A 72,089-nucleotide genomic window follows, 5' to 3' on the forward strand; every position below is an offset into this window, starting at 1 on the left:
TATAACAGACTGTTTCACCGGTATTAAGCAGAAATTTGTTTAAGTTGTTTTTAGTTTAAATTCATTTGACAACTGATTCACCCCCCCCCCCTCAGTTGTCTTTGGGACCTAACAATTGGTATCAGAGCCTAGTCCTCTTTTGCAGAAGTTTAACAACTTGAGGAGATCCAATGTCTACTAACTATTTTAGGAAGGATAGTCCTAAACTTGATGGAACCAACTATGGCATATGGAAGATCAGAATGGAGACACATCTAAATTGCATTGGAACGGATATCTGGGATGTTACGAAGAATGGTTATACTACTCCTACTCCCGGTCAGCCTAATCCACCTACCTTGGGAAAAGATGAAGAAAATGATTGCAAAGCAAGAGAAGCACTTTCGAGTGCATTATCAGATCAACAAATCATGGGATTATCAGATAGGTCCACTGCTAAAGCTATTTGGGATCATTTGCAAACACTGAATGAAGGAGATTCCACAGTCAAAAATTGCAAAACTTGAAAGCTTCCGGGTCAGGTATGAACATCTGAAAATGGAAGAAGATGAAAGGATTTCTGCTTTTATGGAAAGAGTAAATGAGATTGTTTTAGGTATTAAATGTTGTGGAGGAACCTTAAGTGAGGATGAAATTGTTTCAAAAGTCTTAAGAGGATTGCCACCGGCATATAAAATGAAAGTCACTGCTATAAATGAGTTAAGAACAATGCCTAATACATCAGTAACTAGGGATACTTTGATTGGAAAACTTTCAGCTTTTGAAATTGAAGAATTTGGTCCTATTGCTACTATAAAGACGGATTTAACCTTTAAAGCATCAACATCATCTGCACCATCATTTGATAAATCAGATTAGAAAGCTTTTTATGCAAGAGAACTTGAAGAAAGTAGGAAAGAAAATGAAGAACTTGAAGCACTATTTGCAAGGAAAATGCCGAAAGGTCCAATTGGAAGTAAGTATGAAGGTAAAGCACCCTTTAAATGTTTTAATTGCAATAAGATTGGTCATATGGCTTCAAGATGCCTTGATAGACATGCTAGACTAAGAGAAGAAGCTAGAAGAACATACAAGCCTAACTCTAAATATCAAAGATACGGATTTACGAAGAATAAAGACAAATCTTGTTACATTGTTGATGAAGGTGTGACTGATGATACTGATGAGGATCCAGCAGACAATGGATGGGTTTTTGTTGCTATAACAGAAGATCAACAGCCACCTACTGCTCAACCGGTAGAATAGGCCTTGGCAGCTAAAGTTGAAGTAAAGGATGAGTGGATCATTGATTCAGGATGCTCACATCATATGACAGGAGATAAAGGTAAATTCTTGAACTTTCAAGAATACAATGGAGGCTTAGTAAGATTTGGAGATGATAAAGCTTGTTTGATCAAAGGTAAGGGTACAATATCTCTTGATGGTAAGCATGATACTGACAATGTTTACTATGTTGAAGGTTTAAAGCATAATCTTTTGAGTGTTGGTCAATTAGTTGAGAAAGGATTTCAGTTACAATTCAAAAATGGAAAATGCATAATCATGAATAGAACTGGTTTAGAAATTGCAACCAATAATCAGACTAGAGGCAATATCTTTCATTTGAATAACAGTGAAAAGACATGCTTAATTGCACATATTGATGAAAGTTGGCTATGGCATAAGAGACTCTGTCATGTAAACTTTGATTGCATGGTGAAAATCAGTACTATTAAGGCAGTTAGAGATTTACCTAAAATTGTCAAACCTCACAATACAGTATGTAAGGAATGTCAGTTTGGAAAACAAGTTAAAGCTAGTTTCAAAAGTATTCCAGAAAAATCCAATAATGTTCTTGATTTTATTCATACTAATTTATGTGGTCCAACTAAAACTAAAATCTTACAAGGTGATAGATATTTCATGCTAATCATTGATGACTATTCTAGAATGTGTTGGGTTACTTTTCTCAGAGAAAAATCAGAAGCACTTGGAAAGTTCAAACTGTTCAAAGCTATGGTAGAAAATAAAACCGGTAAGAAAATCAAATGTCTAAGATCAGATCAAGGAGGAGAATTTACATCTAAGGAATTTAATTCATTCTGTGAAGTAAATGGAATCAGCACCTTGGACACCATAGCAGAATGGAGTTGTTGAAAGGAAAAACAGAACTATCTTGGATGCAGCAAGAAGTATGTTATCAAAAGCAAACCTACCACATGCATATTGGAGAGAGGCAGTCAGTACAGTGGTCTATACATTCAACAAAGTTCACATCAAAGGTGAAACCGGTAAGACCCCTCATGAACTATGGTTTGGTATTACTCCTCTTAAATATTTCAGAATATTTGAAAGCAAATGTTATATCAGAATAGATGAGTATATTGGCAAATTTGATCCTAGAAGTGTTGAAGGAATATTTCTTGGCTATTCATCTAAGAGCAAGGCATATAGATGTTTTAACAAAAGATTGCAGAAAATTGTTGAAAGTACAAATGTAAAGATTGATGAACAATTCAGAGGAACTTCAAGGTATATAGACTCTGAACTGGCAACAGAAATTTTGACAAATCTATCAGTACAGAATGAAGATCCAGTTACACCGATATCATCTAAAAATTCCACACTAACTGAAGAACAGCAACAAACAAAGACACCTCAGTATGTAAGACTGAATCATTCTGAAGATAAGATAATTGGAAACAAGTATAAAGGAGTTATGACAAGAGGAAGATTGGCAAATGAAGAGGTATGTCTTATTTCTCAAACTGAACCATCATCTATTAATGAGGCATGTGAAGATAAATATTGGACTAAAGCTATGGAAGAAGAATTAGAACAAATTGAGAAAAATAACACTTGGACATTAGTTCCTCGGCCTAAAGATAAAAATGTAATTGGAACCAAATCAGTATTCAGAAACAAACTTAATGAAGATGGTAAGGTTATCAGAAATAAAGAAAGACTAGTGTGTAAGGGATATTCTCAGAAAGAAGGAATTGATTACAATGAAACCTTTGCACCGATAGCTAGAATTGAGGCAGTTAGATTGTTTTTGGCTTTTGCATCACATAAGAACTACAAAGTATATCAAATAGATATTAAATGTGCATCTTTGAATGGAGATCTTGAAGAAGAAGTTTACATTGAACAACTTGATGGATTTTCTTTGACAAATAACAAAGATATGGTTCGCAGGTTAAGAAAAGCTTTGTATGGATTGAAGCAAGCTCCAAGAGCTTGGTATGCAAGATTGGATAAGTATCTTTTAAAGATTGGTTTTTCTAAAGGTAATGCAGACAGCAATCTATATTATAAAGTGACTAATGATGACATCTTGGTTATAGAAGTTTTTGTTTATGATATAATCTTTGGAGGAGAAGATGGATTATGTAAAGAATTTTCTATTAAAATGCAGCAAGAATTTGAAATGTCTATGATTGGAGAAATAAAATTCTTTTTAGGATTGCAGATTTCACAGACTGATAAAGGTATATTCTTGAGTCAATCCAAGTACTTAAAAGAGTTACTAAAGAAATTTGGGATGGAGAACTCTAAACCGGTAAGCACACCTATGACTACAAATGACAAACTATCACTAAGGGATGAATCTACACCTATAAATCCAACTAGATACAAATCTATGATAGGAGGTTTACTGTATTTGACACAAACCAGTGATATTATGAATGTAGTATGTATTGTTTCAATATTTTAGAGTAATCCTAGAGAAAATATTGAATCGGCAGTAAAAAAGATTTTCCGGTACTTACAAGGCACTATAAATCTTGGATTATCATATCCTAGAGATGAAAATTTTGAATTATGTGCATACACATATGGGAATTGGGCAGGAGATGTGGATGATAGAAAAAGCACCACCGGAGGAGAATTCTTTCTTGGAAACAGACTAGTTTCTTGGTTGAGTAAGAAACAAAGTTGTACATATTTATCAACAGCAGAATCAGAATATGTTGCAGCAGCAACTAACTATACAAGGTACTATGGCTTAAGCAAATGTTGAAAGACATAAAGGTAAAATGCAAGGAACCTATTACTATCTATAGTGATAACACTGCAGCAATTGATATATCTAAGAATCCAGTATTACATTCTAAAACCAAACAAGTTTCTATCAAACTCAATTTTCTAAGGGAAAATGTTGAAGCAAAGGGAATAAAACTGGTTTATGTGAATACTAAAGAGCAGATTGCAGATATCTTCACTAAACCTCTACCTAAGGAGACTTTTGAATATCTCAGAGACTAGCTTGGGGTCATGCCCCACTGGTAGAGACTTAGGAAGTTGATGTTTGTCATCAACCGACAAAATTAATAGAGAAATCTTTTACTCTGTCTTTGATGAGGAAGCTACTTGTCAGGGGGAGTAGTTGGTATACTAATTTGGTTGGTATTTTGTATATGAGCTTGGTTTTGTACTAACTTTGGCATTTGATGTCAAAGGGGGAGAGATTGGTATGGAAAAACACAAGGAAAACACATGTTTCTCCCAGGGGGAGAGATTGTTATTTGGGAGAGATTATTACTCTCTGTATCTGTATTTGATTTCTAGTTATGATCTCTTTTTGGAAAATTGTTGGCTTTTGGTATTTGGCATTTCTATTTTGGCACTTTGATGGTTTTTCCATCTTGTGTTGCCATCAATGCCAAAGGGGGAGATTGTTCATATTTTTGTATGGTTTTGTTATTGATGTCAACACCTACTAAACACTTATCAACTCTGGCACTTTGGAGAATCAGCAACATTCACCGGCAAGCAAGTGACTTATGCACAGTCACCGATATCTGGTACACCGGCAGGATATAATGATCACCAGCACATGGAAAACGCTTGGTTATGTTGAAGACATCGTGTGGACACCTTGTCTTGGAGTTTTATTAATTGGCATATTCGTATTTACATATTTGTTGTTATCGGCAAATAGGTCCAAGTTACACCGATAGGTTTATCTTCTCCAGATCAGCATGGCACGCTATGGAGATGACTTATTATTGTTGTAAATGCATTGAGCCGACATGTTAAATCGGTTATTGCATCGGATATTGTTTTTGTTATAAAATGATTTTATTGTAATATATCTTATAGAGCCGACCTACTAAAATTGGTCCTAGGTTATGGTATAAATGTAAGATCTTATTTGTAAGATCATGTGTGGAGTGCGAAAAAGGATTGTGTGAAGGTATATGCAAGAATAAGCAGAGCTATACGCGCAGACATCATTTGAAGATTGAAGGAGGGTTTTTGTGAAGACAATTAGAACTACACCGGTACTGAATCCAGCATATGAAGATGTTATTTTGAGCAGTACATTCTTATTGGATTTAACCATCCAATTGTAGTCAGTGTGACTCCTATTTTGTGATTGAGCAGTGAGCTCTAGGAGCTTGGCCTTTCTGCATGTGCAGACCCCATTTGTATTCATTTACTATCTACAGTAGTATCATCTGATTGTGGGTAAGGTTTCCCACCGTGGTTTTTCCCCTTATAGGGTTTCCACGTACAAATATTGGTGTTATGTGTTGTGGATGACTTTGTCTTTTTGTTTCATGCATTAATCTTTACTGGTATTGCAATTGTCTAATAAAACTATCCACCAGTATAACAGATTGTTTCACCGGTATTAAGCAAAAAGTTGTTTAAGTTGTTTTTGGTTTAAATTCATTTGACAACTGATTCACCCCCCCCCTCTCAGTTGTCTCTGGGACCTAACAATTCCAACGGTTTGTTGGATGCTTATTATTTTTTTCTATTCTACCTGATTTCCCAAGAACATGTCAAGAATCAGAAGTTGGTCAGAAGGGGAAGCTACTTTGATAAGCCAGTTAATGGCTTTGTTTGATTTCCTTACACAATTCGGAGATCATGTAAATAATAGTTATATGTTTTTCCTTTCCAAGAAGTGTGGTTGCACATGCTGTATTCTCCTTAAGAGAATGCATGTTTTAGTTTCCAGATTTCCTCCAAGTGCAATAGTGCACATTTTTTGTGGATCCCTTTTGTGACTCTATTCCCAATGGATAGCTAAGGCTTTCGGTTTTCTAATGTTGACATTTGTGTGCCCTTATGATTCATCATTGAGAGACAATCTAAGATATCTTGAACGAATCAGCAAGGTGGAAGCTCCCTTTTAGCATGAATAAGGCATTCTGGTTTGCAAAACCAGAGATTTTGGGTTCAACTTCTACAAGCGAAGGTAACCCCATGAGTCGCCAAAAAATATAGATAATACCTACGCTTTTGGGGGTTTATGATCAAGGAATTGATGGAAACATATCAAAATCATCCCGAAGGAGATCCGGACCGATCACAGGTGAGAAAATCCAAAAATCCAATTTTCGGTATTTTGTCTATGTTTTAGTATTTTACATTTTTTGAGGCCTTCGGAGAAAGATTTGGGGTCAAAACTATTCCTGGTCCTTTAACTCAAGTGTTAAGGGACTGGAACTAGATCTTTTGAAGACCTTTCTGATGGTGTAAGCAGCTTGAGATTTCAAGTGCCGAGCAGAAAGTTATGATCCCGCCAATTCAAGAACAATTTGTTGTTGCTCACAGGGAGTAGGTATGAGCGTGCCACATGTCAACATGGCATAGTTTCTCATAGGCCTGTGGATTCTTTCTCTCTTGAAGGCCTGCAGGGGTGCCACGTGTCAGAACCGTGGGGTCCTCAAAAATGAAGGGAGAAGAAGGATCTAAAAGCCCCGCCAGCGCGCCACGTGTCGGCAAAGCATGGGTCGAGAGATGTTTTGATCCTTGAGAGATTTCAAAAGCACACCTTTTCTTCTTTCAAGGGAAAAAGGCCACAGGAGGCATCGCGTGGCAAAACCAGAAGGTGCGAATGAAGAAAAAACAAAAGCCCACGTGATCTAGCGGTAGCAATAGAAAAAGTTAATTTCAGGTGGCAACCATGCTGTGCAGATGGAAGAAAATTGTGATGCAGAGATCAAGCTCAGATCATTTGCAACAAACTTCATGATGACGGTGGACACGCGGCAAGCACGCAGAAGCCTGTTTGGTTGCAATCATCATTCTAGATCAAATATTTTTTCATTATATAAGCCTAAAGGCGCATTGTATAAGGGGTTCAAAAATTTTATCTTAAAAGATATAGTCAAGTATTCTAGATAGGAATGGAGCCTTTAAGCTATGATTGTATTTCTGAAGAGGGGATAATCAAATTGTGCCTGCAGTCTCTATGATTACTATTTTCCAGTATGCTTTAATAGTTTTATGTGCATCCTTGCAATTATGACATAACTTTAGAAATATATGCCTAATACTCTATCGATTAAACTATTTCTTGCACTTGTTATATGTTGGATGCGTTGTGTGTATTACTTTATGTTAAAAGGAATTTTGGTTATATCTTGGTTATGGTTCTGTCTGGGCATGTAGATTGTTGAATGGGCCTTGGACTAACATGTATGCAAAGGTCTTTGTGCCCCTTATTGCATCAAAATCAGTTTGGCGCATCGCTTAGAGTAGATTTTATTTTATGTTTCCTTCTCACCTTTTCTCCCCCCTAATGAATGAAGAGTCGGCTTCAAAAATCCCGGAGGTCACTTAGTGAAAACACGCAGGTCCCCCATCACTAAGTTTCTCATAAGGCTGTAATCCTGAAATACATTTTAGTGATCAATAGTTCTTTTTCTGGAATGCCTGATGGGACCGAATTTCGTGAGTTTTACATCGCTTGCTTGAGATTTGGTGCACTCTTCAACATTTTTAGCCTTAAAGAGGTATTCTGCAACCACTTGGCAACTGTACAGGTTCAAATCATTTGGGTGATTCTATTGGTATGTACCAGGTTCTCTATTTTGAGTAGACCTTTTGCTCTTATTTAAAACATCATCTACATGTATTTTGCTTTCCTTATGCTCTAGTATGGAAGGATATCATGAACAATGCATGTTTCCACCTTCTTTGCATGAAAATACAAGAATTTTGCCTCTCTATCAACGATATCAAGTTGGATATGTTTCCAGTTTTGCTTCATATTCCCCTACTACAACAAGTTATGGGAAAATTCCTAACGCTTGCCTCCCACCCACCCCTGTACAACCTACATATGTTTCCTAGCAATCAGAGCCTTATTATGTCTCCCATCAACATGTCAACCCCTCCTTGAGCATCAAAATGTGCTAAGTTGGGAAAATGTTAGCGGTTGAGAAATAATGATGAATTTCCAAGAACAGTTGAAGGCTATTGATTTGGAGCAAGAATATTGCCTACAGCAAGATCAGCTTGCTTACTAGGCCCAGCTTCAGCAGCAACAGATAGAGGCACGAAGAAAACAACAAGAGCAGTTCCTTGCCATGCAAGTTTCTTCTAAGGAAGAGGAGATCAGATGGCTAGCGAATATGGAAGAGCAACTCATGCAAGAAGGGAAATCAGCCACCTGTGGAGCTCCCGCATTTGAAACCCCAAGCACAATCGAGGGGATAACCTCTAATGAGCACCCTCGATCTATTTTGCAAAAAATCTTTCCCCCTCAGCTCCCCGTTCCTGATACCATTTCACTCTTTAAGGTTGGACCCATTGTTTGGAGGGTTGATTGGTCTCGTGAACAAATGAAAGAAGAGGAGCAGTTTTCTAGTTGTGAGATTCCACATGCTTGTGAGGGTGAAGAACTGCCCTTATCACAAGAGAAAAATGAAGATGAGCAATTGCAGCAGCAAGGCATCAACCGAGTAAAAAACAAAAATGAAGAAGAGGATTTCTTCCTCTCATTTGATGAGCTTCCCTACTTTATTAACCCTGAGGAAGGGGAATATTCCATTTCTGCAGTGGTAGAAGTCTTAAAGAAACAAGCAGATGTTGAAGACCATAGTGGATTATGTGAACATGAGAAGGCTCGTGAGGTTGAACGAGAGGAGAAGCTTGATGCTTCTATAGATAACCATAAGGACAGTCGCGAAGCAAGGGTAATCTCTGTCGTGGAAGGAAGCGAAGAGGAGATTGATGAAGACCTATTTTGGGACGAGTTAGAAGCTTCCTGCTCATCTATTGACATCAAGCCACCATCTCCCGAGCTAGAAGAGTATGAGAAGCAACAGCAAAAAGGGAAGGTTCCCATTCCAGTGGATGAGCCACCAAAACCAGCCCTTGCTGGTCAACAAGAAATCAAGGAAGCAAAGCATGACTGCAAGTCCAATGTTGATTGCCTAGACTTGATACTTTCACGCAGATACCCCATCCGCCATCTAGCTCAGCTGGAGAGTTGCAAGTCACCCCTAGTCATGCTTGCCTCTAAGCATGAAGATGAGTACCAAGGAGAGCAGGTTCAACTCACTCATTCACTATAGGAAGATAGCATTCGAGAATGGGTGAGATTCTTTGTTCCTGATTTGTGGGAGGCATTCCAATAGTTTGTTGGATGCTTATTATTTTTTCCATTCTGCCTGATTTCTCAAGAACATGTCAAGCATCAGAAGTTGGTCAAAAGGGAAGCTACTTTGATAAGCCAGTTAATGGCTTTGTTTGATTTCCTTACAGAGTTTGGAGATCATGTAAATAATATTTAGATGTTTTTCCTTTCCAAGAAGTGTGGTTGCACATGCTACATTCTCCTTAAGAGAATGCATATTTTAGTTTCCAGTTTTCCTCCAAGTGCAATAGAGCACATGTTTTTTGGATCTTTTTTGTGACTCTGTTCCCAATGGATAGCTAAGGCTTCCGGTTTTCTAATGTTGACATTTGTGTTCCCTTATTATTTTTCATTGAGAGTTGAATCTAAGATATTTGGAATGAATCAACAAGGTGGAAGCTCCCTTTTGGCATGAATAAGGTATTCTGATCTGCGAAACCAGAGATTTTGGGTTCAACCTCTGCAAGTAGAGGTCCCCCTATGAGTCGCCAAGAACTGTAGATAATATCTATGCTTTTGGGGGTTTATGATCAATGGATTGATGGAAACATATCAAAATCAGCCCCAAGGAGATCCTGACCGATCAGAGGTGAGAAAAACCAAAAATCCAATTTTCGGTATTTTGTCTATGTTTCAATATTTTGTATTTTTTAGAGGCCTTCGGAGCAACATTTGGGTTCAAAACTATTCCTGGTCACTTAACTCGAGTGTTAAGGGACTAGAACTAGAACTTTTGAAGACCTTTCTGATGTTGTAAGCAACTTGAGATTTTGAGCGCCGAGCAGAAAGTTATAATCCCACCAAGTCAAGACCAATTTGTTGTTGCTCGCGGGGAGTAGGTACAAGTGCGCCACATGTCAGCATGGCGTAGTTTCTCATAGGCCCGCGGCTTCTTCCTCTCCCGAAGGCCCACGGGGTCCTCAAAAGAGAAGGGAGAAGAAGGCTCTAAAAGTCCCGCTAGCGCACCACATGTCGGAAAAGCACAAGTTGAGAAATCTTTTTAGCCTAGGGAAATTTCAAAAGCACAACTTTATTTCTTTTGAGGGCAAAAGGCCGCAAGAGGCGTCACGTGGCAAAACTAGAAGGTGCGAATGAAGAAAATACAAAAGCCCACATGATCTAGAGGCTGCAACAGAAAAAATGAATTTCAGGTGGCAACCATGCCGCACACATGGCAGAAAATAGTGATGCAGAGATCAAGCTCAGGACAATTGCAAAAAACTTCATGATGACGGTGGACACGCGGCAAGCATGCAGAAGCTTGTTTGGCTGCAATCATCATTCCAGATCAAAGATTTTTTCATTATATAAACCTGTGGGCACATTGTAAAAGGGGTTCAGAATTTTCATCTTAAAAGATATAGTCAGGTATTCTAGATAGGAATGGAGCCTTTAAGCTATGATTGTATTTCTGAAGAGGGGATGATAAAATTGTGCCTGCAGGCTCTATGATTATTGTTTTTTAGTATGCTTTAATAGTTTTATGTGTATCCTTGCAATTCTGACATAACTTTATAAATATATGCCTAACACTATGTCAATTAAACCATGTTTTGCACTTGTTATTTGGTGGATACATGGTGTGTATTGCTTTATGTTAAAAGGAATTTTGGTTATATCTTGATTATGGTTCTGTCTGGGCATTTGATTGTTGAATGGGCCTCAGAATAACATGTATGTGAAGTTCTCTGTGCCCCTTATTGCATCAAAATCAGTTTGGTGCATTGCTTAGAGTAGATTTTCTTTTATGTTTCCTTCTCATCTTTTCTTCCCCCAAATGAATGAAGAGTCGGCTTCTAAAATCCCAGAGGTCACTAAGTGAAAATGCGCAGGACCCCCATCACTGAGTTTCCCATAAGGTTGTAATCCCTGAAAATAATTTTAGTAATCAACAATTCTTTTTCTGGCACGCTCGGTAGGATCGACTTTTGTGAGTTTTACATCGCTTGTTGGAGATTTGGTGCATTCTTTAGCGTTTTTTATCCTTAAAGAGGTATTCTGCAAGCACCCGACGACTCTACAGGTTCAAATCATTTGGGTGATCCTATTGGTATGTACCAGGTTCTCTATTTTGAGCAGACCTTTTGCTCTTGTTTACAACATCATCTCCATATGTTTTGAATTCCTTATGCTCTAGTATGGAAGGATATCACGAACAGTGCATGTTTCCACCTCCTTTCCACAAAAATGCAAGCATTTAGCCTCCCTATCAACGATACCAAGCTGGATATGTTTCTAGTTTTGCTTCATATTCCCCTGCTACAACAAGTTATGGCCAATTTCCTAACGCTTGCTTTCCACCCACCCCTGCACAACCTACATATGTTTCCCAACATCCGGATGCTTATTATGTCTCCCATCAACATGTCAACCCCTTCCTCGAGCATCAAAATGTGCTAAGCTGGGAAAATGTTAACATTAGAGAAATAATGATGAATTTCCAAGAACAATTGAAGGTTATTGATTTGGAGCAAGAATATTGCCAAGATCAGCTTGCTTACTAGGCCCAACTTTAGCAACAGCAAACAAAGGCACGAAGAAAACAACAAGAGGAGTTCCTTGCCATGCAAGTTTCTGCTAAGGAAGAAGAGATCAAACGGCTAGTGATTATGGAAGAGCAGCTCATGCGAGAAGGGAAATCAGCCACCAGTGGAGCTCCCGAATTTGAAACCTCAAGCACCATGCAGGGGATGCCCTCTAATGAGCCCCCTCAATCTATTTTTCAAAAAATCTTTCCCCCTTAGCTCCTCGTTCCTGATACCATTTCACTCTTTAAGGGTGGACCTATTGTTTGGAGGGTTGATTGGTCTCGTGAACAGATGAAAAAAGAGGAGCAGTTTTCTGGTTGTGAGCTGCCACATGCTTGCGAGGGTGAAGTACTGCCCTTATCACAAGAGAAAAATGAAGATGAACAGTTTTCTGGTTGTGAGTTGCCACATGCTTGCGAGGGTGAAGAACTACCCTTATCACAAAAGAAAAATGAAGATGAGCAATTGCAGCAGCAAGGCATCAATCGAGTAAGAAAGAAAAATGAAGAAAAGGATTTATTCCTCTCATTTGATGAGCTTCCCTACCTTATTAAGCCTGAGGAAGGGGAATTTTCCATTTCTGTAGTGGTAGAAGTCTTAAAGAAGCAAGCAGATGCTAAAGAGAATAGTGGATTATGTGAATATGAGAAGGCTCATGAGGTTGAATGAGAGGAGAAGCTCGATGCTTCTATAGATCACCATGAGGACTGTCGTGAAGCAAGGGTGATCTCTGTCGTGGAAGGAAGCGAAGAGGAGATTGATGAACACCTATTTTGGGACGATTTAGAAGCCTTTTGCTCATCTATTAACATCAAGCCTCTATCTCCCAAGCTAGAAGAGTATGAGAAGCATCAACAACAGAGGAAGGTTCCCATTCTAGTGGATGAGCCACCAGAACAAGCCCTTGCTAGTCAACAAGAAATCAAGGAAATAGAGCATGACTTAAAGTCCAATGATGATTGTCTGGACTTGAAACTTTCACGCAAATGCCCCATCCACCTTCTAGCTCAGTTAGAGAGTTGCAAGTCGCCCCTAGTCATGCTTGCCTCTAAGCATGAAGATGAGTACCAAGGAGAGCAGGTTCAACTCACTCATTCACTGCAGGAAGATAACATTCAAGAATGGGTGAGATTCTTTGTTCTTGACCTATGGGAGGCATTCCAACAATTTGTTGGATGCTTATTATTTTTTCCATTATGCCCGATTTCTCGAGAACATGTCAAGCATCAGAAGTTGGTTAGAAGGGGAAGCTACTTTGATAAGCTAGTTAATGGTTTTGTTTGATTTCCTTACAGAGTTCAAAGATCATGTAAATAATGGTTAGATGTTTTTCCTTTCCAAGAAGTGTGGTTACACATGCTATATTCTCCTTAAGAGAATGCATGTTTTAGTTTCCAGTTTTCCTCCAAGTGCAATAGTGCACATATTTTTTGGATACCTTTTGTGACTATGTTCCCAATGGATAGCTAAGGCTTCTGGTTTTCTAATGTTGATAATTGCGTTCCCTTATGATTTGTCATTGAGAGCCGATCTAAGATATCTAGAACGAATCAGCAAGGTGGAAGCTCCCTTTTGGCATGAATAAGGCATTCTGGTCTGCGAAACCAGAGATTTTGGGTTCAACCTCTGCAGGCAGAGGTCCCCCCGTGAGTCACCAAAAACTGTAGATAATATCTACGGTTTCGGGGTTTTATGATCAAGGCATTGATGGAAACATATCAAAATCATCCCAAAGGAGATCCGGACCAATCAGAGGTGAGAAAAACCGAAAATCCAATTTTTGATATTTTGTCTATGTTTCAGTATTTTGCATTTTTGGAGGCCTTTGGAGCAAGATTTGGGGTCGAAAATATTTCTGGTCCTTTAACTCGAGTGTTAAGGGAGTGGAACTAAATCTTTTGAAGACCTTTCTGATGGTGTAAGAGGCTTGAGATTTCGAGCGCCGAGTGGAAAGTTATGATCCCGCCAAGTCAAGAACAATTTGTTGTTGCTCACGGGGAGTAGGTACTTGCGTGCCACATGTCAGCATGGCGTAGTTTCTCGCAAGCCCATAGCTTCTTGCTCTCTCGAAGGCCTGCGGGGGTGCCACATGTCAGCACCGCGGGGTCCTCAAAAGCAAAGGGAGAAGAAGCCTCTAAAAGCCCCGCCAACGCGCCACATGTCGGCAAAGCACGGGTCTAGAGATGTTTTGAGTCTGGGGAGATTTCAAAAGTGCGCCTTTGTTTCTTTTCAGGGAAAAAGGCCGCAGGAGGTGTCGCATGGCAAAACCAGAAGGCACGAATGAAGAAAAAATAAAAGCTCGTGTGATCTAGCGGTTGCAATAGAAAAAGTGAATTTCAAGTGGCAACCATGCCACGCACATGGAAGAAAATAGTGATGCAGAGATCAAGCTTAGGACAGTTGCAACAAACTTCATGATGACAGTGGACACGCGGCAAGCATGCAGAAGCATGTTTGACTACAATCATCATTCTAGATCAAAGATTTTTTCATTATATAAGCCTACAGGCACATTGTAAATGGGGTTTAGAATTTTTATCTCAAAAGATATAGTCAAGTATTCTAGATAGGAATTGAGCCTTTAAGTTGTGATTGTATTCCTGAAGAGAGGATAATCAAATTGTGTTTGTGGCCTCTATGATTATTGTTTTCCAGTATGCTCTAATAGTTTTATGTGCATCCTTGCAATTCTGACATAACTTTAGAAATATATGCCTAATACTCTGTCGATTAAACTACTATTTGCACTTGTTATATGGTGGATGTGTGGTGTGTATTGCTTTATGTTAAAAGGAATTTTGGTTATATCTTGATTATGGTTCTGTCTGGGCATGTAGATTGTTGAATGGGCCTCGGAATAACATGTATGTGAAGTTCTTTGTGCCCCTTATTGCATCAAAATTAGTTTGGCGCATCACTTAGAATAGATTTGCTTTTATATTTCCTTCTCACCTTTTCTCCCCCCTAATGAATGAAGAGGCGGCTTCTAAAATCCCAGAGGTCATTTAGTGAAAATGCGCAGGTCCCCCATCACTGAGTTTCCCATAAGGTGGTAATCCTGAAAGTAATTTTAGTGATCAACAAAATTGATTGAAATTTGCACAAAATCCAATGAAATTTGAAAATTAGGATTTTATGACCTAACCGCTTAATTTTTGAAAATTGAATTTTGGACAAAGGAGGGAAATTGAAAATTTGAATTGTAGGACATAAAATAAGTCTAAAAACAGTCACAAATCTGAAAATTAAATGTAAATTCAATTTTTTTACACAATTTGAAGATGATTTTTAAAAATTAGGGTCTTGACAATTAACCTCTTAATTTTGTGAATTTGATTTGCAAATTGAACAAGCCAATGAAGAAATTGAATTTGACAAACAAAGCAATTTTCAGATCTAAGAAATAACAAGAATTTTTTGCAAAACACAAGTTCTATTTCAATTTTAAAAACTAGGGTTTTGAATGAATTAACCACTAAGTTTGCAGAAAAATTTAACTTGCAAATGAAAAATATGCAATGATTTTCAAAATAAAGTATGTAAGACATCAGGTTCACCAAAATGTAATGTTGGGAAAAAGGTTAATTATGGAGAGATCAATAGGAAAGCTTTTCTTCCCTCTGAGGAGAGATGAAAGTTTCACTTTGGATTTCCCTTCAAACACTTTTTCCACATTACATTGGAAGAGGGAGGAAAACACGCTAGATTCAACCTCTAGAGAAAGAGATTGAATTCTGAGTGATGGTAAGTTAATCCCCTCTTCTGAGATTGAGATTTGAATTGATTGAATTGTGTACTTATGACTAAGTGAAAAAGCTACAAAGATCTGATTATAACTTGAGATAGAACCGTAGGATGAAGTTGTGCACCTGGATCTAGAAATATTATGTCGAGACGAAGCCACCCTGCGAATTTGGGAAAAAGTTGTCCAGACCGTGGTGGGAGAGTACACGGTCCTCCAAAAAATCCGCGAAACAAAAAGGGTTTTTCCACCTCTGCAAATGGAGTCCAAATCTTAAAGTACAACCACGCACCTACAACCTACACATAGAAAAGAAAGGGAAATGTGTTGGGATTGGGGGTTTGCCTTCAGGTCAAACCCCAGTTTTGGAATTAACCAAATGATGAAAGAAAGTACTTGCAAGTGAATGTAAATGAAAGACTGAAATGTAAATCACCTCAAGGGAGGTTGTAGATAGAATGTAGATAGATTTTCTTGTGTGGAATTTAATGTTGGAATGAATCTCCTCTTCAATGGTTGAATCCTTGACTTGAATGCAACACCTAGCCTTGAAAGGCGACTTGAGAATGCTCAATGCTAGAAAAGAATGCTTGAATGCTTGAATGTGTGATCCCATGTATCTGTGTTATGCCCAAAATGGAAGGGGAAATGTGACTTATATACTTGTCAATTACTTTTAATTGACTAATTTTCCATCGTAGGCTGACACTGGGGGAGTTTTCTCACTCAATGCACAACCTCCAAAGTAGAATTGAAAAGGGTCCTGCCCCAAAATTGGGCAAGGGACAGGGGCACCACTCCCCTATCCTGCCCTTTTTTCCAGGACAGAATGCAATTTAGGCAATGCAGAGGGCAAGCAAGATGCAGTTCTCAAGTGCCAAGCAAGTCTTCGATCTTCGACCAGGCTTAGGGATTCGAATAGCATGCGTGAGGACCCTAATGTGGTCGACAATTGCAAGGGTCGCAATTTCATGACACTACAGAAGCAAAATAAAATTTTATCTCATCAACAACTCCTTGTTGCACACATAAGATGTGTGTGGTTTTGCTCCAGTGATTTTTTTCTTGAGAGGTGATGTAATTGTTCGAAGTAATAGCACGACTTTGCACTTCTTGTACTTCTTGAAAATGACTCACAATATGTTTGATTTGTAAATTGAGAGGATGATTGATCAAGGGTTTAGATTGATCTAAGAGATCAATAAGTGAAATTGATTGAGAGGATTATGAGAAAGAGAAGCCTCCAAGTAGCACCTTGTGATTAATGCACTTGAAGAGGGTGAAGATCAGAGGGAGTTGGGTGGTCAAGATTCTTTTTGAAAGAGATGAAGGGTAAGAATTAAAAAGAACCAAAAAGAATGAATTAAATATGACCTTTTTGAAAATCCAAAAAATATTTTTTTCGAGACATGTAAAATATCAAGATTTTCTTAAGAAAAATACCTTGATGGATGAGACTTCATAAGAGGATTTTGTGAGGAAGTGGGAAGTATGGACCATGTACATGTATGAAGTGTGCAAGTTTGACTATGACCTAAACATGCTTAAGAATGTACAAGTGAATTTATTAGTTAATTATTTGTTTTTAATGAATGCATGACTTGATGTGAAAAAAAAAAATTATTTAATTTTTATAGAATTGTGATATGAAGAATAAAGATAATTAAAGAATATTTCATTTATTTACTTAAAATTAGACTATAAGGGAAGGGAGGATAGAGAATAAATTAATTAAATTAACTTCTTTCTTTTTTTTCAAATTGTCTAAAGTATGTGGATAAATATACTTCTCAAAACACCTATTTCACTTATATATTTTACTTTAGAACTATTTAAATTTTATTTTATTTAAGGAGTTGTTTTTATTTTCATAAGAATTTTTACATTACTTTATTTAATTTTAGAATTATTTTTTTTGTATTTTATTCTAATTATTTAAGAACAATTTTATAGTTTTAAATTTTTTAAATATATGTCCACTCTTTAAATAGTTTTTGTTAACACACTTACACCATTATATTTCATCTCTTGTTGTCACTATAGTTATGCTTCTTAATGTAATAAACAATATTATATTTAATTAATACTAGAAAGATGGTTGGAAAGGTTAATTGGTCTTATTTAATTAATGTTGTAAGAATAAAATTGAGTGTGGTTAGGATGTGAACATAGGCATCTACAAGATAATTGTTAATTAAAGTGCAACTCCATGCAATAATTCACTAGCTACAACAATGAATTTAATACACAATGGGGACCATTGCTCCTTAAAAAGGGTTATATAATCTACAATCTTGTAGATTGTAGTCTTGCATCCCTTTTGTATTCCCTTTGATGCTCGTGCAATGCCAAGATGACTTATGCATAGGTGCACACCCAACAATTCTACTTTGCACATAGTGGTGCAAGCTTCAACAACTTTGCACTCAAACACACAACCTCAAATTTCTTCACACATAGCCACACAAGATTTATCAACTTCTATAGGCTTGTTCAAAGTTGCACTCTTTCAACATCATACTTTGTACACTTCTATATTGTATACCATAGCACATGCTCTGCTTTCTTCAATGTGGCATTAGACCATACAAGTACAACACTTGGCATCAACTCCTCCATAAGGAACGTCGTCATACATGGATAGAACCTAGTACACCCTAATCCATAGGAGACAATTCCATACAAGTTTGACATTTGACACCATACGCACCCTACACATGATATGATTGCCATTTGGGTTTGAAAATTGGCAGTGTTTTATTCGCACATGTGCATTTATATGCATTGACACATTTTTTATTAATTAAAGCAAGGACTTTGAAAGGGCCCTAACCCTTGTACAAAAGGATAGATCAATTAGCACTATACAAAAACAAGGGATAACCAAGAAAAACAACAAATGAACAGAAAAAGTCACTGAAACTTACAAACACTCAACCCAAAGTCAAGGTGGTTTGAAGCCAAATTGCTCCAAAGATTTTTGTTTCATAGTGCACGAGTTAACCAACTCTAAGCTTATTTTCTTGACCCAAGGAGGAGAACAAGCATTTCAACTTGAAACCAAACAAGAGGTGTCCATCTTGTCATAATCAATAGGGGGTTTCCCTCTATTTTCAACCTTTTGAGCAGCCTTGTCGTTGCAACAATCTTCAACAACATGATCCTTTCTTCTCCAAACAGGCTTCGATTTCTCGTTCCGACGGCAACTAGCATTAGAGTGACCCACTTTACAACAACAATGGCAAACAATAGAAGAGTCTTCAAAAACAATTGGCTGCACCCAAACTCCATACTTGGAGGAAAGAGTAACTCAAGAAGGGAGCTCCTTGTCTTTCTCCATAAGTATACAAAAACGAGCAAAGATCAAATGCTTCTTAAACTTTGTGACAGAATCAGCATAAGATATTGTCTAGAAGTGTTTGCATTGGCACATGTTAGCATAGACATGGCACTTAGATATTATCATTCATCTTTAAATACCCACACTATACAACTTCTACAAGTACAAAAATCATAGATGCATATCAACATCCTTTGCATATCTAGTATCAACATGGTCTAGGAAAATCAAGAAAGATGTGCTACCCCTCTTCTAATCACAAGATTTCACATTCTCAATCTTATTGTATCTACTACACTTGTGCATTCATCATATTCTACCATTGAATAGAGGAACTTTCTATGCTAATCATGCAACATTTGATTGTGTAATAGTTTTCTACATCTTGTGGCTTAGGATCAATTATGCATTTCATAATTTATAACTTTGTTTCAACAATTCTTATCAATTATGTATCTCCTAGGCTCAAGACAAAAAACTTTGTCATAGTGAGAAGAAGGCTTTTGAGGTCCAAAATCTTCATGGGAAAATGGGTGGCCACATTATGTCTGTTCAATTGGGAAAATCAATTTTGATAATGTAATTCTTAGTTCAAGCAATCTTTCATGGTTTTGGCTATGGGGCCGATACAATGCACCGACCTCATAGTGTATTTATAAGTCTAAACTTATAAATACACTATGGGCCTCGTGGATTCTTTTGGCCCCATAGACAATGTCATCTTTCATTGTATCATCCAAACTCTTGGTGAATTAATTGCACTAAGTTTAGGTTTGACTTCATATTGAGGTGAAAAGGTGAAGTGTCTTACATGTCACTTGTGAATGGGGTTCTTCCACCCTCATCCATAAAGTCTCTAGCTTTTGGGGACTATAAGATCACTAATTAGGGAGATGGGATCCAAAAATGGAACCACTTTTTGTACTCTTTGACATATTTATGGATAATAATTGGTTTCTTTGATGTTGGAATATGTGCAAGGTGGAATGGGCATCAATATGTAGGCTTTGGTTGATCAAAAATTAGTGAAAATAGCATTTTCTAGGCTTTGTGATAAGTTTACCAATACATACATGCACCGAATGTCAGTTTGCCCTAGGAAACATGAATTCACTTCTTTAAAAAAGGGCAATTTCATTTCAAGTAGTCGTCTATACCTTTTAGCATTCTAATATTCAATTTTTTGGGCTTCTCCTTAGTTCTTGATGGTTGTTTCAACATCCAAATGTTTTGTGGTTTTATATGCTATCATGTTAGAGTGATGTTAAGCACTAGAATCACTTGAGTCTTGTAACTCAAGTTTTGGGAGCATATATGAATAATTTGTGATGATCTATATGACTATTTGTAGCGAAGGGCTAGAAATTTGTAGTAGAGTGTTGTAGTTAATCTTAGAAGAGTGTATGCAAGCTCTTAAGCAAGTATGTGGATTGGAGATTGATTGTAAAAAGCATTTGGAATACATAAGTGTGACTCATATATTGGTGGATTTCTTACCCACAAGGTGCTTCCCCATGTTAGTTCCTTTGTGTCTCCTTTTTAATGATATTATCAATTATGATTGTTCCATACCAAAATCTTATTGAATTTAGTCATTTATTTGTTATTCTAACTGCCTTACTTTGGTTGAGTTGATAAGTACATGAGATAAATATTCTCCCTCGTTTACCAATCAATTTTATAAGTGTCCTTTGTTTATTCACGGATGATTGGCATGCCTTCATCAGCTTGGGAGGATATGTTGCAATCAGTGTCCAAGTATGAAATAAGATCTCTGATAAAGAAGATCCTCTTAGTGTCCCACAACGAGGATATTCAAGCCTTCCATGGTGACTTGTGGTTGGTGGTTAAAAATCTATTGGTGACCCATGCTAAAGGCACATTGGAGGCCTTTAGTGCATACACCTTCCCTCACTAGATGGCTGTTCGGTCTGGTCTACTTGCAGGACTCAGGTCATTTATGAGGTCAATTTCCTACAATTGGTCATACCTGTTGAAGATTCTATGGCTCATTCTAAAGGGATTTGGGTGGCTTCTTTCCTTGGTAGTGGTGGATCTTCCTCGAGTGGTGTGGGTAATTGGATTGTGACTTCTTTAGTTGAATGATGGTGGGTGATGCCCCCGTTTTTATGCTTTTTCTATTGGCAATTCATTTTTTATTTTTGTTTGTAGTTTGTTTCATTTTGCGCTCCTCAAGTTTATGTAATTATGTCTGATAGGTTAGGTTCATCCTTTGTGCCCTTTTGGGACTAATGTATCTCACTTGATTTCTGGGAGAGAGCCCCAATGGAAACCCTTATCAATATTATTAAAAAAATATCCTACACCCTACTGTGAATGCAAAAGACCAAGTCAATGGCTATGCTTTCACTCAGCTAGGAAGTAAATGAAATGTTACAAAATCTCCACTCTCCTAGCTAATGATCAAAACTTCCTTGCCCAGGACAACCAACTTTCCTTCTCTTCAAACCACCAACAAGCTGCTTTAGCGCATTTTCATACCAGAGTTAATGGTCTGGAAACATTTATAGATCATGTAGAAAGCAGCCAAGACAAGAACCCTTACGTAGCCACTCAACAAGGACAAGTGCTTTGCCCCACAGCTACATACAGATCAGTCAGGGTAGGCAATACATCCGATGAAGATAAGGCAGAGCGAAGCCCCACAAATGTTCATTCACTACACAAAGTAAAAGAGGACCAGCTGAAAAGGACCTTTCCTACTGATATATTAAAATAGGATTCTTACTGAAGAGGGGCTTTGGCAATTTTACCTTTTAAATTTGTATGGCTTATAACTTGTTTTTTTTGGCTGCTGGATCTATATTTTCTGTTAATATTTGAGAAATTCTACTCTGTGGTTTCAGCCTTTGAGTGCCCCATGCCAAACTCTTTACTCCTCTTTTGATATACCTTTCTTGAAATTTTGGCATATAAAAAAAAGTTATTTTATAAAGGACAAATCAGACTATTTAGGTTTTCTAATTTCAGAAGATGGAATAGAGGTGGACGCCAACACAGTCAAAGCCATTTTGGAATGACCCCATCCTAGAAATACAACAAAATAAGAAGTTTCTACGGGATAACCAGTTTTTACAGAAAGTTTGTCAGGAATTTTCATGAATCAATCGGCCAACTTACAAATTGCATTATTGCTAATTTGCTAAAACTCTTAAGTAAAACTAGAAGGCCGAATGAAATATCGTGTTATCAAGAATAAGTTAACAGAGGCACTGGTATTGGCTCAACCAGATTTTGACATAATTTTCCAAGTAGATTGTGATGCGACTAGAGTTGTTATTAGTGCGCTTTTTAGCAAAGAAAGAAGACCAATTGCTAATTTCAGTAGTAACTTGAATGACACAAGCAAGAAATATTTTATAAATGACACAAGAAGAATTGTAGTCAATTATGCAAGCTCTGATACACCGGACACATTATTTATTGTCCAAAAATTTATATTGTATAATAATCATCTTGTTTTCAAATTCATTTAACTTGCAGCCTATGTTTAGTTGAAGGCGTACTGAATTGTGTTCTTGCAAGAGTACACTGTTGTCTTCCAGCAAAAGGCAGGAAAAGATAATTGGGTTGTAGAATCTGTAGATGCATCAATCAGAAGTGTGGCGTTACTTGCTACTATGTTACTCAAAGATGTTGATTGTGCTGGATTAAAGGAATTATGACCAAGAGATAAAGAATTCAGAGAAGCATGGAATATTCGTAAGAATTCAATGGAATTTGACAAAATTCCATCCAGGGATTACATTCTATAGGATGATTTGTTTTGTTTAGCAGAAAGTAATTATAGCAGCAAACTCATTGAACGAGCACTTTACTTGAAAGCTGCAAAATTGTTGGATTGGGAGGCCATTGTGGGAGAGAAAACACTTCACAAGCAGAAGCAAAGCAGCATTATTAGCCTTCCTTAAGAAATAGCAAAATTGTGGAAGGTTGCAAAATTTGCAAGTTGGCAAAGAGGATAAGTCACAGACAGGACAGTACATTCCAATACTGTGCCTCATCAACCATGGGTAGATATTTTAATTTTTTATATATACTCTTTTGGTTCTGCCTAGAGCACAATGAAGGTTGATTCAATCTTTGTTATTGTTGAAAGGTTTCCAAAATAGCCCATTTTCTCCCTTTTAAAAAGATCATAAATGTCTGACAGCTCGACAAGCAATTGATCTGTTTCTCAGAGAAACTGTGAGAATGCATGACCTACCAATAAGCAGTACGTCCAATAGAGACATTTCCTAGCTATTTTTGGAAAATCTTGGAAAAGATGAATACTATGTTACGGTTTAGTGATGCATATCATAGTACCAAAAATATTTCTTGGATTGGCAAAACAAAAAAAAAATCAATTAATTAGTAATATTTTGGGTTAAGTTAGGAAGAAAACAGGGTTTCGGTTAAGGTTAGGGTTAGAAATATAATAAGATGAATTACAAGGTTAGACCATGACACACCAAGGAGATTGGGAATTCAATATTGCAGATCTGCAAAAACATCATTACGTAGATGAGCTGCCCTTTATCAACATCATTAAGGAGATGAGCTGCGGTTGTAGATGCAGTTAAAGCATTAACAAGTTGGACGAAACAACTAATCAAAAGTAAACCAGAACAAATAGAGAAAACGTTGGAAGAGAAGATTACTGGTATCTGGCATAGGTGCTACAAGCAATATTTGGTAAAATATAAAGGTAAAACACAAGAAAAAAGCAAATGGATATCAGAACCAAATATCAAGAACCGGGGAGTGTTTCAATATTCTCCTCTAGGACTTCCTCTCCCTCTTGCGTTCTTTCACTCTCCGTAATTGTTACTTTGTGGAGGTCGGTGTCAGAGATAACTTGTTGGGTGTTGAAGGTATGGGTTAGGGTTAAGGTTACGGTTAGAAAGATAATAAGATGAAGTACATGAATTTTAGACCATGTGATCCTGACGAGATTGGGAATTCAATATTGCAGACTGTATCAACATCATGAAGGAGATAACCTAAGGCTGTAGATGAAGCTGAAGAATTAACAGGTTGAAAGAAAAAACTACCCAAAAGTAAACCAGAACAACGAGAGAAAATGTTGGAGGAGATGATGACTAATTTACTTGTACCAGGCATCGGCACTACAAGCAATATGTGGTAAAATGGAAGGGGAAAACACAAGAAGAAAGCACATGGGTATCAGAACCAAATTTCAAGAATCTGAGAGTGTTTCAGTAATATCATCTGGGAATTTCCTCTACCTCTCTCCTTCTCCTTCTCTGCCGCCCCCCCCTAGTTTGTGGTGGTCGGTTCTGAAGAAAGAGTCTTCTGTATTTGGATACAGTCAGATATAGACGTCTGGGTCAGAGATGACTTGTTGGGTGTTGGTGGCAAAGGAGTACAGAAGCCGCATAGTTACTGCATAAGATGACATTTTGGTTCACATACATATTTTGGTTGAAAAATAATACTTGACTAATTCCAAGAGCATGCTTTATGCCATATGGCATCTATGAGAATTTCCTCCCTCGATAAATTCTAAATAATGTGAATCATATAATCGTGAGTAACAAGATGCTAAATCCATTTATATACAATCTTGCTCTCACAATCTAATTAAACTATCCATTCTGAAACATTTTGCATTCCTTATTTTCCAGGAACAACCTTACCTAGAATATTAGAAAATGCCAAGGACTCTGGACCTCAACAAGAATAATTTGACATGACTTCGTTACCTAACAACATTCATATAGGAAAGTGTAATTTGCATCCTTAATAAAATATGCAATTGCATATACTATATGTATACCTACATCCATAACATTGTGTCCTTCCCGTCTAATTTATTTGGGCAATATTTTGGCTCCCAAAATATAAATGCCACACTTGATGTTCGATACTTCTGCCGTGTACCCCATCCAAAGACATGACGAGCAGGCCACTGTAAACTATTTGATTTCTCGACCAACATCATGGAATTTGAATTCAAGAACAAATTCCAGTCTCAGGTTTCTTCACGATAATGCTCAGCAACTCAATAGGAATTGTATGTCATATTTAACATGGACTTTTTTAGGTAAGCTATGGATCACTTTCGTTTAGTGACTATGAAAGAACCCTGTTACCAAATAAATGAACTTAAATGAACCCTGTTTCTCTTATGTTTGACTTATCATTTGTCAGTATATACACGTCAATGTTCCCATAATTATTGCAAACAATCTTCCAATAGGAAAGATATAACCTGAGAAACAAGAAGCCGTGAAAATCAACATCTCTGCTGCTCATTGAACTAAGATTGACAAATAGAATTACATTAATAGAGTCCAAGCTGATGTAGTTATAAAAGTATGCCATTTCTTGATAATATGGGGAGGATAACACTACCTTTTATATCTCAACTCCCTCCGACTAAGTGCCTTGTTGATACCAAGCAGGGGCTTTCTAGGGTGGCACCAAATTCTAACGAAGAGAATTTCATTAAATTGTTTCCTTTTCGTCAGGACTTTGGTATTAGAGTTGCATATCAAATTGAAGCTCGTGCATTAATTTTTATCCAGCAATTGGCCCAAGATAATCATGGCATCCTGTACCTTACCTATCTTCAGAAATCCATTCACCATAGCCTTTTTTTCCTCTTCTAAACAGACTTTCTGCATAGCCAAATTTACCAGTCTCACTATAGTATTCACCCTTCCTAATAAATACAGAGCCTCAACAAGTTCCATAAAAGTTGACATGTATGGAAGGAAACCCTTCTCCATCATATTTTCAAGAAATTCTATTGCTTCTCCAATAGGACCTCCTCCATGGCAGAGTCCTCTGAAAAGAATTTTGTATGTCACAGCATTTGGGGTAACACCTTTCTGCAACATCTCTCTGTAGATCACCATAGCTTCTTGTATCTTGTACTGCCTGCAAAGACATTGAAAGATGGGATTATAGGCTTCTGCTTCAGGAATCATCCCTTTCATGGGCATTGTTTGCAAGATCTTGAGGGCAGGCTTATATCTGCCAGTTTTGCAGAGCCCATTAATCAGAATGCCATATGTAATGGCATCTGGCTCGCAACCATTGGAAATCATCATCTGGACTATATCTGTGGCCTTGCCTATGTTACCCTTAGTACAAAAAGCTCCAAGGATGCTATTGAATGTTACTTCATCAGGAACGAGTCCCTTAACAATCATCTCATCAACAAGCTCGGTTGCTTCTTCAACTCTTTGAGCTTGACAGAGGCCATAAATAAGGGAATTGTAAGTTATCGCAGTTGCCTCGACTCCACGATCCATCATTTCATCAAAGAGCACTTCTGCCTCTTGAATTCTACCTCGCTTGCAAAGACCATCAATTACAGTGTTATAAGTACAAGAATCAGGATAGCATCCCTTGGCCTGCATTTCATCAAAGAGCACTTCTGCCTCTTGAATTCTGCCTCGCTTGCAAAGTCCATCAATTACAGTGTTATAAGTGACAGAATCAGGATGGCATCCCTTGGCCTGCATTTGTCTCAGGACACGCATTGCTCTATACAATTTTCCCTCCCTGCATAGCCTCGACATCAACACATTATAAGTCACATTGTCTGGAATGCAACCCCTGGCAAGCATCTCATCTGTGAACTTCATCATCGCATCGAGTTTGCCATACTTGCTGAGCCCATACAATAAAGTATTGTAAGTATAGACATCAGGCTTGTGCCCCTTGCTAGTCAGATCATTGAAAAGCTCAGTAGCTTCTTCCAACTTCCCCTCCTTGCACATTGCATTGATCATGCTATTATATGTAACTACATCTGGAACACAGTTCTTCATAATCATTTCATCCAGAAGCCTTCTTGCCTCTTGGAACTTTCCTATTCCGCTCAGACCTGAAATCAAAGTATTATATGTGAATACATCAGGCTTGAAACCGTCCTGCATCATTTCCTCAAGCAGGTGTGTCGCCTTGTTTGGGTCTCCTGCTTTGCAGAATCCATTGATTAGAATATTCGAAGTCTTTTTATCAGGGCAAAACCCAATTCCACACATCTCCTCCAGAAGTATGGTCGCCTCCTCCACCCTACCTTGCTTGCAGAACCCATGTAAAAGGGTATTGCATGTTATATGGCTAGGAATGCACCCATTTGAGTTCATTTTCTTCCATAATTCCAAGGCCTCTTCTACCATATCCCTTTGAATAAACCCTTGAATGAGAATGTCATATGTATCGCTTTTAGGGATCAAACCATGCTTAGATGACATCTGCTCCAACAAATCCAATGCAGTACTCATCTGGTTAGCCTTGCAGAAGCCCTTGATCAATATATTGAAAGTCTTAGTGTTCGGTTCGACCCCAACAGACCTCATTTGGGCATACAGTGACTTTGCCATGTTAAGCTTTTTCTCATTTACAAGGAAATTAAGCAAATGATTGTAACATTGGGTATCGGGTTGGAGTGGGATTACCTCCATTTCTTTCAGGACTCCAAGGGCCTCGTCCACCTTGTGGGCATTTGTGTAGCTCCACATCATGCTGCGGAAGGTTCTCGTTGTGGGGTAGCATTTCTTTAAGCTCATTAAACTAAAGACCTCTCGCATTTCTTCAAAATAGCCTGCAGATCCCAGGCAATCGATCATAAATTCGTAGACTGAAGGGTGGGGAGAGTAATCCTCTTGACTTGTAGCCCATTGCAAGATTTTCAGGGAATTGAGTGGGTCCTTTTCTCTTCTGAGGGCACTGAGTAGGGTTTTTGATGTGAAGTTTGGGGCAAGTTGGAAGGCAAACGTAGACTCAGCGTTTGGATTGAATTGAGTAGCGGTTAGCGTGGATGAAGACGATGATGAAGAGGAGAGTTCACGAATAGCAGACGAATGGAGGGATTTTGTGGGTTTGAAGAGGTGGGAAGGAGGTCTAGGAGTGGTTGAGAATTGGGGATGGACAACAGGATTGCTGTGGTAAACGATTACAGAAGCCATAGATGCTGATGATATCTAGCCCTACTGCTTTTAGCCCACCTTCATCAGATGTGGTAATGAGAGGACTGAAAAAATTCTGTACTGGATAAAATACTTCATTTGCGCTTGTAGCGACAGAAACATCTTCGATTTCGAGGACTAATCAAATGATAAACAAAAAGTTATTTCAATTAGATTTAAATAAACACAAGATGTGGATTATAATTGATTAAGCAAATTAGGTGAGAGGGATCACAAGGTTGGTTAACTAGCACTAGTACCTAAAAGAAGTTGGCATTAGCTATTCAGTCGAAAAAATGGTATGTCTAAGACCATGTCTTACCATCATGACATGCCTCATGTCATAGGGGGCCTATTAGTTGTCATGATGTCGTTCGTTGGGATCGACGATCAGACGACGAGATTCGTGGTTCGAACAGCGATATATTAGACCGATCAAGAATAGGTAAGACGGTCACAATTACTGACTTTCGGCAAGCAAAATTTTTGAATAAATCATATAACGATTGACCACTATATTTGTGTTTCTTTTGTCATTTGTAAGCGGAAGCAAGCAGTTGTTGTTGTGATGTTTTCACACATCGCCCCATTAAAAATAAGGACCCCTTTTTTCTTAGCTTAATTGTTGTAGAATAGGTGTCTTAATTTAGTGTAGTTTAAAGTGTGTCTCTCTTAAATTCAAAAATCCAAAAAATTAAAAAAATTAAAAAATACAAAAAAATTAAAGATTTAAAAAATCCAAAAAAAATTAAAAAATTTCGAAAAAATAAAAAATGAAAATCATGAAAATCATGAAAATTTGGCTAAGGCAGGGAAATAGTACCACCTTTCAATAGCACTGCCTTTCAATAGCACTACTACTGCCAGCGGTGCCACCGCTGCCTCTCAACACTACCATTGTTGCCTCTCAGCGGTGCCACTGCTGGCTCTCGACGCTACCACTACTGCTTAGCAGTGCTACCACTGTTGCTTCCCAACGATGTCACTGTTGCTTCTAAGCGGTAGCACTGCAGCGCCTAAGCAGTGCCTATTCATATCGTTACTACTCTTAGCACTGCTTTTCGAGAACATTGCATGCTTCATACATTGCTCATCATTGCTCCTAGTAATGCAAAGTCGCTCAAAATGTAATATCCATTTGCACGATGAGTAATTGTAAGTTCAAATCGATAAATGAAGGTGGCAAGAGCACGCAATGGGAATGTTGGAGTAACAATAGCTTAGAAAACTCCCACGATGCAAAGTGTAGAAGATATTCAATGATCACCTTAAAATCGATGAACAAGACACGAGGATAAGAATTTCTCATGAAAATCAAATAAAAAAGGTCAATATTAATTTGCAAGACGATAAATGTTGATCATTTAATAAAGAGCCATTTTGAGATGTTCAATTAGCCATTTTGAGATGTTCAATTGCACAATGAGGAATAAGTTTGATACATCTTTTGCAACCAACTAAGCGATATTAAATGATTGAGGTGATCGAGGAGAGTAAAGGCACTAAATCGGCCAAGTATGAAAGCTGTGATTTGGAGACATTAATTTAATCAAAGTGGTGACTTACCCATGAGGGATTTAATATGAGTTGCTTTGAGATCAAAAGTGGCAACTCGATTTAAAATAATGGGTATTAAGTTGGGGTGGTCGAGTTGTTTCAAAGACATTAAATGAAAGTCGATTGACCTGTGATGAGGTACCGATGCCTTTTTATTTTTCAAATTGATCACTTTGTTGAAACGATTTACTCTTTCTCTCTGATATTAGATTACATACAGTAGCGATAGCGATTGGTGATTGTGAGCAATTTCGATCAAACTGAGGCAGCGACTATGATCTTTTATGTCTGGCAAATTCATCTATAGTAACTGCGACTGGAGTTTTAATCGGGTCTTTACCATTTTGAGACAGCGATTAAGACATATTTGACAAGCGAATTCACCTTGAAGAAGAGGTAAATCTTGGGCACCCTGCAACTTCATTGTTAGTCTATTACGACTACAAGCTACCTTCAATACCAGCGAATATTGGGATTACATTGGCAACGAATAATATCTTCATCCACAACGATCGCATCTCGAGATGTGACCCCCAAACCTTTAATCTGTGATTCACATCATTTGTGAATTGAAGACATTGCGAGCTTGGAAGGTAACGATGTTGTTCGAACTTTGTATAAATCAACTATTTTGAAAACCTCATATCAACAGCGAATTCATCTTCACAAAGATAATTCCACTTTCAGATTTCGATCGGCCTCATTTGCGAAATGGTTTAAAGGTGATACCCCTTGCGACTTTGAGATTGGCAATGAGGGATTAAAGTGCAGACAAGTGACTGCGATTTCTAAGAACAATGATCAGTATGCTATTCTTTAACAATGATATCCATAAACAAAGCAGGTCCTAAATCTATCGGTGATGAACCCGCGACTAAGAGGCTATCATAACCCGTACATTAAGCGATTTGGAATCATAAGGAATATGATTTGTGCCTAGTTGAAGATCAGCATAATTCGCCTTTGGGCATCGTTAAGATTACCACACCAACAAATCGCACCATGTGTTCGTTCCCCTAGAAAAATTGGGTTTACATTGCAAGAAGGCAGAAATCAAGTTGATTCTTCGGATTATCTATGGAGAAGTCAACTTCAACTATCGAAATCTCCAAGAACTTGGACCAACATATGACAAAGATTCTGTTAATCCTTCTACACTTTGGGCTTTGCAAAACCCGGGAGGGTGGTCCCTTGGTGAACTTATAATCTCTGCGCCATACTTACAATTTTCACCAAAATTAAGCAGAAAATCTCATATATAGGCTCAACAACAAGGAGAATGCTCAAGGATGGCAAATCCTTATTCTGATAATCAACAATTGTGTAACAAACACAAATGAATCGGAGCATAAAATTGACTATAAAGACTTATAATAAATCGAAACCAGTGCCTTCTTCCATTGAACGTTTGAATTCAAAAGATATAAATGAATTATAACAGAATTAATCTAATAGCATTGAGATCTTAAGACAATATTGCTTTGCTATATTTCTTATATGCAATCCCAACCTAGACTACTTATCAAATCCTTGAACAAGCTCTATCACTTTGCAAATTTGTTTTAGCGTTTAATTGATCCCTTAGATCACAGCATAAACAAAAACTACATACATCATAACAATGCACTAAATGAAAGAAATTATTGATTACATTTCATTTAGAAGATGATAGAATTGCGCAATGGAGAGAAATAGATTAGAATTATATTTCCTTTTGAATAAATTTGCTACTTCTATCATAAAGCAATTTACATATAACTCCTTCAAGAACCTGCAAGAAACTAAACACAAGACTCTTATCTATTGCTCTGCAAAATCCTTACAATTGCTCATTTCCACCTAAAACTTGCTACAGGAACCTATGACTCTGAATGTTAGGAAAAAACTAAGTATAGAGACCAAATTCGGAACCCTGTCTCTTGGTCTTTAATTCCCTTTTATAGAAATAAGGGAGCAAAACAAGCTATGGGCCAGAGGAGACACCTGTCATTCAAAAGTGATTGGTTACCCATAATTCAATTACAAAATATTTCACTTAAGGAATGTTACAACCAAGACCAAAATATCTGCAACTGATTCATCATTGTACTTTATGCACCTTTTCTTCCCTTTTTGTTGTTGTCGACGAAGATTTGAAACGGGCCCACCTTTTTGTTGCTCACGTCCAAAAAGTGAATGTTGCAAAGAATCAAAATCGTCTATCAGACTATCACATCACATAGTTAGCTAACTACTTGATGTCCTCATTCGTCCTTTAAATAAGTATTACTCCATTTAGCATATTCCTCATCTGACGACCATTTGAAACTCATAACCTTGTCAGTTTTTGCACTGTATGGAGTATACTAAACTGCCACTTGATTTGCCTTCCTTTCAAAAGATTCAAAAAATGTTCTTGTGCATATTATTTTATCCATGCTATCTTCCAGAATGGCAGTATCCAAATCATCACAAATCAAGTCCACCTGATTGTTGATGGCTCTTTATGCCTCTTCTTTCCAGAGTTGTAAAGGCTTGATTGCCCCATTTTCATCCTCAATACCCGATAAAAGTGTTTCATTCAATTCACTAAAAGTTCTCATCAACTCTCTTATTTTGCTTTCTATATTGTTTGGCAGCAGTTGGGCTTTCTGCATTGATTTTACCAACAAATAGGTTGGTTGAAGTGTAGGTGGCCTCTCAGCATGGTACTTTGAAGCCATTGACATTATTCTGAGCTAGGTCCCCCTTTGTAACCACTTTGTGAATAAAGGGATTGCCACCTCTTTATCTTTATCAAAACTTTGAATAGCGTTAAACAATAAAGAATATAAATAATAAATACTATTCAATCTACTATCTACTTTCTCATTCAAATGAGTCAACACAGAACTGAATATCTCCCTTTGCTTACTGCCAGACTAGTTTTCTGACTCCTTTAGCTTCTGCTCCAACTCATTGATTCTCTCCAAAATTTGAGCTCTTGTTGGGTCAGTAGATCTAGTGGGCTCAAGCTCCTTATCAATGTATGGTACTAGTGGTGTAATTGGAGTATCAGTCTCACTGTCAAACTGGACTGATGCATCTGTATATGAGACTGGTGGAGACCTGGATGTTGATGGGACTAATGCAATGGCAAGAACTGAAGAAGGTACTCCTAGTTGTCTCTATTCAAGGAGCTAAACTTTAGTTTACAACTCCACTCATCTTTGTTGAACTGCATTGTAATCATTAAAAACCTTCTCAAATTTCTTCATTAGTTCTTGCTTCTCTTTAGCCTCCCTTTTTGAAGTTTCATGGGCCAATTTGGCTACATCGACAACTAACTTTGAGGCCTCAACATTTTATGCATCAGAGGCTCTCTTTACAACGAGGTTTCCTTTCAGGTTTGGATTTATATCATTTATATCAGGCCTCCTAGGCCCTTGTTCTAGTGACCATATCCCCAAGGTTGCATAATGATCTACAAAATCCGATCCTTTTAATGCCAACCTTGCTTCTTCTTTTGAACTGAATTGTTGGTCTTTTAATTTTCTAATTGCATCAAATGCCACTACATCAACTATGTCCCACTCAAGCAAAATTAAAATACCAGCTTGATTTATAATCATCATATCTTCATCTACAGTGATTCCTTTAAATTCCTCCATCATTTCACCCTTTGACTTCTTCTTGATTTTCCTAGTCAGACCTATCTAGCCTTTGGGCAATTCTTTCGACACTTCTCCTTTTATATTCATTTATCTTCATCTTCCACACCAATTGAAGGAATGTCAGGATTTTTACAAAAGCTTCATCTTCGATAAATTTATCACATGCCTTCTTCCTGGCATCTCTAAAAGCTCTTCCCTGAATATCTAGCAGAGTCGGGTCTAATTCCAAAGTGGGTGGCACGGGAGGAATACCAATCTGCATTTCTACATTTGTAATTTCAATGGTATCCTCCTCCTATTGTTCCTCCATATGTTGCTCTTCTCTTTGTTCTTCATTATGTCTTGGAAGTGAAAAAGGCACATGTGGTGGTGAGGGACTCTTGTCTGAGTCTTCAAGATCAATGATCTTGATCCCTTTAAAAGGTTTAACCTACACCTTTGGGATTGGCTCTACTTTCATTATTTTCTTTCCTTTCCTTCTCACCAACTTCCCACTGTCACTACAATTTCCACTCTCATCTTCACTACTCTCCTCATCCCTTATTCTTTTTTATCATAATACTACCCCTTGGAGGGGGCACATAACTAAATCTAGTTTCTTCTAGCCCATCTGTCCTATGAGGTGGCGAAGGAGGTAAACCTAGTTGTTTCATCCTCATTTGGTGAATTAGGGATGCTTCTTTAGGTGTAATGGGTGTATGTTGTTGCGTTCTTCTTCTCTCAACTTGATGGTCGTGGGTTTCCTCAAGTCTGGTTTTCTTCTCTTTCAATGCAAGAATCAACTCATAAAAATTGTTCATAACAAAATCAATTTTGGCATAGAATGGAGTGAAGTTTCTTAATGGATCATAACTAGGATCCATTTTATGTACAATGGTGCTTCTTGAAAATCCACTTTTCCTTCCTCCAATCTTGGGTGGTGAAATCAAATTCATTTCTAATTATATCTTCAAGAAAATTATGCTCATGAGGCAATGAACCTCCTTTTATTCTTTGCCTGAAAATATTGTAGGATCCCTCTAGGTCACTGTGCATGACTGTGCTGACTCCCAAGTGATATGGGTGCAAAGAGTTTGTCAAAATGCACATATCCCCCTTTCATAATTGCAAAGTATGGAATGACAATGTAATCCAGGAAAATAGTTCCCTTGCCCTTACCCTTCAATTCCTTGTCATGAATACAACCTATTTTTCAAATTACTTCAGCAAAACCTAATCTCAAAGGAACATTAAAAGCTAGTACATGCGGCTAACTAGGGAAACCATAAACTCTAATGATTGTGTTGACTGGGTAGGGGATAATTTCCTCCCAATTATGCTCAATTTTCATGAGTGGCGGCCTTTCCTTTGGTCTCAGAAAATCATGCAGCTACGTAGGAATCCTTGGTGGATTTACTGTCAATATTTGCCTCAATCTAGAAGAAAAATCATTATCAAATCTCACAAAACTAGCCTCATGCTTGTCCCATGACATATCCATACTCCATTGTTGCACCGGTATCTCAATATTATCAACAATTCTTCTAAAATTCATGGTACCTTCAAAATAGTCTGCATTTATATATAAGTACGTATGCATTAACAATGAGTACCAATAAAAATGAGTGCTAAATAGATCATCTTAATATCTAGAAATCCCTCATGAATTTTTTCTTCAAGATATGGTGCGAAGTCAAAAACCATTGTGAAATCAGGATGTTGAATCTTAATAGCCATATACATGAAATCTAGTGGCATGACTGTAATAGGGTTGAAACCTAAAACTTGGCACAAAGAAAAGAAAGTGGTCTGCAGATATTTATCGAAAACACCAATAGGAAAAGGCTTCACTGAACTTGGGCCAATGTCATATGTTGTGTCTCCTACTTTCACCAAATGGGATGGGATGAGGTTGGGTTTGATGAAACCTTTCATTCTGTAGTAATCAACCTTTATTTCATTCAAATCCACTTGAACCAAGATGGCAAAAGGTTCATACACGTCAAAAATTTCTTGGAACTCCTCCCTTCAGACAGTCAACAAAACTTCTCCATCATTCTCCCTTATTACTCTTGAAATAGAGTCATATATGTCTACAACTGCCTTGAGAAGGTCAACATCCATGAATACATTGGGCACCACTAAATTGTTCATCATATTGCCATGCACTTGAGAATGGAGATTGCAAATTCCTCTATCCATACCATAATTTAAACATCTCCACCCCAGTCATGGGTACCCTAGCATCTGAAATGGTATATGCTTTATCAACTAACCCTTCTCCTATGGTTTTACCTTGTATAAGCCTTTGCCCCTGATACTTATCATTTGTTGAGGGCTTCAATTGGTCGAGAAAGTCATCAAACAGATTTCTCTTCAAATACTATGTCTGTCCTGAGTGATTTAGTGAGGGAGCCATCCTACTTGATTAAGGTCTTTTTAACAATTACCGACAAACGGAGGAGGGAAACTAGGGCCTAACACAAGACTTAAAAATCTCAACACAGAAAAATGAAAAGTCTCACTTCTTTTATACCAAGATTTTTAACCCTACAGTAATTCACAATTCTTTCACCACAATCTCACGCAATTCATAGCTTTCAATGGCTTTGAAAACACAGAAGGGGAATTTGGCAACTTACTTCTTTATACGCACTGGGTAAACCTCAATTTTGCATTGCAAGAACTCATTCAGATCTTCTTTAGCTCTGGAATCACCTTCTAGTCACTATTGAATTGCTTTGTGAGTCGAGAATGATTTTGAAAAGGCTTTTATTATCATTATGGAACCAAGAGTCATCGTCTTGTTTGTCATTACTGTTTGCACGAGTGGTAAACAGCTTGAATTTGTATTTGAACCAAGTTTGAAACAAGATCATTGATTCTCTCCATGATGGCATATTGCACAATCCATACTAGTCAATCAGACATTGACCATCTCTTGTGGCAAGCGGATACATCAAAAGGATGATGAGTTGGATTTGAACCAAGTTTGGAACAAGATCATTGATTCTCTCCACGATGGCATATTGCACAATTCATACTAGTCAATCGGACATTGACCATCTCTTGTGGCAAGCGGATACATCAAAAGCATGATGTGGCACCTCCAACTCATCATCCTCTTCATTGTCATTAGTGGCCCCCACCATTCGGCTTATCTTGGCCCCTAGACACGTCTCATCATCTCACGATGTGGCGATCATTATGCTCCAAGCATGTTCAACCATGGGGTAGCAAGAGTTGTCAGATCTGTTCAAGCTTTATCCTACTAGCCACGGTGTCCACCTTCTGGGTAAGTGCACCAAGATGGTGAACAAAATAGTGGCCACATGAAAAAAAAATGAAATTTCTCATAACCCGTGCGTGTTCTATGAAATTCAAAAACATGTTAGGCTTGGTAAGCCTAGCCAAAAATAATAATAAAAAACAAAAAGTTCCTCAAAACCTGTACATAATAGAAAAGCAAGAGAGAGAGAGAGAAAGTAGAAAGAGAGGGAGGGAGATAGGGAAAGAAAGAGAAGGGAAAGAGGGTGAGAATAGGATTGAGAGAGAGAGAGAGAGGGAGAGAGGGAGAGAGATAGGGAAAGAAAGAGAAGGGAGAGAGGGTGAGAATAGGATTGAGAGAGAGAGAGAGAGAGTAGGTGGTAGGAAGAGAGGGATAGAATAGGATAAGGAGAGGGGGAGGGAGAGAGTGTTAGAGATAGAGAGAGAAGGGGATAGGAAGAGAGTGAGAGAGATAGGGAAAGAAAGAGAAGGGAGAGAGGGTGAGAATAGGATTGAGAGAGAGAGAAAGAGAGAAAGGGATAGGAAGAGAGGGAGAGAATAGGATTGAGAGAGAGAGAAAGAGAGAAAGGGATAGGAAGAGAGGGAGAGAATAGGATAAGGAGAGGAGGTGAGAAAGGCAGTTAGAGAGAGGGAGTAGGGGGAGAGGGGGTAAGATAGAGAATAGGGAATAAGAAGAGAGGGAGAGAATATGATAAGGAGATGGGGAGGGAGAGAGAGGGGGAGAGAGAGAGCTGAGATTGGGAGAGAGGGAGAGGGAGAGGAAGAGAGAGAGAGGGTGGAGATGGGGAGAATAAGATAAAGAGAGAGAGAGAGAGAGAGAGAGAGAGAGAGAGAATAGGGTCAAGAGAGAGAGAGAATAGGGTCAAGAGAGGGAGAGGAGGAGAGAGAATAGGATAAGATAACGAGGGAGAGGTAGGGAGAGAGAGAGAGAGAGAGAGAGTAGAAGTAGGAGAGGGTGAGAGACATGAGGTAGAGAGAGAACGAGAAGGAGAAGAGGGTGAGAGACTCGGTAGAGAGAGAAGTGTGAGGGGGAGAGAGATGAGATAGAACTCAAAGGATAATTAGGGCTTAGAATAGACAAAGACGGTGATGGGGGAAGGAAGATGAGAGAGACATGCATGTATACAAACATATATACATATATCTATATAAATATATGTATATATAACTGTAGATATGCATATATACATACATAAACACATATTATATATGTATGTTTATACATATGTGTAGTATATGCTAAGTTTACAAGCATACATTTTGATGTCTTCATAACCCATACGGGTTTTGTGAAACTCAAAATGATGTTTTTACTTTTGGGTTTTCATAACCCATACGGGTTTTGTAAAATTCAAAATGATGGTTTTAGTTCTACATAACCAGTACAAGTTATGTAGAACTATGAATGGTACTTTTTGTTTTTTAAAACCCGAGCGGGTTATCTTGCACATCAAAACCTGTGCGGGTCTTGGCTTGGTAAGAGGGTTGGAAAATGACCCTAAGGCTTGCAAGCCCATTTTCCCTCCATTTTTGTCCCTTTACACATTTTTTCATCTTCCAACATGATTTCTCGACTTCATCATCATCAAGTTTACAAATGATCAAGTGGGTATCTCTAAAATTACCACCATAATCTCACACGTCTTCTCATCTTTCTGACCATATAAATTTTTCTATTTTTAGACAACATTAGCATAGTAAACTTTAATTTTTGTTACCAATGCCTTGACAGTGTTCATAGACATACGTCTACCATTTTTTTAATATCTTTTGATATACTTGACCAAACTCAAAGTAAATTACATATAATTGTTCTACGCTAGATTCTATACAATTTTTTTTTTTAAATCATTTTCAATTATTTTCATGCAAGTTATGCCCAATGCACGAACAGGTACCAAATTTTCAAGATGCGGTCACTTCAAAAAATCATAAAAAAAAATACTCAACGAAAAATTACAAAAAAATACACAACTTCTAGATCTCAATCTTACCTATCATCCTACCAAAGGGTTTTGCAAAATACTAAATCTAATTATATATTTTGTGCAGCGCACGAAAACAGCTATGTTGTGTTTTTCAGAAAAAATCAGGAACAGTTTTTTGTGCGAGAGAGGGTTGACCCTCTTAATCTTATCCAATTTTAAAAAAATCTAGTAGTTTAGAAACTAGATTCATAGTACTACAATTCTTATTATTTTCTCAACTCCTAGTTTTGAGTGCGTGACCTTCGAATATCTCTTTGAAGTTCAGGTTTACATGTTTTCAGAAAAAAAAAAAAAAAAGAAAAAAAAAAAAAAGTGGCCACTTATACCCCTCTTTTTGTTCACCATATTGGTGCACTTACCCTTCTCATGCAATTTAAACACCAAGCATCTTTTGATCATAGATGAAAAGATCTTCGTTCATTAACACATGTACAAATGGTAGGAAACTTTAGTAGCCTGACTGTTATCACAAAGATATCTACAACAAATTTTAAGGTCGGACTAAGGAAAATTTTATGCGATCGATGTAATATTTAAAGGGAACCCACCAAGGAGAATCAAAACACGGACTTAGAAAAACAAAAGAACCACTGAAAAAATTAACGCCTAAGACACAAAAAGGCCCTGTCAACGTTACTAGAACCCTTGGACTTAAGTGAAAAAGGTAATGCGAAATCATAACCAGTTTAGGGGTTTTAACCAAGACAAACAAAATGCATAAAACCCTAAACCCTAAGCCTGAAGCGTACAAGATAAAATCAAAACGACCAACAATCCTGCCTGAGGCATGAAAAAAAAAATTGTTAGGTCATTTTCAGGGCTATCACCATGTTTGATAGTAAGTTCAAATTCTAGTTCAAGATTTTCAGCAGAGGATTTGCTCAGTGATTCTCCCTTCAAAAACAATATTCAAGGTGACAAACAGAAGGCATTTGATTAGCGAATATACCACAGTGAACTTCTTGTATTTGGCAAGTTAGCGTTTTGGGGTGGTGATTTAGATTTTGTCATTGTGCCACATCAAATTCATCCAACAAACTCCATTTTGACCAATAGATTAAGATGGCGGATTTGTTACAAATTGTAATCAGCAATACCATTCGAAGACATAGGTATAAAGCGACAACTCTGACACAGCAGTGAGGATGATTCAAAATGGCGATTCATTACTCAGTCCAAATTTGATCATTTCATTGATTGAATTCAAATCGATATTGCTCTCAGACTAGCGATTCAGTCACATTGGTCGATTATACTGTCCAGTTTGGGTGATATTCCTCTCTACAATGATTTTTTATTATAAGGTTTTGGGCGATATTCATCTTGAGAGCAATTTTGGCATCCTTATAAGCTAGCGACTTGACATCAAAGTAGATATAGATTTCACCTCTGCATTTTGATTATCAGCGATCGCATTCGGGTCAAGCGCCGACTATGATCCTGGTAGTGGTTTTTGACAGCGAATTGTCCAATTGGAATTAACTGTTTTGAAAGGTGGCGAACTTGTGGCATTGGATTCGTGTAAAGGTGATAACATTGTTTGTCTAGTGGCAGCGAATTTACATCACTGCGTTTGATCAAAATATCTATAAAAGACAATTAGATCAGTATATCAGTAATCTCAGATCTGAGATGAGCTTCTTTAGTCGTCTTTGATCAAATTTCGTCTTACACTGATTTACTTTTGTCTTATTCGATTTATTGCATGATCTTGATTACAATAGCCGCCTTTATTTTATTTTGATCATCTTAGAGCATTTTGAAAGGATTATTATTTCTTTGGATGATTATATTCAATCAATGGTTGAAGGCGTGACTTCGAATTACAAGATTTTTTATTAAGTTTTTCACACTTGTAAGTGAATATCATTACAAGACTGATTTAGCCAACTCTTGCAGGTGATCGCAACAAGGCAATTTTAAGAAGAGATAATCAAAGTTAGAAGATCAACGTGAGCAGAGTCATTGTCACATCAAGCGCTCGCACATGTTGGGTATCAAGAGATATGCCACATTCAATTGAACACTTCTAATGAGCTACACAATCAATAAAGTTGAGGTGGCGCCTAGTCATCATTACATCCAATCACATTATTTCATGAGAAGGCATCCATATTCAATATATCTAAACTCATTTGTCAAAAGGAGATAACTACTGCAAAGGCCACGAGGATCAAAGTACCTACCGTCGTCATCTATTGGTTGAATTTTCATAGAAGGACATGTGTCCTATCAAATGTAAATATATAATTGGTCAAGCATTTAATGCTTTGTAATGGGTTCAACAAACCCTAATTAGGGTTTCTATCTTGTAATCTTGGCCATTGATCTCAAATCGATTTGATCCACTAAAATGCAATGAGAATATTATATAAGGCCTTACTTCTTCATTTGTCAAGTTAATAGTTAGTGAATAGTTAGTAGCTCAATAGTAGATAGCATTTTAGAGTAGAGTAGAAAGAGAAGGCAAAGATTGTTTCCAAGATATTGTTGTAAAAGACATGTAAACTTCATTGAAGATATGGTGAAATTGATATGTCGATTCAACAATTTGCATGGTCTCTATACTTCTCAATTTAATTTTCAAGTTTTTTAGATGAATGGAAGAAATTTTAATGATCAATGGTGAAATTCGTACATCCATACTACTAACACCTTGTCGATGGTAAAGTGCCTTACGTAGTCAACTGGATCCATATTAGTCCATACTTAACTTCAATTATCATTCCTTCATTTATATGCATCAACATGATGGTGTCTATGTTTGTGGTGATGATATGAAAATCATAAAGCTATCCTTAGAATATTGCACTAGCCTTGTGGAGATGTTTGTTGCATGTCGAAGCAAGACTTGGTTAGAGTTTCATCAAAGATCATCCATTGCTCCTACCTTAGAGTTAGATTAGATCTCTCTCAACCCTTATCTTTTTCCTTTATTTTAAAGTCAAGTGAAATTCGTTGTTCCAACAATCATTCAAGCATTCAGGTGTTCAACGTAAGTCCCCTCGCAGGTACAACAAATCACATCAATACCATTGAAGCTATCCAACACGTTAAGACCTAACATAAGAGAACCTTGGAGTTATCTCAAGTGAACCTAGCATTTGAGAGTTTTTTATCAAGAGAGGATAGAGTACCATTGGTATTTTATTCCGTGTTCGATAGTGCATCAAAATGCCATCAATAGCTATGAGAATTGAATGCATGCAACTATAAATTTTTGTTGACAGGTGTGTTATAGTTATGATTTATCGGCAGGTGTCGAGGAGTATTACGAATACATGCTTGTTCTCTATTTTTTTTAAAAAAAATTATGTTCGGGCCTTTTTTTACGATTTGTTTTTCTTGCAAGGTTGGGTTGGGTTGGAGAGCCATGAGTGGTTTCGTTCATGATTTTAGAGGTTGGTTGTGTCAAAGATGCGGCATACCAGGTAATTTATATGCGCCTTTTTTATTAGTTTGTCATTTTGTCGAACTATGAATTGTGAGGATTCAAAAAAATAGTATTGAGATGTTGGGGTGTTGATATGTTGTGGTCTTTTTTAGGGTTTGAAACCCTAACATTTCACACTTTACCATTATTGTAATAAAGCATGCTAGGGTTTTTGAATTTGTAAGGGTCATTGCCTATATTGCCTATTCTGTTTGAGGTTTGAAATGTTTGGTTTGTGTTGTTTGTGCTGGATTTATTTAGGCCCTCAGGGAGTGTTTTTTTCTTTTTGGCCAATGTTATATATGAATGGAATCATTGAGCAAAATGTTTGATATGATGTGAACTAATTTCCAACACCCATGAGCTAATATGTAAGGGTCGTTCCTTATATTGTCTATTTTGTTTAAGGATTGAAATGTGTGGTTTCTTCTATTTCTATTGCATTTATTTAGGGAGTGTTTTTTTCAAACCCAGTTATATATGAATTGTATCATCAAGTTCAGTATGTTTGATTTTAATGTGAACTGATTCCCAACACCCATGAGCTAAGGAATGCTCTCAACCCACTTTCGCAGTTGTACACCCAGGAATACCATGATTCATAGGGTAGTACTAAAACTAGACTTGACATCATTGTAGTATCCTTGATAAAATATTAATTAAAGACCTTTGTATACTTTGTTTGGTGTTATACTATGTTGTCTTTTTCCTTTCCCACGCATCGTGTTGTCTTCGTTGTTGTTTTCTTAAGCCGCATTTGTACACCCTGCCAGCAAAGAAAACATCCCCAAACTATGAATTTCAAATAAACCCAATATCATCTATCATTCAACTCATGCACTAGCAAAATAAACGACTATGCTCTCTGTTGTATTTGATAGCACCTTCTTCTCCCTCCTTTGTCTATGAATGGTATCATCTAACAATATGTTTGATATTATGTGAACTGATTTCCAACATCCATGAGCTAATATGTAAGGTTGGTTGCCTTTATTGTTTATTATGCTTGAGGATTGAAATGTGTGGTTTCTGCTATTTGTGTTGCATTTATTCAGGGAGTGTTTTTTTTTTTCCGACCAAGTTATATATGAATTGTATCATCAAACACTATCTTTGATTTTAATGTGAAGATTCCAAACACCCATGAGCTAAGACATGGTCTTAACCCATGTCATTTTTTCGGCTAGTGGATGAGTTGTATGATAGATAGGTGGAGTAAACTACATGGTGTGTTGTCAGTAGGAGAGAAAAGTGCAGGCATGAGAGCAATGAGTTCAAAAGGAGTGTTGTGAAAGTGGGTTTTGTACCAAAGACAGATAAAGAAGGGAGAAGCAGGTGCGTATCAAAGATAACAGAGATCATATTCATTTCTTTTGTCTTTGATACGCACCTACTTCTGCCTTTTTTTGGTTGTCCTACACTGTTTCATCAAACACAAACATGATGTGTTCTTCACTCGATCCCCCTTTCCTATTCTCTATGGTTTCGTCCTGCACTATTTCACGATAATACAATGTGTTTGGTACTCGACCACTATTTCACAACCACCATGTTATGCACTCCTCTCATTTTTTACTTAAAGCTTACCTCTTTTATTTCCCACCTTTTTGTGCCCTTCCCTTGCATCTACCTCTTATGCTTGTCATGGATTTTCATGACTCTTCCCATCCAAGTTCCTCTGTTTTCCACACATGGTTTGCCCTTTTGTGTTAACTTCACACACTTTAAACTTGTTCTCCCACAATTCCTGTCAATGTAAGCCAACAACCTCACTGGGTTGAACTTGTTGTCCCACAATTATGGTGACCTTATGCCAGCTTGCTCACGTCCGTGGGGCCAATTTTCTAATCAGGTAATTCCAACTTGCATGCGTCCATGGGGATAGAATGCCATGCCATTCCATGGTTTTTATGTATGCCTTTTGTGTATGGGAGTGTCATTTTTTTAGTTGGATAGTCGGCTCCCATTTATGCAGGGAGTTCTTTTTTTGCGGCCCAAGTTATATATGATGGTATCATCAAACAACATGTTTGATATGATATGAATTGATATCCAACACCCATGAGCTAATATGTAAGGTTTGTTGCTTATTTTGTCTATTATGTGTGAGGATTGAAATGTGTGGTTTCTACTATTTATGTTGCATTTATTCAAGGAGTGTTTTTTTTTTTCAAATCTAGTTATATATGAATCATATCATCAAACAATATGTTTGATTTTAATGTGAACTAATTTCCAACACCCATGAGCTAAGACATGGTCTTAACCCAAGTTGGTTTTTTTGGCTGGATAACTACTACCTTGTTTTGCACCTTTGAATCTTATTAAACTGTTGGTATAAATTATGCCTCATAATTACACCTTACTTAAGTTCAATTAGGTTAATGCATTTCATAGTAGTTTGGATAAGAGACACTTAGGGAAGTGTGCACATAGGGATGATGTATGTAGGATAAATTCCACCTTTTGTGGTCTTATCTGGTTGTTAAATTCCACCTTTGGTGGGTGATCCACCTCTTGTGGAATATTTTATCATTTCTCCTGCCTACTCCTACTTACCCTTACCTACCCTTGTTTCTCATTGAGCCACATGTCATGATTGGGTGCTCACATATCCATATAGCCTTGCCTTTATGAGCAGGCTCATCTACATTGTATGTAATTTTAATGATCCAGTTGATAGTATTTGCATCTTGATTAGAATATAATTTATTCTTATCAAATCTATTGTCTCTCTTTTGTGCTATTCATTGTGCTCTAGATCTTGGCTATATTTGACAAAGTCTTACAAAAACAAACCCTTGCAATATATGAAACGTTGTACAAATTATAAACTAGGGTAAAAAAATGGCTAATAAACCCAATAAACCTAAAAACATTTATAATACAACCCATGCACCAACCAAAGAAATGACTCTGCTCTCTTTTGTATTTGATATGCACCTTCTTCTCCCTTCTACTTTCTTTGTTGGAGTCAACTATCTTATTGAAAAATGACACTCCCATACGGAAAATGCATACATAAATGCATGGGATGGTATCCCATGGCCATCACCATGGACGTCAGTAATACAAAGTCCAAGGTACCAGATTCCCACTGAAAAAGTGGAGACCACCTGAGCCTAACAGTTGATGTAGCTATGTGCAAATTTACAATGGCCATGACGACGGTAATCGCGGACGAACTAGGTGGGAGAGTTATCTTTGCATTGACAGTAATCGATGACTCCTTGGGTGGGAATACTACAATCAACACGGTTTCAAAAATAATGCATAACACAATAGAGTAAAATACAAGTTTTCATAATCGACATGTCATGTTGTCATTAGAGGAGCAATTTTTTTTCAGATTTATAGTACTTATAGACCATATTCCTGCAAAACTCACCCGCAGTTTCCATCACATTGTTGGTCATGCAAACACGATAACCTTTCCTCCACGTGGCCCAATCAACCATTTACTTTGGGCGGTATCCACGTTTTGTCAGCCTTTTTTGCTTATCATCTGCCTACTTGCATACCTTTTTGTTGTCGTCCATAGGGATGCCATGGGATGCCTTTTATGTATGCATTTTTTGTACAAGAGTGCAATATTTTCAGCTAGATAGTCGCCTCCATCATTATATATTTCCCTATACATACATACATACATACATACATACGTACATACATACATACATGCATGCATGCATGCATGCATACATACATACATACATACATACATACATATATATATATATATATATATATATATATATATATATATATATATATATATGGTTGGATTTATTTTTTTAAATACTTGTAACCAATTAGAGGGGACCATAGTAGGATGTTAAGATAGTCTTTCTGGCCTAGGGACTATCATATAGTTATTTAATTTTGTAATTGTTATTTGTTTTTAGTTGCTTATGATGTGGCATAGTAGTTGGAAATTTAGGAAATATCTTATCAACTATGTAAAACCTTGGAATGGCATGGCATGTCATGGCATCCATGCAGTTGTCAACAAAACGGAATGCACTCCTAGCATGCAGTGGCTAGGAAAGTTGGAAGAATATATATATATATATATATATATATATATATATATATATATATATATATATATATATATGACAAAGATTTAATTGGTTTAATTTAATTATATACGAGGGTTAAAAAATGTCCAGCAAATCTAGTTTTTTTAAACTTATTCTCACATTTGGGGATGCAATTTGTTGTAGTGTCAGAAAAATGTGGTGTAATAAAAAACATGACGTGTTAGGGAAAAAAACTTGAAGAATATGCATAACATGTCAAGTTAAATAGTGGGGGACTGAAAACATTTTGTGTTTCGTATTGATGGATGGGCAGGACAATGTATTTGTATTTGTATATATTGATGTACACACACAAATATAATATGTATTTATTTACATATGTATAGCTACGCAATGGAAAGGGATTCCTTGAATTTTTGGACGTATAGGTGTGCAATGGTTAATGCTCTTAAAATGTCCATGTGTGGAATCCAAACTATGTTTTCTTTCATTAGTTTACAGTATAAATTCTTGTTCCCAGTAAGAAGGGAATGAAGCAAGCTCTGGCCAATATTCGAAATAGACTGAATATTGTGTTTAAACCCTATAAGCATGCAATTGTTACATTAGAATTTGAATACATTCTGAGAGGACGTGAAATTATTTTAAAAAGGATTTGTTTGCGGTATGGGTTAGTGCAGGATCAAGGGGGGCCAAAAAGTGGCGATGTGAAAAAAATAGCCTTCCTCACTCGCCTAAAAATGCGAAAATCTGTGTTGACTTTTTGCTTGGCCTGGGTGTCAGTACACCTTGGCCTGGTAATTACCTATGCAAATCGGATATCCAATAAAATCGAATATCGGATTTTATCTGATATCTAATTTTTATTTGTAATTTTAATTTTAAAAATATATTATATGTTATGTATTATATGTTACATATTATATAATACGTATTATATAATACAATATCATATTATATATAATATAATATATACATAATATAATATAATATTATATTATATTATATTATATTATATTGTATTATATTATATATTATAATATAATATAATATAATAATATATTATATATAATATAATATTGTATTATATAATACAATATTATATTATATATATTATATTATATTATATTATATATAATATAACATAATATTATATTATATAATATAATATTGTATTATAATATATATTATAATATAATACAATATTATATTATATATAATATTATATTATATTATATTATATTATATTATATTATATTATATTATATATAATATAATATAATACAATACATATTATATAATATATTATTATATTATATAATATATTATTATATTATATAATATATTATTATATTATATAATATATTATATTATATAATATAATATATTATATTATATATAATATAATATATTATATTATATAATATATTATATTATATTATATAATATATTATATTATATAATATAATATATTATATTATATAATATATTATTATATTATATAATATATTATATGTTATTTAAAAATAATTTAAGTGTTGAAATCGGATATCCGATTTTTTGAGACTTTTATATTTCGATAGTGACAGTCTCGTGAGTCATTTTTAACTCACGGGTCGCGTGAATTCGTCAAAATCTGATATCCGCTCCATCCGATATCCGGTGTTTTGACAAAAAATTGCTAAAAAATAGATTTAGAGGTAAGAATTTTGTCGTTTTGAATCATTTTCATTCATTTTTTGTATTTTTTGTGAATGTTTATTTGATTTTTCATTGAAAATATGGTTTTTTTTCATGAAAACTAGGTTTTTTTAAAATCAAATACCTCATTGTTTAAATTTGTTAACTAAATTTAATTGTTTACATTCAATTAGGTTAAAAATGGGGGATAACAATGAAAACACTGACCAACCACAACTGCAACAACCAAACCCTCATTTGCCAAACCCCCCCTCAATTCAAGATTTGATTGCACAAAATTTGAATGAATTGAGGGGGATTGCAGAAGTATATCATAGGATCCCTCGTCTAAACCCATTGTTTGATCCTCACACGTCGATCGTAAAAAGTATGGAAACCATGACTGAGGAGCACGATGCCGCCCTTTTGTGGTGAGATTTTATGAAGGAAAAATATGCAGATGGCTTGTCGTATAAGGATATCAAGGATCTTGAGATATCCAAAGCCGAAATCGCCTCATTATTTGTCAATCCCCGTACTGGTCAACCCGTAGATCCCAAAAAAACAAAAATTTCTATCAAATGGTGCACAAATGATGGGATTGTGAAAAACTTTTGGGATCGTTGGTGGATGGTTTTCGACAAACCACCCAACAACAATCTTCATATCCCCTTCTATTTCATAAAAAAATTGTATACTGAGTTTGTTTTACACAAACATGTGAACTACTTTGACATCCAACCTTTCCAGGGTGTAGGTTTAGGTATGCCCCAAAATAGACCTGGGGCAGTCAGAGTAGTCCAGGGCCCATATGTCCCCCCTCCTCCTGTTGATCCCCCACCTGCAGTTCAGCATCCTGATATCATTTGTGAGGCAGCTTCACGGACCATATCAGCTATTCACTCTTTGAGTAACCTTTTGGTTTCTTAGGCTGCGTCAGTAGCTCAGCCTACTCTTGATGGTAGCGGTACATCCGGTGCCGGTGACACGTCATCCTCGGCTCCACACATATGTGTGCCCCATAGTTGTGTCATGTGTGGGCACGTATGCTTGGGTCCAGTTGGACAACCCGTTGATCCTGTTGTGGACAGTGTAGATTATGAGGTACATGAGATGCATGATGCACCAGAGGTTATTACATAGACTGGAGGATACCCTGGGGAGTCTCACATGCTAGAGGCGAGGAGGCACCGTCATCATACATCGATGATGTATTGGTGAGATTTGTGTTTTCACAGTTCATGTTATATTTTAATTAAATATTTATAAATTAGATAATATTAAGTACTAATTTTTATTTACATGGTCTATTTAACAATTGATGACTGAGGATGAGTTGAGACAGATTCAGGAGGGCACCTTGTCAGCCATTCCATTTGGCCTCAATAGCTTGACGATACATATATTATTGCACCTAGTCGTTTGTATTTTATTGTACATACATGCTCATCATTTATATTTGTATTAATTAGATTATGTAGTAACTTGCATGTATATCTTATTTTACTCTTGTAGGGGACAAGCAACATGAGTGTGGTGCAGTGTGATCTAGGATCTGGTAGTGCAATTGGAGACAAGGGAAAGGTAATTGAATGCAAATATGATTGAATGAATAGTTTAAATAACTTATAGTGATTATACATGTCTAGACATAGATTGATAGTTTCATATACTTGTTGTGTATATATACAGAGAACTCTTGGCTTCACATCCTTGATGACTACACCCAGTATACCTGAAGAAGAAGAAGAGATGCCTCGAGTAGATGTGTGTTTATTTTATTATTTGATTAGTAGATATAATTTGTTATTATCAGTGACAATTATATGCTAACTTGTATCAATCTCATGTTTCTAAACATATGTAGGTTGTGTATCAAAATATTCAAAACATACCTCCTCTACCAAAGACATACATCAAGAGTCCTGCAAAGCTGAAGAGAAAATGTGGAGATGAGGTAAACATGAATAGTTCAATTAAATAGTTCATTTTTATGTTAACTTTTCGAATGTGAATTATATAATATAACTAATATCAATCGTGGTTTGTTTTTCTTGTGCAGGATCCTTCAGAGCCGAGCAGTGCGGTGAAGAGGATTGATTTTGATGATCCATCAGCAGCTTAGGATGTTATAGATAGTTTTGGGATGCTTACATGTCTAGTTGGCATGTATATTTTGTATATGGACATACATTCACGTATTTAGACATACATTTTGTTTCAATTGGCGTTTATGCCATATTTGTGTATGGACATACATTTGTAATCATTCAACATTTTTATATATACAGAAGTTGATATTCGATCATATAAATTGTTGCTCATCTATGTGTGGTGTTATCATGGAAATCTTTAATCTTCATTCCAATAATTAACAATGGTTAATAATGGCTATTTAATGAATAATACCATTCATTTCATTTCATCGTAAGTGTTGTTTTTATAATGAACAATATAATTCATTTAATGAACAATATAATTCATTTAATAAATAATACAATACAATTTATTTAATGAACAATACAATTCATTTAATCAACAATACAATACAATTCATTCAATGAACAATACAATTCATTTAATGAACAATACCCTATGCATGCTCCTATTTTTCCCCCCCACTCGATCGAACGCTCGGGGTCATACCCTACCGGCGTCGTCCCTTAAGCGCCCTAAGTGCTCAAAATTGTCAAACTTTGACGGGCCCTAACTCGGAATCCGTGGCACCTGCGAATGATCCGTTTGAACCTATGGGGCCACGAGAGGGGTCCCTACAAAAGCCTATCTCGGTATTTCAATTTGCCCTATGGTTTTATTAGGGCAGCAATTTTTTGGTTGGCAAAAAAATCGTCAGTCTCACTCAATGGAATGTTGTCGCATGGTCGATTTCTCGTTCAGCTCGTCGTGATGATGAACCGTCAGCTCCGACATGTCCAGTTAGGCATTATTACCCTACGCATGCTCCTATTTTTCCCCCCCACTTGATCAAATGCTCGGGGTCATACCCTACCGGCGTCGTCCCTTGAGCGCCCTAAGTGCTCAAAATTGTCAAACTTTGATGGGCCCTAACTCAGAATCCGTGGCACCTGCGAATGATCAGTTTGAACCTACGGGGCCATGAGAGGGGTCCCTACAAAAGCCTATCTCAGTATTTCAAGTTGCCCTATGGTTTTATTAGGGCAGCAATTTTTCGATTGGTGAAAAAATCGTCAGTCTCACTCAATGGAATGTTGTTGCATGGTCGATTTCTCATTCAGCTCATCGCGATGACGAACCGTCAGCTCCGACATGTCTAGTTAGGCATTATTACCCTACGTATGCTCCTGTTTTCCCCCCCCACTCGATCAAACACTCGGGGTCATACCCTACCGGTGTCGTCCGTTGAGCGCCCTAAGTGCTCAAAATTGTCAAACTTTGACGGGCCCTAACTCGAAATCCGTGGCACCTGCGAACGATTCGTTTGAACCTATGGGGCCACAAGAGAGGTCCCTACAAAATCCTATCTCAATTTTTCAAGTTTCCCTACGGTTTTATTAGGGCAGCAATTTTTCATTTGGTGAAAAAATCGTCAGTCTCACTCAATGGAATGTTGTCGCATGGCCGATTTCTCATTCTGCTCGTCACAATGACAAACCATTAGCTCTGACATGTCCAGTTAGTCATTATTACCCTACGCATGCTCCTGTTTTGCCCCCCCACTCGATCGAACGCTCGGGGTCATACCCTACCAACGTCGTCCCTTGAGTGCCCTAAGTGCTCAAAATTGTCAAACTTTGACGGACTCTAACTCAGAATCTGTGGCACCTGTGAATGATCCGTTTGAACCTATGGGGCCATGAGAGAGGTCCCTACAAAAGCCTATCTCAATTTTTCAAGTTGCCCTGCGGTTTTATTAGGGCAGCAATTTTTTAGTTGGCGAAAAAATCATCAGTCTCACTCAATGGAATGTTGTCGCGTGGCCGATTTCTCGTTCTACTCGTCGCGATGACGAACCATCGGCTCTGACATGTCCAGTTAGGCATTATTACCCTACGCATGCTCCTGTTTTTCCCCCCCACTCGATCGAACGCTCGGGGTCATACCCTATCGGCGTCGTCCCTTGAGTGCCCTAAGTGCTCAAAATTGTCAAACTTTGACGGGCCCTAACTTGGAATCTGTGGCACTTGTGAATGATCTATTTGAACCTACGGGGCCACGAGAGAGGTCCCTAAAAAAGCCTATCTCGGTTTTTCAAGTTACCCTATAGTTTTATTAGGGCAGCAATTTTTCAGTTGGCGAAAAAATCGTCAGTCTCACTCAATGGAATGTTGTCACGTGGTCGATTTCTTGTTCAGATCGTCGCGATGATGAACCATCTGCTCCAACATGTCCAGTTAGGCATTATTACCCTACGCATGCTCCTATTTTCCCCCCCCCCCACTTGATCGAACGCTCAGGGTCATACCCTACCAGCGTCGTCCCTTGAGTGCCCTAAGTGCTCAAAATTGTCAAACTTTGACGGGCCCTAACTCAGAATCTGTGGCACTTGCGAATGATCTGTTTGAACCTACAGGGCCACGAGAGAGGTCCCTACAAAAGCCTATCTTGGTTTTTCAAGTTGCCCTACGGTTTTATTAGGGAAGAAATTTTTTGGTTGGTGAAAAAATCGTCAGTCTCACTCAATGGAATGTTGTCGCGTGGCCGATTTCTCATTCTGCTCATCGCGATGATGAACCGTCAGCTCCGACATGTCAAGTTAGGCATAATTACCCTACGCATGCTCATGTTTTGCCCCCCCACTCGATCGAACGCTCGGGGTCATACCCTACGCATGTGACATCCATGAGAGAAAAGCTTCATTTTATCTCAATATAGTTGTACCTATTTCATTATTAGAAAAAATAAATATACAAAGATCTGTTATTAGTATCCTCTATATTATGGATTTGAATTGATGTTCTCAATTAGTTATTATTTGTTCAACTTTTCTTCATAAGGCACAACCATGTGGTGGTTATCATATCAGGACAACCATCCATGACTTTCAAAGTAATTGATATTTATTCCTACACCTCACACTCACAAGATTAATAATGAAATGACATTTATGATTCATCAAATGCTGACAAAGTCTAATCAAATTTCAACTTCAAGATGTATACAACATATCATATTCAACTTCAAGATGCATACAACTTACCATATTCAAGCTCATGCCAACCACGACTTGGATATTGTTATATGTCGATTAAAGTACAATATATGTTATAAAACTATATAGTCTTACAAAAAAGCCATCATAGACCATCTATGTCAATTAAAGTACAATTCATTTGTAACAGGGGCACACTCACAATCTGAAGTTGCAAAGCCCTATGGGAAGCATCAAATTAGAAATTTACTAATCTGACTCATACTACTATCAAAAGCATCAAAGATGCTACTGCTAGAGAACACCATGCTGCATTGTGGAGAGAATATTAGGTGCATCTGATGTCAGCGTCTGAAAATGAAACAATGTTATTCAATTGCCAAAATCTAACTGACTTTATTTTATAAACCATTAATGAATAAAAATAGACAAGGTTACCTGAGTGAAAGTTCGATGACCACCTTGACTAGTAGGTGTTGATGTTGAAGGCCCAACATTAACAAATGTCAAATGTCAAATGTTTGATTCAACAGACCACCTTGACCATCAATGTCAAATGTTTGATTCAATAGATCATCTGTCATAACAATTTGATCCACTGCAAATGTGTCCTGGCCACATGCATTTGAATCATCTTCATGATAATAAACACAACAAGACCCACAATTTAATATCATTAATGCACAAAGGAATATGTACCATCACCAAGAGAGGGTCTTGTCAACGACGAATGATCTAGCATGAACCTGTATTTTTAAGAATTGTTAGTCTACACATAAAATGCATGGATGAACATAAAGGATTTATGACAATCACTTCAACTGAAATGCATGATAATAAATGAAAAGGTGGGATTATATACCATAAAAATACGTCCCTTCAAATTATATCAACAGAACCCACTATTTTGACGCAAAAATCGTAATGTGATACTGTTGTATATCATCAAAAAAGACCTTCATGAGCATAAAGGTTATGTGATAATTATATCATAATAAATTATCAAATAGTGTTGTCTAATAACAAAAATTGTAAAGCTCATCAAATGCATGATAATAAGTCGTGTTGCAAAAATACGTCCCTTCCAATTATATCAAGTGTACTCGCTATGTGCATGCAAAAACCGTGTTGCCAAAAAAAAACGTTCATCAATAGACCTGCATTTTGAACACATCCTTAATATACACGTAACAAACTTGAACATTAAGGTTTAATTATCATTGTTTGAAATGAAATGCATGATAAAAAAATAAGGCACCATTAACGACCTACTACTCAAGCATGCCTGAAGGGTCATCTCTTTGTTTAAGAGTATCCAGTATTGCTTCATGATCAGCAGTAGTCACTGTCCATAGCTCTTTGGTCTTCAGTTTTGCTTGATGCTTCAACAACTTGACATTTGTAGCTATAATAAGGTGTGAATACATTATAATGGTTTTGTGTCTCTCATAGTCTTGAAATGCAGGTATGCCATTCTTTCTAATCATGTATGTTCGCAACCAAGTTCCCACAACAACAACTGAACCTATATGATATGTGAACCCATCATCATCTATCACTAGTTGTGTTAGCTTTTGTTTTCCCTGTACACATCGTGCCAACCAATATTCTGATCTCTCTCCATTCCCTTGCAGTGCAACAACTGCAAAAACATGTCCTGGTTGTACAAGATCTAATAGACGATCATACTCAAGTGAACTTTCCATGTCATCATTTGACAAGGATATTGTTTGAGATAAAGGAGTTATATAGTGGGGAACCCACATATCAACCCACTCACTTGACTCGCACTGATCCCATTCACACCGAACACAACTCTGACAAAAACAAGCCAACGCTCGTGTCCAAATGGTCCATGTACTTGCATCTGAGCTGAGAAATGAATGCATCTTTCAAGAATCTTTAATTGTTTGACAATCCAATCTATCTCCCACTGTTCCCTCCTCAACCAACCAAAAGAATCTACTCACTGCTGAATTAAGAGTACCTCCATGTGACAATGCTGAACTACACCAATCAACAATAGAACGTGCATCAAAGAAATTTGCACCTAAAATCCTCAATTGCTCCTTAACTAGAGCTCTCTTCAAACATGCACCTGCTCCATCATGCTCTCCCTTCCCATGCCCCGCCTCAAAAAAACACCAAATATGAGGTATACGCCTCTCCACATGCATTCTACTCAACCAATAAAACATACACGTATTCTTGAATTAACCCGTACAATTATCTGACCATATTATATGTCAGTCAATTGCAATATCTTTCTCATGCAAGAACTCAAAAAAATTCTCGAAAGAATGTTGCACATACTCGGAGGAGTGTGATCTATCATCACTCATATAAAAATGATACTCCCTGATTATCTTCCTGTCCTCTTCTGTACTATCAGGAGCATGTCTATATGTAATGTGAACAAAAATAGCAATCTGGACTGAATTGTAGTTCTGAGACTATACCTCATTTTGTGGTTGCAATGTATAGTTCTCTACAAAATCAACCATCGATACAATAGTGCCAATCAGGAAAGAGTTCTTACACATCCTAAACTGTTGATCCAACCATTGAGACCTATGGGTGTGCCTTGCATACTTGTAGAAAAGATTTTCCTTAAAATCCAAAATAAAATCAGCAATACTCACTTCTCTTGAGACTAATTCGCATCTAGAACCTTCACCTCCACTCTTCAAAGTATATTTCACTGTCTCGTATCTTTTTTTCTCAACATAATTATTTCCAAACTCACGTTCGCTGCCCTCATGAAAACATGAAACAAACTTTGACAACCCACCGCATTCTGAGCACTTCTCATTCAAACAATCATTTATATACAAATAGAAGCCATCATCTCTAGGGCATAAAAATAGATCTTGCAAGTCTCTTGATGATCTCAGAAATAGAATTGCACCACACTCCTACAACATCTCATTAGTATGCATCGTAGAACGAATATGACATAAAAGTTCATGGTACATTGAAAACTCCACATGGTACTTGCAACAACAGGTATTGCGAATCTTAAGAGGAACACAATAAAATGGTTTCAAAGATTCAAAGGCCATTTGTGATATTTGCAAAGTTGGATGTAATTCACAAAAAAAATTGTACAACATTGTTTGGCTTGATTCCAAGAAATGTTTCGGATGCGGTGTGCAGTCTCGGTTGCCGATTCTTAATTTCAAAATGTCCTTACATTGGGTGACACTCTAGAATTAGAGTGCCAAAATTGTTGAATATATTCCTTCACATTGTCATTCAACTTTCTATCAACACGTGGAAGCCTCCCACCAAATGCCCATGTATCTTGTTGAAGTGGATCATCAAGTCTTTGTCTTTGTGCAAGTGCTCTATCCAAAGTTTTACGGTTTATGTTAAAATCAACACAAGTTTGTCTCATTTGACGAGCCTTTCTCAATTGATGGCTTACTAAGGAGGTTGTAATCACTCTTCGAGCGGCTCTCTTATCTCTTTCTTTGGTATTCTTTCCAATAGAATTGAGAGCGTCAAATAGATTTTTTGCAATAATAGAATTTCTCTCCATCTTCTTGTTCATACGAATCTTCAATTTGTTTAGCAATGGTCTCATCTTTATCATCTTTAGCAATTGAACAAAGAGTTGGCATTGCTCGGTCAATGTCTTATTGCTAAAATTTTGGTTGAAAAGTTGTGTAGCCCACAACCGAACGGTTCTTGTTGACCTCTTGCCTTCAAGATTCGCAATAATGTTCTCATCGATTTCAAATAACCATTTTGGGGTTCTTGAAGGTCTTGGATTTGGAATTTGTCTTTCATCCATGAGAGGGTCTTCATTTCTAAAGTAATTAGGTGTTACATATGGTTCACTTGGTTGAGCAATTCCACCTTCAACATTAAATTTTTCCACATTTTCACCTCCTATTCAAAATTTTCCACATGTTGAGCATTTTCATTATCACTTTCAACATTTTCAATATTTTCACTTTCAAAATCTACATTTTCATTTTCAATAACTTGTGGCACATTTTCAAATTCAATTTCCTCTTCAGTTGAAGTAACATTAGCAATATTTAACATACCTTGTCTTCTCCTCCTATGACATTCTCTATCTCTTTCTCTATACACTTCAATTTGGTCATTTGAAAGTTTTCTTTTGCGTTTAGACTTCCGATGACTGCTACTCCCCATTTCCCTCCACACATGCACCTTTGTGATTGAAAATGTAAGTTTTCACTTTAAGAATCTCTCAAAAGCACAAATTTGTCTCTAGCTGTCTAAAAACCCATGATCCTCAACAGAAAATAGAATATGCAGACTGTGGGCCATTGGAATCTACAGAATGGCCCACAAACCCTTTTTTTCTTGGTTTTTTGTACAAAAATTGGATATCGGATAAAATTAGATAATGATATCCGATTTTAGCACAAAATTTGTGGTCCCCAAAAAAAATTCCCATTGCCACCATTTATTTGTAATTTGCCACATTGTAGAAATCCAATATCCGATTAAATCGGATATCAGATTTTAGTAGTCACGGAGAGAGAGAGAGAGACAGACAGACAGACAGACAGACAGACAGACAAACAGACAGAGACAGACAAAGATAGAGAGAGACAGAGACAAAGATAGAGACAAAGACAGAGACGGAGAGGGAGAGAGAGAGAGAGAGAGAGAGAGAGAGAGAGAGAGAGAGAGAGAGAGAGAGAGAGAGAGAGAGAGAGAGAGAGAGAGAGAGAGAGAGAGAGAGAGAGAGAGAGAGGAGAGGGAGGAGAGAGAGAGAGAGAAGGAGAGAGAGGAGAGGGAGGAGAGAGAGAGAGAGGAGAGGGAGGAGAGAGAGAGAGAGAGGAGAGGAGAGGAGAGGAGAGGAGAGGAGAGGAGAGAGGGAGGGAGGAGAGAGAGAGAAGGAGAGGGAGAGAGAGAGGAGAGAGAGGAGAGGGAGGAGGGAGGAGAGAGAGAGGAGAGAGGAGAGAGAGAGGGGAGAGGGAGGAGAGAGAAAGAGGAGAGGGAGGAGAGAGAGAGAGAGGAGAGAGGAGAGGGAGGAGAGAGAGAGAGAGGTGGATGGGGTCCTATGGTGTCGTTAGGGGTCATATGGTGTCTTGGGACACCATAGGACCCCTTAAGACACAATATGACCCCTAACGACATGATTTGGTGTCTTAAGGGGTCCTATGGTGTCGTTAGGGGTCATATGGTGTCCATAGGAGTCACATGGTGTCTTCGGACACCATAGGACCCCTTAGGACACAATATGACCCCTTAGGACATAATATGACCCAAAGCGACCCAATATGGTGTCATTAGGGGTCATATGGTGTCCTAAGAGGTCATAAGGGTTCATGGACACCATATGACCCCTAACGACATGCTTCGGTGTCTTAAGGGGTCCTATGGTGTCCCAAGGAGTCATATGGTGTCTTGGGACACCATAGGACCCCTTAGGACACAATATGACCCAAAGCGACCCAATATGGTGTCATTAGGAGTAATATGGTGTCCTAAGAGGTCATAAGGGTTCTTGGGACACCATATGACCCCTAACAACATGCTTTTGTGTCTTAAGGGGTCCTATGGTGTCCCAAGACACCATATGGCCCCTAACGACACCATAGGACCCCTTAAGACACCAAATTGTGTCGTTAGGGGTCATATTCTCTCTCTCTCTCTCTCTCTCTCTCTCTCTCTCTCTCTCTCTCTCTCTCTCTCTCTCTCTCTCTCTCTCTCTCTCTCTCAACTGAAAAAACATGTTTTTCAATATTCCTTGATTTTCCAGACTTTACACTGGTGGCTGACGACTTTTTTTGAAACCAAAATTGATAAAATGAAAAGGGTTTTTTAAAGATGTTCCCAGCTTTCCAACAATATAAGGCTTGTCTTATTTCGATTTTAATAAATAATTATTATTTATTTTCTAATTGAATTCTGACAATAGTCCTGATTGAAATACTGATTGAAAAACACTCATAACTTTCAAACGGTATAACATTTTTTGAAACCGAAACATGCATCACATCCTATGCTGTCTACTATAGGGAAAAATTAAAAAAATAAAAAAAATTCATAAAGTTTTGACCAAGTTAAGGTGGTCAGACGTAGGAGTTTCTGAATTTCTGAAAAGCTGTAGTAAAAAATTCATAAATAATTATTTAATTTATAAAAAATTTAAAAAAAATATGTGTCACATCCAGACATGAGTCTAATACTTATATTATAAATATTATAAAAAAATATTAAAATTTTATTGTGATTAGTGTGGTCAGACATACGTCTACTTCTTATTTTTTTCCTGAAATTTTAGTACCACTGCATTGAAATTTGAAATTTTCATCAAATAGGATTTTTTTTTTCCAAAAAATAACTAGTAGCTTAGAAACTACATTCAATTTTTTATATATTCTCTTCTTACATATTTTAAAAATAATGTTCACAACTTATTCAAATTTTCATGTCAAGTTGCATAACTCTGATTTTCTGAAATTTCATTGCCACTTAAGGGCCTGTTTTGGCACACCATAATCCTGCACATACCCGTATCATATAATTTTTTCATGTATACTACCCATGAAATTATCTCAAAAAGGATTTGTTTGCAGTATGCTATAATTTTTTCATGTATACTACCCTTTTATGTGAGTAATTTTCTTAACCTCAAGGAGTTTGATAGTGTGTGTTTTCATAAGCAGTAGGATTGTAAAATCCCTTTCTTTTTAATGGTTTTCATCAATGGTCTACTATTTTGGCACTATATTTTGGCAATCACATATATGACAAGGGTTTTATTGGGTTCAATTAACTATATATGGGGTTGGAAAAATGTGAAGCAATCCTATTTATGTGTAAACTTATTGTGAGGTTGGGGACACATTTTATTGCACCTTGGGAAAAGTCTGCATTATATTTAAGATGACGGGGGAGAAAAACAAAATAAAAAAATGAGAAGAGTGCATAACACATCATGATACAAACAATGGGGAGCTGAAAACACATCGTGCTTTCTATTGTTGGCCTGAGAGGACAAAGTATATGTGCATACATACATATTTATATACATACATACATATATATATATATATATATATATATATATATATATATATATATATATATATATATATATATAAAATGTGCATATGTATGTGTGTGTGTGTAAATGCATATACATGCATATGTTCATATGAATGGTTTGTGCATGTTATATATGGTTTTATGATGTGCAAATGTTTTCAATGTTTGGATTTAGTGATGAGGTGTCATAATAATATATGAGAATTTAATGTTTCATATTTTCATTGGAGGAATCTATGAAATGTTGGAGGAAAGCATGTTGGGACGATGGAATAATTGTGAATGTGTTAGACAAAAAGCCAACGATGAGTGGCAGGGGTCAATTTTAACTAGAGGTCGGGATAATGGGAATGGTCAGTGGATTTGCAAGAAGGTTTGTCAAAAGATGCGATGGGGATGTGAATAAAAGAAAAAGCATAATAGAACACATAACATGCCTTGTAACAAACGGTGGTGGACTCAAAATGTGTCTTGTTGTCTATTGTTGGCTTCGGCATAGCAAAGTATATATACATAAATATATATATGTACATATTCATGTGTATATATGTACATATCTATGTATGTATATTTGTATATATATAAATGCAAACATATACACACGTATGTATTATTTGTTTGTGACTCTTTTATTTGGTTTTAACATTCAAAAATACCATGCAGAGCCCTAAAAATGAGACATCTGAAACCACAATGAGATTAGTGATGGACGAAAGGTTGATACGAGTTATCTATATACAAAAGGCAGATAAAGAAGAAGCAAGTGCATATTAAACAAGTAGTGTTGTCACTTGTTTCTTTTGTTGTAGTATGAAATTGACACTCCCATACAAAAAATGCATACATAAAAGGCATGTCATGGCATCCCATGGCCAACCCCATGGACATGAACACTATGATATGCAAGATGGCACATGTTGACTTGAAAAGGTTAACAAAATGTGGAGACCGCCTGAGGTTAACGGTTGTTGGAGCCGCATGGAGGAAATGTCATTGTGTACACGTGAACAAAGGAGTGACAATAACCGCGGGTGAGTTGGGCGGGAAGAGCCAAGAAAGAAGAGTGCAAAGATGACCTTACAGATAGCATGTTCCCTTTCAAATTATATTTGTTGAAATCATAACCCTTGTAGCATAGGGTTTAACTGAATTCAAAGAAGCAACAAATTGTTGTGCAAGGTTGTTGGATGAATGGTGTGCAGGAAAATTAATTTTGTTGTTGCACCAAGTCTCCCACTGAAAATAGAATTCAAATGCAAGTTTGTAAGAGTTCTAGTAAAAAATACAAAACTTGTTAAACTTGTTAGTTTCATTAGTAACTTGTGTAGTTGCATTTCAATTGTAATTTCAATATAAGGAATGGTAGAAGAACAAAAGTAGTTATGTTTCACACGAGTCATTGAAGAACCTTAATGATTAGTGAGCCATATAATTGTAAAGCGGAAAATCGCGATCGAACCCTAGTTGCTCTCCCCTCTTCCAACTCCAAGGAGAGAGAAGGGAGATTCACTAGGGTTGATGGTTTTCACTTAGGGGAGAGACTTTACATTCAAAAGAGGGGTTGAAAACCCACAAGATCCAATCCCACGCAATGCAAGATTGGATGCTAAATGAGTTTCAAGGGTTATGACAGCAAGGCTACCCTCTTTTGTAAAGAATGTGCATAGAAGAATTAAGCTAGGAATGCATAGAAAGTGAGAAAGATTCGCTTATAAACTGAGATAGGAATACAATATGAAGCTGCGGACCTGGAATTAGTAGTAAAATGTCGATACGGCACTGTCTTGCAAATTTGAGCGAAAGTTGCCGGGACGATGGCGCCCGAGCGCCACGGTCCTCCAAAAAATCTGCGAAACAAAGGGGGATCTGTTTGTCTCTGCACAAGGATTCCAGATCTTCAATTTCAGCCGCGTACCTGCAACCTACACATAGAAAAGCGAAGACGATTGGGGGGTTAGGGATTAGGGGTTTGCCTTTAGGTCAAACCCCGGTTTTGGAATTAACCAAGAAATGAGCAATGCTGTAAATGTAAATGTCTGTAATGTAAAATAAGTACTAATACCTTGTTGTAAGGATGTTTGTATCCTTATGTGCGAAGGTATAGATGTTGTATGTTGTATGTTGTAGTAGTATGTTGTAAGTGATCTCCTCTTCAATGGTTGAATCCTTGTCTTGAATGCAACACTTAGCCTTGAATGGAGACTTGAAATGATCAATTGCTTGAAGGAATGCTTAAATGCTTGAATGCTTGAGTATAGTTTCCACGCTTTTTTTCATCATATCGAATGAAAGAGGAAAATGTAGTTTATATACTTGTCAATTAGGGCTGATAGACTGATTTTCCCGACCTTAGGCCGAACAGGAAAGATAATTTTCCAATTTGCAAACATAAAGACCTGAAGTCCAAAAGAGACCGGGCCCAAAATGGGACCCAGGGACCAGGGCGCTGGGCGCCATGGTCCTGGGGGAATAGGGCGCTGGGCGCCCTGGTCCTGAAGGACCAGGGCACTAGGCGCTCTGGTCCCATCTCCCGGGACAGCAGGGTGCAAAGGAGGTTTAGGCCAGGGTGCAAGAAAATGCAGTTTTCAGTGTCATAATCAGGTTTCGAGGTCTCCATTCAGGTTGCGTGTTGCGTCGCCATCGTGAAGACCGAAATGCAGTCGAAATTGCAAGTGTCACAATTTTAGGACGCTACATTTAGCCCCCACTTTAGCGGGAGTATAGACGTATGCTCATACTTCCGGTAAAGTACAAGGAAACAACATTGAAAGACTTTCACCACATCAAGGAGGCAAGATACACCAAGCCCCCAGTGGACTAAGGATCTTACGACTTTGATTGACAAAGTAAAAGGGAAGATCACGAGGGAGAACCATGACTGTCAGTAGTAAGGTTCCCTCACTATGAGTCATGCAAGAAAGATATCAAAAATTTTCAAGGCAAAGCTAGATTTGTCAAGAAATTTTCAAATATCTTGAAAAGATATGAACGGGATGTATGCCCCCCTACGTTAAAGCGATCACACACGCCTCACCGGGGGTGATTGCTTTAAGGTAGTGATACATATAAGAAATGAGAAAGGAGCACGTCATCGCAAGGATTTAGCCCCCAAGTGTGAGATAAACCCAAGGATAATAGACACAAAACATAAAGCACGAGGTGACTTCACTTTCCTCGGGGTCAGTATGCTGTATGATAATTCATGTATATATATCATATGTATGTATGCATAATTGTTCTTCATTCCCCAATCAAGGAAGGTCACCTAGAAGAAGGGAACACATGTGTCTTTTGAGTCAACATGAGAGAGACCAAAAGAGATCTCAATGCTTTGCATCGTCCTCAAGTAGACAACACCAAGGACAACAAATAGAAGAATGAGAATAACGTATAGAAGAAGTAACACAAGAGAGGAGGAGAGAATCTGCTATGCTAATGTAACTAGTCTAGCACGTCATCTACCCCCCGATCTTGCTGATCAATGTTTCGGGAAGGCAGGGAACACGCTAGAGGAGGAACATTCAACACAGCAGATGGAGCTATCACAAGATCCAAACAAGGGCTATGTTCATGTTCCAAGCCACGTTGTTTTTGTCTAGGAGCTAGGATAAGTGCTTTAGAAAATTCATTAGATAAATGGTTATCAATATCAACAAGTTCATATTCACTATCAGAAGCAAGAGGAGTAACATTTTCATCGTGAATAACATTTTCATCTATAGCATCATCAAGATTTATAAAAATAGGGTCTTTAATTCGCACAGGATCAAGACCATCATGCATCTTATGTTTAGGAGATTTTGGAGAAAATGGAATAATGCTTGTTGAAGGTGTTTTTGGAGATTGCAAAGTTTGAGAAGCAGTTGCTTGAGCTCTAAGACGACGCTTTTGTCGGCGTTCACGTGCAGAACGATTTCGTCTAGTCTTAGTAGGAAGTGAAGAAGATTGAGGAGGAGGAATGTTCTCATCCTTATCACTTGGGTGTTTAGGTTGTGGTCTCTTAGGATGGATAATAGGAGAAGAAGAAGGTCTCTTCTCTCTATAAAAAGAAGGAGGAGGGACTGCTCCATATAAAGGAGGAATTTTTGGTTTAGGAAGGAGACCCAGTCCATCATGACGAGGAGGGATAGGTCTACTTTTAGGAAGTTTATTAGGTATAGACATAGTCACATCCATAGGGATGGGTTGGGAATCTTCTTGAGGAAAGACATTAGTTTTATCTTTCAAAGGAAGAACTTCCTTCTCAAGAATGATAGGAATATCAAGTTTAGGTGTTCTAGGTTCACTTAGAGATAGGATCATGTCTTTTTTCCACTTTTGATAAGATTTGAAAAGATGATCACTTCGCGGAGGAAGAGATTGGAATTGTTTAGGCCAAAAGTAATCAATAGGAACGCTAGAAGTTCTTTAAGCTGGTCTAAAGAGACTATGATTGACAGTAACAACTTCACCATTATGGGGAAATTTCAAATACTTATGAATAGGAGAAGCAATAGCTTTCATGGAAGATAGCCAAGGATAGCCAAGCTTCACACGAAATTGTTCGGAAGAAGGAATAATAGCAAAGTTCACATCAAGGGATTTGTTATGGACCTCAATAGGCAATGTAATAGAACCAATTGCAGGAGAAGAAAATGCATCAAATAGTTTCACAATCACATCTGTTTTGTCATATATCACTTGATTCAATTGCAAAGTAAAAAGAAATTCTTCAGTAATAACATTAACCATGCATGAAGGATCAATAAGCACTCCACGGCAAGGTGTATTCTTGACTTTTGCAACTATGTATAAAGGACCATCAGGTGCCCTAATGGTTTCACTGGAATCAAATGTCATGGAAGGTTCTTTAGGGTTTTCTTGCTGCTCTACAAAGTTAATCACATTTGGAGTCATAGACACAAGACCATCAGATGAGAGAGAGGAATCATTAGTCTCAATCGCATTAGAGGTATGAGAAGGTAATGGATCAGTGAAAATCTAAAGATTTTGATTAGGAGGAGCTACAGATGTATTGCCTTTATCATTCACTCCAGAAATAGAAATAGTATTATTATCAATCAAATCTTGAATTTTACCCTTTAAAGAAAAACATTTTTCAGTATCATGCCCAGGCTGACGATGAAATTGACAAAAAGATTTGTTATCAAAATAAGGTGAAGTAATCTTTGCAGGATCAATTTGCCTTATAGGAGGAAGAGTAAGCACATTTTGTTCCAATAACTTATTCATAATACTATGCAATGATTCATTCAAAGGAGTATACTTTCTTTCTTTCTTGAAAAATTTAGAAATAGGAGGCACACCTGATGCTGCATTCACATTGTTGTTGATGATGTTTTCATTGAATTTGATGGAATCTTTGTTCGGTTTAAACTTCCCAAATGGTTGTTGACTGCTATCACCCTTATCACTCGGAGCCATAGGATGTGATTGTTCCATTTGACTCACAGTCAGTTGATAATTGTGAAGAGTTGCACACAACTGTTGGAAAGAAGTAAACTCAGAAAACAGAAGTTTGTCTCGAATATCTTTTTGTAAATTAGAAATAAAGATTCTTTGAATATCATTGTCAGGCACTGGAAAAGAAATTTGAGCATACAAATGCTTATATCTACCAATAAAATCAGTCACTTTTTCTTTAACACCTTGTTTACAATGCATTAAATCAATCAAAGTAACTTTAGGACTTATATTGTTTTGAAATTGTTGAATGAAAGCATTTGCAAGTTGTTCGAAAGAAGTAATAGAATAAGAAGGCAACGAGCAATACCATTGTAGGGCTTTGTCTCTTAATGTTCTAGTGAACAGTTTTGCAAGCAACCTTTGGTCATAAGCAAAATCAGTACATATTGTTTGAAAAGTCTTAACATGTGTTAGAGGATCACCTTTACCATTATAAAGCTCCAAATGCGGGATTTCAACATGTTTAGGAGGGATAGCTCGAACAATGTCAAGAGAAAGTGGGCTCGCAACATCAAATGTGGGCACACTAAACTTAGATTGATTCATAGAGGCAATTTGTTGCTGTAAAGAAGAGACAGTTTGTGGAAGATTGTTAATGGTCGCTTCAGTCGAAGAGTTCATATTAGATGTGTTAGATTGAGATGGAGGTGTTATGTTATTGAAAGAAGGTAAAGAGTAAGGTGGTGGGACCCTATGATAATTAGTCATAGGAGATGATTGGACAGGAGGAACACTACAAGGAGGAATGGAATGATTGGATGAATTGCCCCCTTGCGTCATGTTCATTTGTGGAGATGTAATAGGAACACTCATTGAAGGAATGAATGAAGAAGTCGGATTAAATGAAGGAAGAGGGTTAATTGAAGAAGAGGGATTGCCCCCATGACTGGTGATCACAGGAGGAATGTCTTGTGTAGAAGTAGCCATTATGTTTGATGTAAAGGTAGGTATGCTAGCAATAGAAGTCATCAAAGGAATAGAATGATTGACTTGAGTAGGAGGTTGTGTATAACCCAAATTTTCAGCACATCTCTTCATAGGCATCACATTCAAATCCACAATGTGTGCAATACCATGCAAAATACCAATTCCATTCTTATCACTTTGAAGCATACATTTTAGACCCTCAATTAAAGGAAGAGCTTGACTATCGGGGTATTCTTGAGACATCCATTGTCGAAAATCGTCAAATTGGTTATCCAATTTCGAAATTTGTTCTTCGAAAACCTCATGGAGAGCTTCTTCATCATTACGAGGATTAGAGGAATTACCCATGTCCTCGTTAAAAAGGCTATTCAAATTAGGTTCCATCTCCTCGGTAATTAAACCTCGGAAAGACTTAATTCTACGGCTTCGTCTAACGGGAATAGTGTAAGTAGGGCTTATTGTTGTAAAACTCATGCACTAGAGAGAGAGAGAAAGTTTTGAATTTAGAGGTAGCAAATTTCAGTAAAACCAGCCAATCTTCTAGATTTAAGCTGTTAAATACAATCAGGACAATCTCCCGAAATTTCAGAAAAAATGTCAGGGACCGTGGCGCTTTGGAGTGCACACGGTCCCGACAACTTTTTTCGAAATTTGCAGGGATGAAAGTTATGATGATTTTGGAGCTAATCTGAAAAAATTGAGTGGTTTTACGATCTGTAGATAGGCCAAATTAAAGTTGCAATCTCAAAATTGAACCCTACCAAGATTGTCGAAAAATGCAAAAATTTGAATTTTGAAAAAGAGAGGGAAACTGAAATTTTGAATTTTATGATTTTAGAGGGAATCAAAAGCAATGCAAGTTTTGAAATTCAAAAGTTGACTCAATTTCACGCAAAATTCAATTTTGAAAGCGGAAATTAAAGTTGTTGTAGTTAAGCACTTAATTTCAAAAGTCACAAATTGCAAGAATTTGAATAAAGCACTGAAATTTTTAATGAATGCAAACACACTTTTCAGATTTAGGACAGTAAGAACACAATTTTGACACAAAATTTCAATTTCAATGATTTTTGAATGTTTAGAAGCCTTAATCCAAGCAATCACAAGACCAACTTTGACTGTAATTTTGAAAGTGTTAGATTTGATAAAATCAGCCAAAATTCTGGATTTTAGCAGGAAAATACAGTAAGATCTAGCTCCTGAAATTTCGGAAAAAATGTCGGGGACGATGGCGCTCGGAGTGCACACGGTCCTCGCAACTTTTTTCCAAATTTTCAAGGATGAAAGATATTGTGATTTTATTGCGGAATCCAAAGTTACAGCTGATTTGGAGATGTTTTGATCAGTGAAATTGTCGAACAAAGGTTGAATCAAGAGGGTTTTAAAAATTAGGGTTTTAACACTTAACCACTTAATTTTCAAAATTAAGGCACAAATATGAATTGATAATTTGTAATAGAAGGGTAGATCTGAAACAAGCATTAACATTTAGACATTTCACAAGCTTAATTACTAAAAAGAAAATTTAGGGTTTTTATGCAATTAACCTCTAAAATTTTGTAAAAGATCAAACATGTAATCAAGGAATCCAATTTTCAGATCTAACCAAGAATAATCAGAAAGGATGTTCACGTCGGGTTCACCAAAATGTAAAGCGGAAAATCGCGATCGAACCCTAGTTGCTCTCCCCTCTTCCAACTCCAAGGAGAGAGAAGGGAGATTCACTAGGGTTGATGGTTTTCACTTAGGGGAGAGACTTTACATTCAAAAGAGGGGTTGAAAACCCACAAGATCCAATCCCACGCAATGCAAGATTGGATGCTAAATGAGTTTCAAGGGTTATGACAGCAAGGCTACCCTCTTTTGTAAAGAATGTGCATAGAAGAATTAAGCTAGGAATGCATAGAAAGTGAGAAAGATTCGCTTATAAACTGAGATAGGAATACAGTATGAAGCTGCGGACCTGGAATTAGCAGTAAAATATCGATACGGCGCTGTCCTGCAAATTTGAGCGAAAGTTGCCAGGATGATGGCGCCCGAGCGCCACGGTCCTCCGAAAAATCTGCGAAACGAAGGGGGATCTGTTCGTCTCTGCACAAGGATTCCAGATCTTCAATTTCAGCCGCGTACCTGCAACCTACACATAGAAAAGCGAAGATGATTGGGGGGTTAGGGATTAGGGGTTTGCCTTTAGGTCAAACCCCGGTTTTGGAATTAACCAAGAAATGAGCAATGCTATAAATGTAAATGTCTGTAATGTAAAACAAGTACTAATACCTTGTTGTAAGGATGTTTGTATCCTTATGTGCGAAGGTATAGATGTTGTATGTTGTATGTTGTAGTAGTATGTTGTAAGTGATCTCCTCTTCAATGGTTGAATCCTTGTCTTGAATGCAACACTTAGCCTTGAATGGAGACTTGAAATGATCAATTGCTTGAAGGAATGCTTAAATGCTTGAATGCTTGAGTATAGTTTCCATGCTTTTTTTCATCATATCGAATGAAAGAGGAAAATGTAGTTTATATACTTGTCAATTAGGGCTGATAGACTGATTTTCCCGACCTTAGGCCGACCAGGAAAGATAATTTTCCAATTTACAAACATAAAGCCCCGAAGTCCAAAAGAGACCGGGCCCAAAATAGGACCCAAGGACCAGGGCGCTGGGCGCCCTGAAGGACCAGGGCGCTGGGCGCTCTGGTCCCATCTCCCGGGATAGCAGGGTGCAAAGGAGGTTCAGGCCAGGGTGCAAGAAAATGCAGTTTTCAGTGTCGTAATCAGGTTTCGGGGTCTCCATTCAGGTTGCGTGTTGCGTCGCCATCGTGAAGACCGAAATGCAGTCGAAATTGCAAGTGTCACAATTTTAGGACGCTACAATAATAACCATGATAATATAAGAACATAGTTAATTGTGTTGTGCACTATTGTTGATGGTGAGTAGCTATTATGGCATGATTAAGAACACATTGCGTTTTGGAAACAAGCCATATATTGTTGAAAAACAAAGGTTGGACAAAATGTGAAAGAGATGTGATTCTTATTTTGTTGGTTTGGTATATATGTTGTGCATATAAAATTATGGTATGAAATTTATTTGCTCTATATATATGTTCATTTTATTTTGTAAACACTAACAAAGAGTGTTTGTACTTTTGTTAGCTTTATAATGTTGTATGCTAAAGTTGCGGTGTTTGTGTTGTCACCCTTCATAGATAAAATTATTTGCCTTTTATATCTCATTCAATGGTGCTCCTACCACAGAACTATAGGATCTGTCTGCCTGTTCAAGAATGGGAAATTGTAGAAGACGGACGGGTTACTTCAAGCATGCTAGCAAAGTGGTTTAAAACTAATTGCCACTATGTTGAACTTGCATTGCCCATGTCATTAGATGTTATGTTCTTTATTCATAGCCTTATTTTATATATCTGTCACAACTCATATCAAGCTTCCTCTCTAATTGCATGGACTTTTTACATTCGTATGGGTTTGTTGTACAGATTGCACTCGAATTTGTGAAGAAAGAATACATTTCAGGGGAAACTCTAGATGAAGCTATTAGGTGTTATGATTTGTATAATACCAAAGTACCTATTGGTAAGATTGTAACACGGAAGGTGGTGAGCACAAACCCAAGTGTGAGAAGTGTGTTGAAAGTGTATATGCAATGTGTAGTATACAAGGATGATTGAATTGTGCATAATGTAGTGGCTAGGCACGGTCAAGCCATGTCTCTAGAGATGGTGGATGAAAAGAATGTAAGTTTTAGGTCAATCATCTTCCTTTTTAAGCACAAACGACATCCACTTGCTATGTCCAAGAAACCTTGTTCAACGAAGGAGGTAGATAATTGAGAAAAAATAGAGGAAGTTGCAGAGAATGAAGTGACTGCACTTGAGCACGATCACAATGACTGCTAAGTACCAGTGGCATTAATGACTTTTTGGTTGTCATTGATTGTCTACTATTTTGGCACTGTTTTAGAGCTCATATGAATTTTGCTAAGGGCATTCCATTCCTACTTTTCCTAGCAATTATATGTTCAAATAGTTACATTAAAAGAATATATATATATATATATATATATATATATATATATATATATGTTAGCCAGGTATAGGTTAATTTATTGTTTTATGCGCGTGTATCTCACATTGGATATGAGGTTTGTGCATACCAAGTGTGAAATGAAAAGCAGGTTCAAGCCCATGGTGTGTTTTGTAATCATCAAGAAGAAGATCTAGAGATGATCAAAATTCACTTAATGCATGTCTAAAGTCATGCTTAAGCCATAGAAAGGTCTAATACTAAATATTACAGTTATTGTAAAAGAAGAAAATGTTTGTACTTGTGTTTGAATGATAACGTGTTTGGTATAGGACCACATTAATAGACAAGGCCCAATTGATATGACATAAATATTTGTAAGTTACATTACAATCCACTTGTGTACATAATTATTGATTATTATAAATTAGAATGAACATCCTCATATTCACAGTTCTGGAAGAATTGAAAAATGACATATATTGTTGGTCATACACGTTACTAGTGTTAGTCATAGTTTGAACTGGTGGTTAATGTGGCTTTATGCAGCCGACTGTGTTTATCAATTGACAGTATAATTTGGCATTTGTTGGCGCACCTAAACATTGTGTCCTACATTGCCGAATTTCGGGAAAAAAAAAGTCTACTTGCAACCGTATTTACTTTCCAATTTTAACTATCACTAACACTATTTTTCCATGCAAGTCTTTCTATCCAAACTGCGTCTCATCATTAGCGTCGGTGGCCACAAACTTGAGGTAAATATACATCTTTGACATTAATCACATATTTTATTTACATTTGTATATGTAAAATGCATTATATTTTTGTGTGTACCAATTATGACAATTGGCATGTATTTTAGAAAACTTGTGAGTGTATTCCTTGGAAGGGGTGACAATTGTCTGAAAATTGCACAAGTTAGCAAAAAAACAAAAATCTATGTTTAGTGAAAAATGTGTTTAACATCCACTATAAACTACCACTAACATTATTTATACATGCACGTTGTTCATTTACAGGGACACTTCATCATACTGTAGCATCATCCACATATAATAGGTTATTCCACCTCTCCCAAATAGATTCACAAATTTTACTTTCCATTAAATTTATAAATCAAATTGCCTGTTCTTATCTGATTCCCCTCTTTAATTAGTTCTATGGCACATTTTATGGTAACAGATATGATAAAATACGTTGTTGTGTCTCATTTGATTGACCTCATTACCCGTTGCCAAGATACTTACCATACCCCAGTCTGAAATGGAGATGTTCATGATACATGATACTGCTTAATGTCCTATATCAGCACAACATAAAATTTTCTATTACAATGAACAAGTGACATGTCCTCTTTATAGAGGATTATGGTTTTCCGTATAGATAGTATTTTTGGAACACATAGTTGTACGTACTGAATATAACATGCATACATTCCTACTCTATATTGATGTCACACACGTTTGAATGAATATGATGTGTTGGTTCAAAGAAAATCTAGTATAAACCGTCACAAAATCTATACAATGCATCGAACTCGATGACACGCCCCGGATCGGGCGGAATCGATTGGTATGAGGGACTATCAAATATGTGTCGGTAAGATACTATGAGTCGAAGATGAATATGCATATTTACTTTTTTTTGGATTGCACATCAGTAACCATGTTGATTGGGAAGTGCAACTATTATACTTAGTATGTAGTGGAGCCTTCAAATACGACGTCTCCTATACAAATGAGTGATGGTAACAAGGACGCAACAACTAGTTTGGTAATAGTTTGTTAGAGTTTTATTCTTAGTTACTTTGAAAGAATAAAAGTTGTCATAGGATAAATATAAAGATAATAGCGCATAGATTTCATCTTTGATTTACTTCAGGATGGGGCTGATGAGGCTGTGGGTGATGTAGAGATGGACGAAAATATTTTTGACGGGGAGACTGACGCCTCAT

General features: G+C 37.1%; 1 protein-coding gene across 2 annotated transcripts; it reads right to left on the reverse strand.

Annotated features, from left to right (window-relative positions):
- Positions 1–24,676: 24,676 nt before the first annotated feature.
- LOC131036299 (pentatricopeptide repeat-containing protein At3g53700, chloroplastic) lies at positions 24,677–28,060 on the reverse strand. 2 transcript variants are annotated; one of them, XR_009104073.2, is made up of 2 exons: positions 25,356–28,060; positions 24,677–25,212 (listed from the first exon to the last, which is right to left on the reverse strand). XR_009104073.2 is itself a non-coding variant. In XM_057968156.2 (2 exons), the coding sequence occupies exons 1-2, from the start codon at positions 27,923–27,925 to the stop codon at positions 25,514–25,516; spliced, it is 2,328 nt and encodes a 775-aa protein (XP_057824139.2). In that variant the 5' UTR covers positions 27,926–28,060; the 3' UTR covers positions 25,231–25,513. The 2 variants fall into 2 exon arrangements, 1 of the variants encoding a protein (XP_057824139.2); XM_057968156.2 differs by lacking the exon at positions 24,677–25,212 and having other exon boundaries at positions 25,231–27,331; positions 27,416–28,060.
- Positions 28,061–72,089: the final 44,029 nt, after the last annotated feature.

Source organism: Cryptomeria japonica, chromosome 1 (assembly GCF_030272615.1).
Source record: "Cryptomeria japonica chromosome 1, Sugi_1.0, whole genome shotgun sequence".
Taxonomy (NCBI): domain Eukaryota; kingdom Viridiplantae; phylum Streptophyta; class Pinopsida; order Cupressales; family Cupressaceae; genus Cryptomeria; species Cryptomeria japonica.

Coding starts and splice junctions, on each gene's coding strand:
- LOC131036299 (XM_057968156.2), bottom strand. CDS start 27,925: ATGGCTTCTGTAATCGTTTACCACAGCAATCCTGTTGTCCATCCCCAA. Junction 27,332..27,415: donor GAGTCCTGAAAGAAATGGAG/GTAATCCCACTC, acceptor AACATGGCAAAG/TCACTGTATGCCCAAATGAG.